The 66,229-nt window shown below is 48.0% G+C and overlaps 13 protein-coding genes across 16 annotated transcripts in view; 7 read left to right on the top strand and 6 right to left on the bottom strand.

Moving 5' to 3' along the window:
• Positions 1 to 3,493: 3,493 nt before the first annotated feature.
• On the bottom strand, positions 3,494 to 4,796 carry LOC100835685. The gene is made up of 2 exons (XM_003580235.4): positions 4,230 to 4,796; positions 3,494 to 4,074 (listed from the first exon to the last, which is right to left on the bottom strand). The coding sequence occupies exons 1-2, from the start codon at positions 4,328 to 4,330 to the stop codon at positions 3,798 to 3,800; spliced, it is 378 nt and encodes a 125-aa protein (XP_003580283.1). The 5' UTR covers positions 4,331 to 4,796; the 3' UTR covers positions 3,494 to 3,797.
• A 3,275-nt stretch (positions 4,797 to 8,071) lies between these two features.
• LOC100835993 (probable plastid-lipid-associated protein 11, chloroplastic) lies at positions 8,072 to 11,415 on the bottom strand. The gene is made up of 3 exons (XM_003580236.4): positions 10,838 to 11,415; positions 10,659 to 10,724; positions 8,072 to 8,619 (listed from the first exon to the last, which is right to left on the bottom strand). The coding sequence occupies exons 1-3, from the start codon at positions 11,335 to 11,337 to the stop codon at positions 8,520 to 8,522; spliced, it is 666 nt and encodes a 221-aa protein (XP_003580284.1). The 5' UTR covers positions 11,338 to 11,415; the 3' UTR covers positions 8,072 to 8,519.
• A 124-nt stretch (positions 11,416 to 11,539) lies between these two features.
• Positions 11,540 to 17,791, top strand: LOC100836301 (T-complex protein 1 subunit alpha). Its single transcript, XM_003580237.4, has 17 exons — positions 11,540 to 11,737; positions 11,874 to 11,938; positions 12,272 to 12,361; positions 12,445 to 12,531; positions 12,614 to 12,673; positions 12,785 to 12,835; positions 12,932 to 13,027; positions 13,406 to 13,471; positions 14,651 to 14,868; positions 15,064 to 15,160; positions 15,383 to 15,469; positions 15,940 to 16,074; positions 16,171 to 16,275; positions 16,705 to 16,833; positions 16,913 to 17,016; positions 17,293 to 17,383; positions 17,469 to 17,791. The coding sequence occupies exons 1-17, from the start codon at positions 11,665 to 11,667 to the stop codon at positions 17,550 to 17,552; spliced, it is 1,638 nt and encodes a 545-aa protein (XP_003580285.1). The 5' UTR covers positions 11,540 to 11,664; the 3' UTR covers positions 17,553 to 17,791.
• Positions 17,635 to 19,733, bottom strand: LOC112269314. 3 transcript variants are annotated; one of them, XM_024455796.1, is made up of 4 exons: positions 19,589 to 19,733; positions 19,380 to 19,490; positions 19,165 to 19,267; positions 17,635 to 19,073 (listed from the first exon to the last, which is right to left on the bottom strand). In XM_024455796.1, the coding sequence occupies exons 1-4, from the start codon at positions 19,589 to 19,591 to the stop codon at positions 18,292 to 18,294; spliced, it is 999 nt and encodes a 332-aa protein (XP_024311564.1). In that variant the 5' UTR covers positions 19,592 to 19,733; the 3' UTR covers positions 17,635 to 18,291. The 3 variants fall into 3 exon arrangements, with proteins under 3 accessions (XP_024311564.1, XP_024311565.1, XP_024311566.1); XM_024455797.1 differs by having other exon boundaries at positions 19,165 to 19,319; XM_024455798.1 differs by having other exon boundaries at positions 19,165 to 19,319; positions 19,380 to 19,733.
• A 2,596-nt stretch (positions 19,734 to 22,329) lies between these two features.
• Positions 22,330 to 26,842, top strand: LOC100836606. Its single transcript, XM_024456069.1, has 7 exons — positions 22,330 to 22,600; positions 22,782 to 22,894; positions 23,024 to 23,214; positions 23,516 to 23,840; positions 25,474 to 25,663; positions 25,761 to 26,064; positions 26,176 to 26,842. The coding sequence occupies exons 1-7, from the start codon at positions 22,444 to 22,446 to the stop codon at positions 26,534 to 26,536; spliced, it is 1,641 nt and encodes a 546-aa protein (XP_024311837.1). The 5' UTR covers positions 22,330 to 22,443; the 3' UTR covers positions 26,537 to 26,842.
• A 1,195-nt stretch (positions 26,843 to 28,037) lies between these two features.
• LOC100836919 (expansin-B5) lies at positions 28,038 to 29,447 on the top strand. Its single transcript, XM_003580239.4, has 3 exons — positions 28,038 to 28,185; positions 28,279 to 28,585; positions 28,706 to 29,447. Exons 1-3 carry the CDS (start codon positions 28,050 to 28,052, stop codon positions 29,049 to 29,051), a joined length of 789 nt encoding a protein of 262 aa, XP_003580287.1. The 5' UTR covers positions 28,038 to 28,049; the 3' UTR covers positions 29,052 to 29,447.
• A 1,166-nt stretch (positions 29,448 to 30,613) lies between these two features.
• On the top strand, positions 30,614 to 32,032 carry LOC100837223 (cyclin-P2-1). Its single transcript, XM_003580240.4, has one exon. The coding sequence runs from the start codon at positions 31,106 to 31,108 to the stop codon at positions 31,850 to 31,852; it is 747 nt and encodes a 248-aa protein (XP_003580288.1). The 5' UTR covers positions 30,614 to 31,105; the 3' UTR covers positions 31,853 to 32,032.
• A 2,257-nt stretch (positions 32,033 to 34,289) lies between these two features.
• LOC100823737 lies at positions 34,290 to 35,996 on the top strand. Its single transcript, XM_003581458.4, has one exon. It carries the CDS (start codon positions 34,290 to 34,292, stop codon positions 35,994 to 35,996), a length of 1,707 nt encoding a protein of 568 aa, XP_003581506.1.
• Positions 35,997 to 48,808: 12,812 nt separating this feature from the next.
• LOC100837532 (zinc finger protein ZAT1) lies at positions 48,809 to 50,156 on the top strand. The gene has a single exon (XM_003580241.4). It carries the CDS (start codon positions 48,937 to 48,939, stop codon positions 49,879 to 49,881), a length of 945 nt encoding a protein of 314 aa, XP_003580289.1. The 5' UTR covers positions 48,809 to 48,936; the 3' UTR covers positions 49,882 to 50,156.
• A 4,784-nt stretch (positions 50,157 to 54,940) lies between these two features.
• Positions 54,941 to 56,306, top strand: LOC100837840 (protein TRIGALACTOSYLDIACYLGLYCEROL 1, chloroplastic). Of its 2 annotated transcripts, XM_024455883.1 has the most exons (2): positions 54,945 to 55,106; positions 55,140 to 56,306. In XM_024455883.1, the coding sequence occupies exons 1-2, from the start codon at positions 55,041 to 55,043 to the stop codon at positions 56,091 to 56,093; spliced, it is 1,020 nt and encodes a 339-aa protein (XP_024311651.1). In that variant the 5' UTR covers positions 54,945 to 55,040; the 3' UTR covers positions 56,094 to 56,306. The 2 variants fall into 2 exon arrangements, with proteins under 2 accessions (XP_024311650.1, XP_024311651.1); XM_024455882.1 differs by having other exon boundaries at positions 54,941 to 56,306.
• An 83-nt stretch (positions 56,307 to 56,389) lies between these two features.
• LOC100838144 (acyl-acyl carrier protein thioesterase ATL3, chloroplastic) lies at positions 56,390 to 58,343 on the bottom strand. The gene is made up of 5 exons (XM_003580243.4): positions 57,507 to 58,343; positions 57,323 to 57,423; positions 57,135 to 57,244; positions 56,815 to 56,910; positions 56,390 to 56,681 (listed from the first exon to the last, which is right to left on the bottom strand). The coding sequence occupies exons 1-5, from the start codon at positions 57,725 to 57,727 to the stop codon at positions 56,568 to 56,570; spliced, it is 642 nt and encodes a 213-aa protein (XP_003580291.1). The 5' UTR covers positions 57,728 to 58,343; the 3' UTR covers positions 56,390 to 56,567.
• An 891-nt stretch (positions 58,344 to 59,234) lies between these two features.
• Positions 59,235 to 61,493, bottom strand: LOC100824047 (acyl-acyl carrier protein thioesterase ATL3, chloroplastic). The gene is made up of 5 exons (XM_003581459.4): positions 61,241 to 61,493; positions 60,466 to 60,566; positions 60,171 to 60,280; positions 59,959 to 60,054; positions 59,235 to 59,651 (listed from the first exon to the last, which is right to left on the bottom strand). The coding sequence occupies exons 1-5, from the start codon at positions 61,438 to 61,440 to the stop codon at positions 59,532 to 59,534; spliced, it is 627 nt and encodes a 208-aa protein (XP_003581507.1). The 5' UTR covers positions 61,441 to 61,493; the 3' UTR covers positions 59,235 to 59,531.
• Positions 61,494 to 65,717: 4,224 nt separating this feature from the next.
• LOC104585399 (probable pectinesterase 68) overlaps positions 65,718 to 66,229 on the bottom strand; it is a 2,501-nt gene continuing 1,989 nt past the window's right edge. The window contains exon 5 of the mRNA XM_010241916.3: positions 65,718 to 66,188. Within this exon, the coding sequence (XP_010240218.1) occupies positions 66,035 to 66,188 (154 nt within the window). The 3' untranslated portion in view covers positions 65,718 to 66,034. The remainder of the gene's footprint in view (positions 66,189 to 66,229) is intronic.

The following is a 66,229-nucleotide window of genomic DNA, read 5'->3' on the forward strand; positions in this document are numbered from 1 at the left end:
GCCCATGATGTGGATGATGATGTGGACACCTTGCGTGTCAAACTTGCAAACATTAATTGCACTTAGTGGGGATCAACTTTATAAGTTATATAGATGTCCTGAAACTTTACCTTTTTTTTTGAGAGGTCCTGAAACTTGACCTCTTAGGTCTGACTAGAAGCTGAACCTAGCCCAATAAGCCATGCGGGCCACCTTAGTACGCGAAGCATAATCTTTCATTTCTGAAATAATAATGGTTAGAGCATGTATAAGATTATCTTTTTTTATACGTTTCGCATCATTTACTCAAGACAATAGAACACGCTGTATAATATGTTATTTCCTAATGTCATATCTTATAATTTAAATTAAAATAAATAATTAAGTGTGAAAAAAAGATGAAATCTAGTACAATAGGAAAAAATGGATTACCCCTCTTGTGAACAGATCATTGCTTAGTTAAGAAAAGGCTCGAGAATTTATTTTATTTTTCTCCTTTTCACATAAATAATCATCTTATGTGTCCATTAAGAGAAGGCTGACATCACCTATTGCACGCACCATTAAGGCCAGCGCATTTTTTTACAAATAGAGGGCATTCCCTCCGGTTTCATTAAAGGAACCATGTGTCTATTAATACAACTTAAATAGTTTGCATCAAAACGAAACATTCAAAGACAAAAGCAGCGAGCTACCCCCAGTCTCTTGCACTCTGCAAACCTGAGATGGTAACAACAGCTACCACCTCTCTACTACACACACTTACACATGGCAACATTTTGATAGCGAACGTCGAGGATCAAAAGCTTATCACACAGTGCCCCTCCGCACAGCCTGAAATAACAAGTCAGCCGGAGAGTAACTGGCACCCACCCTCGTGCATGATCAAAGGCTTCAGCCGAGATTTGCCACAACCGGTGCGACATGCAAACATGATCAGAATGCTATCGTTCTCCACAAACGTACCTTAGTCACCGGGTATCAACTCTCAATCTTTTCTGTTTCCCCTCCTCCGACAACCATTTGGAGATGCGGTAACCATGGCTCAATGTTCGATGAGCGGTTTGAGCACCTTTAATTGTGGTGATTTGTCCTTGATAGCATTCCGGCGGTGGAGGTGACATCATACAAAGTACAGGTCTACCCTCTTCATTCCCGTCCTAATCTATACACGATGGAGTTAGTGATTCTCACGGTTCATGCTTTTATTTTGGTCTTCTTTAATTCTTATCTCAATGTGGTGGTGAAGCATGGTTTGCCAACCCTGCGAGCCTTGCAAGGGGTGTGTTCTCAGCCGGGGGCAATCCTTTGTTACCGAGAAAAGAAAACAATTAAGCGAGAGAAGAGGTAGTCGCACCCAAGTACCAACTGTGCCCACGGCGATCATTTCGCCTTTGCTTAGTACGTACACCTGCCATGCTTAATTTTTCACAATCGCCAACACACGTTTTTGACTGAATTAAGTTCATAGTAAAAGAACAGTTGATACTAAGTTATATCGCGAGACAAATACAACATACTCTTTGTATATTATTATCCTTGCATATCCAGTCATACTTTCTCCCAATTTCAAAACGTTGACTGCATATACTTATGTGTCTTATATTTTGAAATGCAGAGAGCATGCATATCCAAATAATCAAGTTAAATTAATATTCTAAATCTTAGCCATTTAATCGAGTACTATTCAGTAAGGAAAGTAAGCAATGCTCTCCTAGCAGGGTATGCCATTCTCGGCTGCCGAACGAGAAACAGCTCTCACTACTCAATCAATATCCATCGGTACTCAAGGTCACGTGTGTAGCAAATGATGCACCAGGCTAGTAAGCTAAGCTGTATACAGCGCTATGCGCAGAGCAGGATCAGCTGCATAGAACAATAGAGCAAAACATCAACCGGAACGCTGCAAAGGAAATATCCCGAATCGCCATACATTAAAGTCATCAAGGACACATCACCTGGCCTCCATGCATGGACACCACAAGGGAGCACTAGTATAATTGAGTAGCTAGTAGAAAAATGATGTGCATGCATGCAGTGGACTGAATTCTCTCTTCAATGCAATACCCTTTTTCACCATGTTCCACAGGCCGGACTGCAGGCTAAAGTTTCAAGTCACTATGGATCGATCCTTATCTGCTCGAATTAACCATGCAGGCCGTGACCTGAAGCTACATGTATATAGAAATACTACCACCTATCTGGCTACAGTATGAATGCAAGGCTAATGTGCGGTATGTGAGTGAGCATGGGTGCTTACTCCTATAAGCGGCTAGCTAGCTATAGTTGTTGTTGCTAGCTTTGCTTTAGGGGTATAGTACTTTGTACGTGCAAGCTTTATTGTTGCAAGCTACTCCTACTATAGCTAGGTAGCTACGAAGAAGGCCCACGACAGAAGACGGGGAGAAAGAAGCTACGTGCAGGCCATACAATGTCCGGTCTTTCTTGCTACATGACACCTAGAAAGGACCAGGTCTACATGCACGCGGTAGGGTCAGCCGTGCTGGCACTGCGGGCCGGCGAGCACAGCTAGCTGCGTGGTCATGCATGCATCTGGTCCGTCCATTAATTCCCGGACTCCACCGTTCAGGCTTAACTAAATAGTAAATCCTCTCGATCTCCCAAAGATGGAGTACTGTCGGCGATGAGCGAGATACGGAGTACGTACGTAAGTGGTGCGTTACTGTCAGTGTGAACAGATCTGAATCCTCTGTGCACATATAGTAAGATCGAATCGGTTGACATCTCGATCGATCGAGTTAATTAAACACGTCCACTGATCATCAAGACAATGAACAGTGTACTGTACACAAAAAGAAGGGAAGAATCAATTAAGCGCATGACATGCAAAATTTGCAAATGTCCTGTACGTGTGCGTGTGGATCAGATCAGCTGCAGAAGGATTTGCGTGGCAATTAACCTAGTGGAGGGGAGGAGACCGGCCAGCCGGGCTGGGCTTGAGCGTTTGTGGAGCATGCATGCATGCATAGCTTTGTCGGCCACTTCAACCGGTCTTTGTTGGTACGACTCGTTGACTGACTGCTGCATGCATCGACGCTTTGCTCGGCTCGATCGCCTTGGCAGCATGCAGCGTGCTGCCCTTCCGTGTCCGGCCTCCGCACGGCGCCCTTGGGTTCTGGAAATCACTGGTACATGTGTAGTGTCGGAAAAACAGCTAGCGAGCTCTAGCGAAGTGTGCATGCTTGCTGCTCCTAGCTACTAGTAGCTAGAGATAGTACGTTTGCTTGTTAGTAGTAGCATCACTTGCTTGCTAATAAATGCACGCAATGTTTTGAGACCTGAATGTACAGATCGAAGCAAGACTTAACGTCCTGTTTCAAGAAGCAAGAGCAAGGGATTTAGACCCAAACAAATGCAAGCTAGCTAGGCCGGTCCGCATGAGGTGAACCAGATATGTATACAAGGCTAGCTAACTCGAGTTAGTTTTATGCGGCAGGTACGTTGTATGTATGCAAGCATGCATGCAATATACAAGCACAAAAGAACAAGAGGGTACGTACGTTAATTCCTAGATAAATTGTGGCCACACAATGACACGAACAGCATAAGATAAGGGAAACCAAAGCCAGCTGAGTACCACCATATAAAAGCAACGCGCGTCGTCGATCTACTCCTAACACACAAACAAACCATATACAAATACGCATAAATATATGCAACACATCAAACTGGCTACACCTACTTCGGCTATAGGCTAACTTAACTCGATCGTCGTACTACTACGTAACGTAAGTCATAATTAACTAGCTACTCCATATCTTACTTATAAGGCTCTTGCTCCATAGTCCTAAGACTAATCAGCACAGGACGTCCTTGAGCAGCTTGTACCTGCGGCCGCCCACCTTGGTCCCTCTCCGCCCGCTTTCCTGCTCGCCGCCGCTGGCCGCCTTGTCGACGGCCCTGCCGGTGGGGCTCGTCGTGGACGAATCATGGCTGCCGGAGGCCTGCTGCTGCTTCCCGGCCGCAGACGCGCACCTTCTCGCCTTGCCGGTGGCGGCGTCGCTCAGGCACCAATCGCATGTGTCGGCCCCTGCCGACGCCGGCGCTCCGTCGCCGTAGTAGTTCGTGCAATAGCTGCACACACAAGGTACGCGTTGCGTGCATACATGAGATGGACAAGCTAGAGCTGGACTAGAAAACACATGCATATCAAGAAGACGGGGTGGAAGAAGAAGAAGAAGAAGGGAGGAGAGGATATGGGGCGTGCTGGTGAAGGAGCTAGTACGTACGAGTGCTGGAAGCGGTAGCGGCAGCGCGAGCACTGGAAGAGCTTGTCGGGGAATCCGATGTCACCGCACATGGAGCAGACGGTGGCTGCCGTCCCGGCCATGGCGAGATATCAGATATTCAGATGTAGAAGCAATATGGAGGGCAGCAGAGTGAGATCAGGAATATCAGAACAGAAGATGTGGGAAAGAGAGGAGGGGGATGGAAGTGTAGGGGCGAGAGGAGGGAGGGCCGGAGGCGTATTAAATATGTGTGTGAGAGAGAAAGGGGCCGGGGTACGTGCATGAAAATAAAGGAAAAGTGGGGAGGCAGGGGCAGGGGGTGCACACGACAACCTTAATCCAGCGGCCAGACAGTACACATCCATCTCAAACCCACCCCAGCTGGATCTATAAAAATCTTGGTCGGTAATTTCGCTAGATAGATCCAGCCGATCGAGTCGGTGCAGGCTCTATCAGGCTCCAGCTTAATTAGAAGAAGGAAGACACGCGTGCAGAGAAACACAGGCACCCAGCTCGATCTCCACTTGAGAAGAAACGTTTTCATGCTGGCTGCTGATGTTACGCATGAATGGCACCGCGCGCCACGCCCAGGTCAGGTCGACCTATACTAATTTCATCAGGAGCGAAAAGCGGCAAGAAACTGCTGATCGATATGTGAAACGTGCAATCAATTGCTACGTACTCTAATTGTCTAGTCCGTTTTATATAGCTGAACCGTGCACGGTGCACCTCGTACGCGCGTTTACGTGTACGTACGTGCTGGGCCTGGCTTTTCCAAATAAGTCGGTTTCTCAGGTGACGGTCGCTCCCAACTATTTCGAGATCGAGAAACAATTATTGCCCTGCAGAAATTCCTCGAGGGCTCTCATTTGATTCAAATATTTTTATAAGAATTTTGTAGGGTTGAAATCCTTAGAAAATTTTCCTACATTGATCGTTTGATTCCGAGGATTGGATCCTATAGGATTTTGTTTTTCAAATAATTCATTTGTACTACATTTCTTAGGAAAATTTCCATCCACTCAAATCTCTTGGAGGAATCCTTTGTTTCTTTATAGTGCAATCAAACAAACTTTGGTAAAAACAAATTCATGCAATGATCAAATAGGCATGACATTTATAATCCTGCATTTCTTTTTTCTATCCCTGCGTACGTCTTTTCAATCCTTCGGAAAGAGGCCCTTAATTTTTTTCTAGAAGGATGTACCTTCTAATGTGCTTGTATCCATAGGTGCATTTTTTTTTTCTTAAGCAGACGTCTCATTTGATGTACTTATATTATTCGGTTTTGCTATATTTTAAGTTGCCTGATTTTTAGTTAGAAATAAGTTGATTCCTCGGTCCTTGATATGCTTTAATGTGTGTTTTAAGATTAGAAAGGTATGATGAAAAAATAAAGTCAAAAATGAGATCTAGATATTGATCCAACCACTCTGATTCATCAACTTAGATTTAAGCCTTTTGTTTAAAAATCAGACGACTTGGATATATATTATTTTGTATTGCAACATGCATGAAACTTTACATGGAAGTGGTGAGCGACGCGATCAGACATGCATAGATACTGCGGCGCCGTGTGCGCCCTACGTCTTCAGGTTAATTTCGGAACATTAAGATATCATTAACCGCTTTAATTCCCGGTTGATAGCACACAGATGGAATGCAAATCGATTTAGGCGACGTACGTAGGCGGCTCATCAGAGCGAATCAGCTGCAGGCAAGGTCAAACCAGTACACGTCAAAGGCATGCTTAATTAAACGGATGAACTTGTGGCTTTACTCCATGTCGCTTGTGCGGTCATATCGACTAATGAATTCAGTTAGCTCAAGCTTATCGCGTAGTAGCTCACATACGGAGTAGTAGCTAGCAACGCCCCAACACGTGATAACGATGCCACGATGCATTTATATGCCGATGCGCACACGTCGGGGATGTCGCTAAGCACGTACAGTACCGTGCGCGTGGTCGGGTATGTTGGACATGCGCGCCAACGTACGTACTGTATGAGAAACATATGTACGGCGAGCCTGCGACGAGTCAATCAAGAAGTACGAAACTTGGTTGCCACGGCACGGCAAGCACGTACGTACCGGTGCGATCCCATTCACGTCCATCCAGACATCCTGTAAACCTTGATTGATCGAGAACACAAAGAAGAACTAGCGGGTTTGTGGCTGGTGATTAATTAATGGGGCGTGGTCAGTGTGTAATGTGGCAGGCGCCGTGGTGAATGTCAGTGTAGATTGAAAAGCGGTAGCCCACGGCAGCCCCGAAGTGGATGGACACGGAGACGGTCAGGGGGCAGCCTGGGGGACGGCAGGGAAAGCTAGTGGGCGTACGTACGTGCGCAAGTACCAGGACCACCGGTGCCGCTGCCGGTGGCCAGTTCCCGCAATAAACAACAACAGAGAGAAGGAAAGAAGAAGAAAAGTGGAGAAAGCGATCATCACGGGCCTGACTGACCGCCTGACTCAGCCGATGGGCCCGCACCACGCAGCTGCCCGCTGTTCGGATTTCCTTTTCTTGGCAGGTACGATAGCCAGCCAGCCGAGCGCCCATGCTCCGTCGCTGCTCGCTGTGCCGCTCTGCCGAACGCGGCCTTAAGCTAGAGTCAAGATCTCGGCGCCGGATCCTCTGCACCAGACTGCCGCTGCCGCCCCGGCCGGAGCACGCGAGCTGAACGCTCGTGCGTGCTTTAGTTGGTTAGTTTTTGTTAACAAGTCCTGCCTCCCCAGGGGGCTGTCGGCCGGCTGCAGACGGTTGCCACTCGATCGGCTTCGCAAATCAAGATAGAATGGTAGTAGTCGGATCCTGCAGCGACAAACAGCTAACTCTTGTAGATTGCGCTAGCAGCTGTCACAAGCTAAGCACAACGACACTGTGCGTGCGTGCATGATCTTGTTTCTGATGCATGCAGGGTTGTTCTGCTTGTATTTGTTACAAGTACTTAAGAAGTACTCTTACCTTTGTTCAAAATCAAATTTCTTAAATTTTGACAAGTTTACAGAAAAATGTAGTATCACGTCTAAAATATTAACTCCTCCAATAGAAGTGCTTTTGTTTTGCTGTGCTGGCCGGTACTCGAGACACACGAAAAACAATGCTTAGTATGTGTTCTCTTCCACACAAGTAAATTCTGCGGCACGATAATGCTGTTTTGGAACGGACGAGCAACTATCGGACCCCCCCTTGTAAAAGAAAAAACAATCCGACATCCAGAGTGGCAGAGTTTCAGACTGGACTGCTGAAACAGCTGCTGTGGGAACAAAGTTCAGTTCGTTGTTCACTTCGACAGTCAAATAGAAGTGCTTTTGTTTTGATTCAATTGCTTTTGATGTGACCAGAGACTGTTAGTAGTTTATACAATTGATCTGTCAACCCCGGGATACCTTTCCGCCGACTTAAAATGGAAAAATCAACATCACACATCATCACTCACTGTGAGAGAAGCGAGATAATTTCTGACGAGTTGCAGAGAATCTGACATGGAGCAGGCTTTTTTCACCAAATAAAGAAATACTGAAAATTAATCTTACAAATAAAGATTTCGGCTTGAAATCTGCAACTGTCACACAAAATCCAATTAGGTCAGAAGTCTTTAAAAAAAAATTGGACAGGAGTCTATAGGCAAGTAGGCAACTGATCTAATTTCAGTTAATTGGGCGATGGTGAACACTAAACAGCATAACACTGCATCTGATTCTCTGAGACACACTCGTTCCTTAATCCTTTTAAATTATATCATATTGCAATTAAAGCCTTCTATTGTTCTTTTGTATAGGAATAATCTGTACAATATTTTTGACTTCAAACCACTTCCTTTGAAAAAGACTATTGCAAGTACAAAATGAATCAAACTTAAAAATAATAACTTTTGTATCAACACATGGCCAGATTTACATTTGCGCCGAAGGCTACAAATTTCCATACCAATCCGAGAAAAAAAGGAGGAAGACACACCACTTATTTCATTGGGTCCAGTTTATAACAGCACATACTAATCAGATATAGGTTGTGTATGTACAACTCTATTTCCAACCATAATCAAGTACAACTCTATTTCCAACCATAATGAAGTGCAACTCTATTTTCAAACATGTACATACATATTGTTGTACTATCTAGCAGCACAGTTGAGTTTGGCTAGTTTGTAGAGTAAAAGTCAGGGGATGGTAAGATGGTGAAGACTTTGCTGGTAAACCATAGGACCTGCAGATCTTCTTTGGTCTCTAGGCACAGAATACAAACTGTAAATGGATATGCACTCGGTCAACTTTTAACTTAAGCAGCTATCCATTCCAGGAATATGGAGCACGCTCGACAACTAAATAGTCCCCCCTTATGTCCTTCGCGACACGGATCTCATCATCCAAATAGACAGTGTCAAACCTGAAAATAGGTTAGAGATGTATAGTATGTAACTGCAGGGAGATCAAAAGAGAACTTATTAACTGCATTAAATGTTGAAGACCAAACAAATACATTTCACTTTTCAGGCTTCACAATAGTTCTGTTTGACATACCTACCAGTGCTACCCAGAGGTTAGGATCAAGTCCAAGCTAACATTGCATAAGTGTTTAGCCTTTTACTCTTCACGCATATGTGCATTCATTGAGAATACCTAGTCTCGGTAATAAATACAACAGGACAGCTGGGCTGAAGAGAGGCAAATCAGATCTTAAGGACGATCAAACTTTTTCCGTCCTTGTCCTAACGCGATATATACAAGGAGAGAACAAAGGGCATCAAAACTGTTGATCTTATGTCACTTCCAGTCTGAAAATTATCACCTTGATTGCACTACTATCTTACTTAAATACCCAGCTGCTTTATATGATAAATTGAGTTATTTTGGTATTGGCCTAAAAATAGGCAATGTAACAAACTTGTATTCAAGTGAGGCAATTCTTAAGATACCTAGTATTCTAGCTCCCATGCACTATCATCAAACAATACCATGTGAGGCAGATAAGCATTGTTCTGATAAACATTCCAGCATTCCACGCATAAAATGGATTAAATTGTTCCCCTCTGTTCTTTCGATGGTAAATAAGATGGCATTTATAAATTTGGTGGTGAGAAAGGCTCCGAATTTCCTGTTCATTAACCTAATGTACTTACACAAATTTTTATGCAAGGACTTAACTTGATCTGGAAGATAAAAATTTATGTTGCCCCATCTTATAAAATGAGAAGAAAAGAAACAAATCCTAGACTTGACAGATAATTGATCAGGGAAAGAAAGCCAATAATCCTAAAATAAAAACTCCAATTGAGTCATCTGATTCATAGTCAGAAACACCCTCACAATTTCTTTCGGTGAAGCACAATTATACCTAAATCCTTTGAATTCATTCGTCAACTATTTTTAGAGTCATTAAAAATGAGCAACAACATGTAGGGCAGTGTCCACACGAACTATCCTCTTCCTTAGCAAGTCAGTGGGAGAACGCCATTAGTAAAGAGAAATCGAACCCATTGTTAAGGGCCCGTTAGAATTGGCACCACTTCCTTCACTCCAGAGAGGACTTGGATAGTCACTCCCAAGCAGAAGGAAAAGCTTTCGAACTAGGAGTCAGAACAAACTCATGAAGCTATCCTTCTTCTATTGCTACTTTCCGAGAGAATAGGGGAACCGCCATGAGAAGGGTGTCCCATTACGGAGCAGTTAAACGAGTACCTTAGTATTCCACTTGTGCACCTAAACTTATGCTTACGCTTAATGTTAGTTCAACCCCAAGTCTGAATCGAGAATCGCAATTCCATTTCTTGAACCACGTATGTAGACATTGAAATGGTGGTTAGCTCCCCGATTGCCAAGATGTGCATTTGTGCAAAGTAGTGTAGTAAAGATTATCGAAAGGATTGACATTTCCAAATTTTTTTTGTTTCAGAGGTTGATGTATATTCTGCCCATATTGATATTCATTTTGCAGGCTTTGTTATTGCAGGTATTGTTACGGTCATGCTGTTGAGTTGGAAGAGGTTGGTTAAGGTAAGTATATATTAGCACTTCTAGTTTCATGGAATTTCCAACATAAAGCAAAAGCATTGTTTGGGAAAAACTACATATTTGGTATTGATTTGGGTCTTGGTAAGCATACGTGCCAAGGTTTCGAGTTCGAGAGGGGGGGGGGGGGGGGGCTAGAGAAGGTTCTTCGGTGATTGTGTCTTTTAGTTGCTACAAGAGATCTAGGAGGTCAGGGGTTTAAGGGTCTGGAATAGGTGAGTAGTGTTGTATTCGGTACTAGTGGTACAGTAATCAGAGGTTCAGACGGTTCTAGTCCCCTAATCCTATGATCCTATAAATCATAATTTAACCGAACCACTCAATCCGCTGTGCTCACATCTTTACTCTATTTTCTATCGGCTTTGTAACAAGAAATTCTAGGATACTGTCAAGCGAATAAACATTTTGTGCACTTACCATCCTTTCCCAAACGGCGGAAAAGGAACCTCCCAATTGCCCCCTTTCAGCATAGCACGTGTAAACCTACAAAAAAAAAACGTTGACAGCGCCGTTAAGGACGATCAACTGACCAGATGCTGATCAATAACACAATGCCACTGTTGAACAGAAAAAAACCATAGCAAAAAAGTCTTTGCCTGAAATTTACTCGCTGGGGCGGTCGGATCTCGATAGTGCCGTTCACGACGAATGCGCCCGAGGGCGGGAAGGTGATGACGTTGTTGATGCTCCCGCCTGGAACGTCGATGACCTGGAGCACGTCGCCGGCGGCGGTGCGGAAGGTGGGGGCGTTGCGTACTATGAAGAGCTGCTCCTGCTCGGTCGTCCAGAGGAGGCGCCAGGTGCCCGAGAGCTTGGAGGCGTCAGACACCGTGTCGGCGTCCGGGGCGGAGGCAGCGAGGGCGTCTATGCAGGAGACGATGTCGGCGAGGCGGGAGGGGTCGGACTGGGTGTCGAGGCCACGGCGCTGGTCGGCAATGAGGCCGAGGAGTTCGGCCTTGGCCGGCGGCGGGCGGGACGGGAAAAGGGCGCGGAGGAAGCCGACCGCGTGGGGTGCGGGTGCCAGGCGGCGGTTGCTGTGCGGAATCGGCGCGAGGATTTGGGCGGCCGTCTGGGTTTGGAAGAGAAGTGGCGCCATTGGCGAGGATTTGGTTTGGGTGGTGGAGAGTTTGGAGACGGCAGAGGAGGAAGGCGAGCTCGCGCTATGGCCACGCGTAGGTGTTTTGGCTGCGTTATGGGCCTTTTTGCTGATTATATGGGCTCGACGGGCTCGACCGCTCGACTAGAGAAGGCCCGAGAAGCCTAGCACCCCGGGTATAGAAGCCTAGTGAAGTCCACGAGCCCAGTGCGACACCGAACCCTAACCCCACTGCTCCCGCAAACCGAAGCAGCAAAACCCCATTCGCAAAATCGCAAGCGCGGAGCTTCTCCTCGATCTCTCCCGTGCGGCCTCCTCCCCGTCGCCATGGCGATCACCGCCCAGACTCCAGACATCATGGGCGAGCGCCAGTCCGGTCAAGACGTCCGCACTCAGAACGGTAATGCCCCTCCTACTGCTTGTCACTCCAGATTCCGCGGGGAGTCGGGAATTTGGTGTTCTGTAAGATCTAGTGTCCCAACTACCCGGCCGAGTTCTCGCTGATCTAATTTGCGTTCTTGCTTCTCTTGTTGCAGTTGTGGCGTGCCAGGCGGTGTCCAACATCGTCAAGTCGTCGCTCGGGCCCGTCGGGCTCGATAAGGTATGTGGCTTCCAGTTTGATCTACTTGGTTATGCTTCGCTTGCTATTGTTTGAGGGGGGTCCAAACGTATATGTTCGTAAATTAAAGTGATCCGCGCGTTTTAGACCTAGAAATGCTGATTTTGCACCTTCAGGGGCCTGTTTGTAGTGACGAGATAACTACCAGTTTTGTTGCAAGTGTGTTGTGTGAGATACATTTCAAAAGGTCCCATGACTTGGGGTGTCCTTTTGTAGCGTAGTTAGGATTATTTATGTTTGATGGGTTCTGGGTCCCTCAATAATTTTTAAAAAGCCCTTATTAGACAGAACTAACTTAGCATATGCGACTTATAGATGCTGGTCGATGATATTGGTGATGTTACGATCACAAATGATGGAGCAACCATTTTGAGGATGTTGGAAGTCGAGCATCCAGCAGCAAAGGTGATAACCGGCAGCCAAAGCCTGACCGTTTTGTTTTGGTTGTTGCTTCATGCTTACCTTTCTGTGGGTCCATTTGTTTGTAGGTTCTTGTGGAGTTGGCTGAGCTCCAAGACCGGGAGGTTGGAGATGGAACCACTTCTGTTGTCATCATAGCCGCAGAGTTGCTCAAGGTGAACTTTAATGCCAAGTTTTTGTTGCCTATGAATTTTCACACTATTGTGCATACTCTTGATGTAATTTTCTTTTAACCAGAGAGCCAACGATCTTGTGAGAAACAAGATCCATCCAACCTCTATTATCAGTGGCTACAGGGTAAGCTTATAATTTATATGTTAGCTACAATAGCATTTCCAAATGAACATTCGGGACAAAAATGTGTAATCTCTTACAACTTTTTTATTTTGAACCTCCATATTCCACCAGCTTGCTATGCGCGAAGCTTGCAAGTATGTTGAAGAAAAGCTGTCTGTCAAGGTAGAGAAGTACTCCCTGTGGAACAAATAGCAACAGAGCATTCTTCCATTTCACGCTTATGGTCAAGCTGACGTGAATATTTTTCCATACTTTCAGGTTGATAAACTTGGAAAAGACACCCTTATAAACTGTGCAAAAACTAGTATGTCCTCAAAACTGATTCATACTGACAGTGATTTCTTTGCGAATCTGGTAAGCTCCTTTGGTCTGCGCACTTTAGGTTTCTTAATCAAGTCTTGACTTTACATATGAGCACAGTAAAACTCTGAAATTTGATGGTACGGTTGTATTTTTATTTCATTGGCATTTGTTAAATCGAAAATGATTACTTAGTCTATGCATGTATTTGAGGTGGTCCATCTATTCTTTTGATAACAGTAATGGGGCGACGTGGCCTTACCCATCGACCGCCCCTTCTCTCACGGTTAATGAGTTTAATGCTGCAATGTTATGGTGTTTAGCTGAGAAGTTTACACGTCTCTGTAATGAACTGTTAGGGATTCCATTATCTTTCTGATAGCCTTGCTGGAAACAATGTGCTATTTAGTTGACATGGTGGTTGTTTCTTAGGTTGTTGAAGCAGTTCAAGCCGTGAAGACTACAAACGCTAAGGGAGAAGTGAAGTATCCAATCAAGGCAAGTAATGTGGATTTGAATACGATACTAGTCATTGTACGATGCATCCAGTTATGTGCAACTGTAGTACTGTACTTCATTTTTTTTCTTGCGTCCCTTCTTTATGAGAGTAGATTTAAATCTTACAGTCCTGTTTGGTCACTTTGTGATGTTCCTCTTTATGCACCATTTGTTTTTTCACCATATGCTAATGCTAATTTATAGTAGACTTGCGCGAGGTTGTTGTCGCCGACTAATTTCTAGATGGTGCAGGAAGAGTGGCTAGCTGCCCTGGCTTGACTCGCCGGCTATGAGGTGACCTGCTCTGACTAGCCGGCGACTAAGAATGCAGAGCTGCATGGCTTGTTTTGTTGAGGCCCACTGCCGGCATTTTTTTGGGTGGGGGCTGGGGGGTTTTAGCTCTCTGGTGCTGCTTTAGGTGGCTGGCTGCCGAATCAACCTCCTTGACGCTGCCAGCCATCGATTTTCCTTGTCACCAATGTGTGCAGATAGAGAGGGAGAGAAGAGAAGCAGGTGTGGGGAGGGAAAAAAGGAAGCTTCAGTGGCGGCTGCTGGCTACTTGTCATCCTGGTATTCTTTGTGGATAGTCTATGGCTTGGAGAAGTATGGATGTTCTGGATTGGCTTCAAGACAACTAGGGTTTTAAAATGGATCTTTTTGGGCCTCTGCTGACACCTATGCCTGCCCCTGTCTCTCTAACAAGCACCTCATGCCTCCGTTTGCTACCACCGCGGCACCGCCGCCGCTTGCTGGCACTGCCAGCTTGGTAACCCGAGTACTCGACTCCCTCCTGCATCTGCTCCTCCCTCTTCCTCTGCACTAATGACTTGAAAGCCTGCTGCATGCATTGCTAATTCCCCTTTGACTAGTCAACTCAACATGGGTCTATTAGTTGTGACTACTGACTAATCCCTGAATAGTCTCCTAGCCGATGGGGAGGTGAGTCGACTTGAGACTCAGGGAAAAATCCTTGGTATTATGTCTGCCTTAACATTGTGCCGCTCTTGATATTCATACAAACAATTCTATTGCCACTTAAAGTTGTTATTTCATATTAATGTTGTGCTTTCCTTTTACTTACTGGACATGATGTCTGATACAGTTAACACAAGGTGTTAGAAATTGTTCTTTCTGCCACTTCAAATTTTGTTTACAATGCTACCTTTGTTTGTTCCGCAGAGTATTAATATTTTGAAAGCTCATGGTAAGAGTGCCAAGGAAAGTTACTTGCTGAATGGATATGCGCTGAACACAGGTCGTGCAGCTCAAGGGATGCCTACTAGAGTAACCCCTGCTAGAATTGCTTGTCTGGATTTTAATCTTCAGAAGACAAAAATGCAAATGGGTGTTCAAGTCCTTGTATCTGATCCAAGGGAACTAGAGAAGATCCGTCAGAGGTTTGTGTTTTTTTTTCAATTTTATTATTACTCGTTTTTGTTATCTCCAGAATGAATCAGCAGTTGATGGGCTGTCTATTATCCTGTTTGTTTCTCATTCTTGTAATTGATCTTCATTCCTTTTTGTCAGTTACAATCAATTTACTTTCTATATTATGGTCTCCAATCATGTAAATAATACCTTCTTTTCCTCAGAGAATCTGACATAACAAAGGAACGAATTGAGAAAGTTCTCAAGGCTGGTGCAAATGTTGTATTTACCACAAAGGGAATTGATGATATGTCACTGAAGGTACATTTTCGGAACTCAATCATAACAAGTTGCTGTTCTTATGTGATGATGATTCTGTAAATAGTTCCCCAGCACTGCAGCACAGACAATTTATTTAGTTGAACTGGTCCACATTAGTACTGAATGATTTATTCTGCTTAGCTACTGCAACTTTTGGTTGGGTGGTGCACACTTCGATCTCTAATAAATCTGCTTTATTGTTGTGATGAAATGCCATTTCAGTACTTTGTTGAGGCTGGAGCAATTGCCGTAAGGCGTGTCCGTAAGGAGGATTTGCGCCATGTTGCCAAGGCAACTGGTGCAACAACGGTATGGCTTATTTCTTCATATTGTCAATTAGATGGTTATGATCAAACAGTAATTTAACAATTTGTACTCTTTTTGTTCTCATTCATGACTTACCGACTTGGTACTCTAATGAACTTACTTTTGCTTGAACAATAAAGTTTCTTGAATTCTGTGCTACGAGTCTTAAGGAAATGTGCAACACATCCTCTGATTTGAGTACCTTGGTAACATTGGAATACATTTATTTGATGATTTTCTGTATCTGAATATGCTATTCTAGCGTAGTAGCTTTAAAGTGCTACAAATCTACTCCCTCCTATCCATAATAAGTGTCTTGGATTTATTATGGATCGGAGGAAGTATTACAGTAGAAATTTATAAATAAAGAACTTCTATCTCCCATGTTCCCAGGAATAAGGCAAATGAATATTTGTCAATATTGAGGCCAAGGGAGCTGTTTGTCAATATCCTAAAGTAATAGGAAACTGCAGGTGACTACTTTTGCTGACATGGAGGGTGAAGAAACATTTGATCCATCATTCCTTGGACATGCTGACGAGGTTGTTGAGGAAAGGATTTCTGATGATGAAATAATTCTTGTGAAAGGCACGAAGAACACAAGTGCGGTTAGTATTTTTTTTCATGCCAATATTGAGCTAGCTTAACTACGAATGTATTAGTTTTGAATATACGGGCAGCAAACTTACATTTATTTTATGCAGGTCTCCATTATACTTAGAGGAGCTAATGACTTCATGCTAGATGAGATTGAACGGTCCCTGCATGATTCACTGTGCATTGTGAAGAGAACTCTGGAATCCAATACGGTAGAACCCTTTGTTGTTGTTCCTTGATCTGGTTGTTCCCTGTTGTTGAATGCATAAACATATATTTGTTGTCGTGATTATAATTTATGTGCTTCTACCTGTTGCGTTGTTTTTGCTACTAAATGTGATTTGTAGGAAAAGTTTAGCTGGTGCTTCCTGTTTCTAACATTTTCACAATTTTTCTATGCGAGCGAGGCCCTATTTTCAATAGCTGCAATCGCAGCAAGAACTGTTTCCTAGAAACAGTTAAAAGCCATCAGCCACTTAATGCTTCATATATGCTTCTTTTGTCTGCCATTCCACCTAATGTGGTTCAGTATTTCTGTGATATACCGAACTGGTGTAATATATCGAAGCAGCATGTTTACCAACTACACTATCTGTAGAAACTAATTATAACTAGTGTATTTAACATCTGTGGGCATGCAGGTAGTTGCTGGTGGTGGTGCAGTAGAAGCTGCATTGTCTGTCTACTTGGAGAATCTTGCCACAACTCTTGGATCTAGGGAACAACTGGCAATTGCTGAATTTGCAGAATCTTTGTTGATCATACCAAAGGTTGGATCAATTATATTTCGTGTGTATATAACCTGCATAGTAGAACCACATTATAATATTAATAGGAGTATGGCTACAGATCCTTGCTGTTAATGCTGCAAAAGATGCAACGGAGCTTGTAGCAAAGCTGAGGGCATATCATCATACTGCTCAAACAAAGGCTGATAAGCAACACTATTCAAGGTAATTACAGACTGTATAATCTTCATTACATCTCCAAATGAACTATGTTTCCACTACATTAGCAAGGACATAGGCTTTTGAAGACTACTTTATCTATCATCTTAAGGAAAGAAACTCATTCACTCTGGAGTGTGCGTTAAGCTGAAGTGTACCTAAATGTATAATGTATAATTTAGTAATAGTAACTGCTTGTAGATATTTTTTACTGACGTATTTGCCCTTTGCTGTTTTATTGTACTAGTGCAAATCTTCAATTTATTTCAATTTTTGCTGCAGCATGGGTCTTGACCTGTTGAAAGGTATCGTTCGCAACAACCTTGAATATGGTGTGATTGAACCAGCGATGAGCAAAGTAAAGATTATTCAGGTTCGTACACTTGTTAGCTATCTTGTCACTTTGTTTATGATGTTGATCCATCGCACATATTATTATACATATTTCATTGTTGCAGTTTGCCACTGAAGCAGCCATTACTATTGTGAGGATTGATGACATGATCAAGCTAACCAAGGAAGAATCTGGGAACGAAGAGTAACCATCTTGGAGAACGCCATTTTTTACGATCTCTGGTGGACTGTTTATTATCTGATGGCTAGTTGTTTGTCATATGTTTTTTCTACTTTGAATGTTGGACGGATGATGCGAGTGAACGTGTATAGTTCTGTATTTCACTGTATGATTAGAACTGTATTTCACTGTATCGTTAGAACGGCTCGTGAATGGAAGAAAATTTTGCGTACCCGCAGTCCTGGCTTCAGGGCATCGCCAACAGTATCTACACGGAGTTTATTTGAGGAACTTTGTTGTTCGTCTCGTGCTAGCTTTGCTTCGCGTCTTCCATGCCCCCAATGACATCCACATAACTGTAAATGTTATTATTAGTTGAAATATCAGGTTAAAACTGTTAGTGTAAATTCCATAGAAGCCATGTTTTCAAGCTTCAAACAATTCAGAAGAATGATGTGTTGGAGGGCTAATGTTGTGTTAGTGTGCGAAATTTTGTTGAAAATTAGTTTATTTCCATTCTGCCTTGAAAAAAGTTGGTTAGAATTGATAGACAATCTATTTTCTGGTACACCTGAGTACTTTTTTGAAACCAAAAGATCTCGGTTTATTTCCATCCAACTAATAGTATCTCCGTTGGTCCAAAAAAAAATTAATAGTACTCCATCTCCGTAACTAGCCATTCTACTGTACAAATCTGTCAAAAGTTGTACACTAACGAGGATATTACTGCGAAGCAAAGTGATCGTAATGATTAGCCCCGTAGACATTCAGTTGGTGTCATCAGACCGCCGTTGATGCAGCGATACAGTTTGCTCGCCGAGCCGCGAAGCAAGATTCACGGGATGATTCCGGTACTCCGGTAGGCACTCAATTGGTATATTTGGTTGCCTGCTAGGCTTCCACTCCAGCATAGGTTCATCAGCTTGCCTGCCGTGCCGTGGAGCAGCCTGACCCTGGTTGTCACTGTTCTCTGGCGGCGTCTCAACAGATGATGGCGGGACTGATGGCCGTTGCCAATAAGAGTCCCGTGTCCAGACGACGCTCGCACCTGCAGCCCACCGTTGCCTCAGCAGTTCAGCTTGCTCACGGTTGCCGGGGGGCCTTGGATAGGAGACCGCCATGGCACGGTTGGAAGTAGCACAAGCTGCCGATGATGGCACTGTCCCATGGACGCCGCCGTTGGGAATAACCGGCTGCTCTCTCTGAAGAAGCATTTGTTCGTTCAGCGCAGGCGTCCTCGTGGTCTGCGCATAGGCGGCAAACCGACTGTCGTCGCCGATGCTTGAACTAACTAGGCAGGCGCCGCCGTTCAACCCAATTGGGACGGTGCGGTGTTCAGGGGCTTCCGTCAACCCTCCCACGCCGTCCGGGATGGACATTGCGTGCGCCGCTGTTCCTAGCGCTGTCGTCGCACCGGCAGCACCCGCGTCGCGCACCGTTCTGTAGTGATGCAGCAGGCGTTTGAGTCGCTCGGCCTGCTTCCTCAAATCCATCTTCACGTAGTGCTCTCTGAAGAAGCCATTGTTCTGGTCACGAAGCTCCTTGTAAACTGGGCGTGCCAATCAGATCGATTAGAGATTATCCTTTCTTGACATGAACATGACCAGTAGAGAAAAACTAGATCGAAACTCGTAGCTTACCGGCAAACACGACCGCGGGGTGTAATCCCCTCAAGCGAAGCTCTCGGAACATCTGCTCCTTGCTCATGCCTGCAAGCACGCATCTCACCACCTCATCCTTAACCTTTCATGGGGTCGGCATTACGAAGTGAGATTAATTCCACCTATAGGCCAACCTGCAGGGGCTGAAATCAAACATGTGTGCAAGACAAGAGTACATGATCAATAGTCCTTACCTGGATAATGAAGGCACGGGCGCCGTCCTCGTCGCCGCCACCGGCGGCGTTGAGGCCGGGGGCTGGTCCCCTGCTTCCTTGCTCATTGCTGCAGTTGCCAGCTGCGTCGTCCTGTAGATGCTCAAAGAGGCCAACTGATGGTGATACTGGAAACAAGTAAATTGCATCTACCCTATCAGAATATTTCGTGATTTAGAGATCCTGCTTACCATTGTGCAATGGCTTCAATTATGGCTGTCTCCCTGCCGTGGCCAAAGCACCCAAAGTCGAAGCGGATAAATTGGGGGCACGGGACGAGTTGTGTAAACCCAGGACTTCTCCAACCATATCCTTGTTATGTTACCCTTACCCAGGTTGCACAATACTCCGTACCAACTTTTTTCTGGACTCCACACGCCTCTCCCAGAGTCCAAAGTGCAAACACCCTACGCCTGGTCATGTGGGCGGGCAAGCGTCAGTTGGTTGGTCCGGTGTCTAGCGGAAGCTAGAACCACCCTGGCATGGCGTCGTAAAGTTTTTTTTTAGGACAATGGCGTCGTAAAGTTGGTTGGGTGAGAACAGCATGGTGCGGGCGACAGAGGACGAAGCTGCAGCCTGCAGGCCCAAGCCGGCGCTGGGCCGGGTCCGAGACCGACGCCGACGCGAGAACGAGTATATTTCCGTGGATACACACGTAGGCCCATGTAGGCGCGACGAGTACTACTAGTAGCAGTAGGTCAGTAGCCCGGCGTTGTTGTTCGCAGCGGTCGGCGGCGGCATTGCTGGCCTCGCGCACGGAAGCAGATCTGAATCGTTGGGCCTGATCAGAACTCCAGCATCTCGGCCTGGTTGAGTAACAATTGGGCCAGTAAATAAAAAGGCCTGCCTATCTGATCTGGGCTCACTTCCCCCCGGACATCGGCTGAGAAGAGAAAACGAAACGCATGTGCGATCGTGCATCGCGAAGCAGACGCAATGGGTACTCGAAACCCGATTACCCCAGATGCGGGTCTGTGAAAAAATTAGACCCGTGGATCTGTAATCAGTAAAATTTCGGACCCGTTGGGTCTGACAGGTCCGGGTTTGGTAGAGTCTTACCCGAACCCGGGAACCCGGAAACCCGGTTGAGAATGTGGGCTTAAGTTGTTGTACAGACAAATTGAAGGAGACCTTAAATAGTTCCAGCCCAGCCCAACAACACTCAAACCTAGCCTCACCTCAGCCCAGCCCAACAACACTCACGTACTCGTGCAAGCCGCCGCCAAGGCCCATGAATCCCAGGTCCCAACTCCCCTCGTCCCAATCCCTAATCCCACGACATCTCCTCCCATCTCTCCTCCTCTGCTACAGCCGCATCTCAATCTTCCCCATCGCCTGTGCGCCGCCACCCATACCCTCCGCTCCTTCTTCTCCCTCTCCTCCATTCTCAACGGCGTCGAGGGCTGCCCTCCTTCCCTTTCTCCTCATCGAGCTCGCCGGCGCGTCCCTCCTCCTCGTGCTCGCTGCTGCCTCCCTCCTCATTCGCGGCTGCGACGGCACCGTCTCCTCCAGCCAGCCACCGCCTCGCCGTCGCCTCCAGCCCCGAACTACAGCCGCCGCCGGCCACGAACTCCGTCTCGGGACCTGATTGCGTTTTGCGTTTTTGCTTCGGGGTCTTTTGTGTAAAAGTGCAGTCCTGTTGCAATTTTCTTCGGGTTTTTCTGTAAAAGTCGTCGGGTCGGGTTTACCCGCGGGTACCCGAGACCCGTCTCGGATCCGGGTCTGAGAAATCTTTAGACCCAACGCCGGGTCCGGTCCGGTATGGCCTGACCCGCCCCCGAACCCGCGGGTGCCATCCAGAGCAGAGGCGTGATACAAAACTTACGTTACGTGCCGTGCGGGGTCACGGGTCACCGGGATTATATCCACGAATTTTGACCTGACCACAGTACTCAAATCAGTACAGTAGCCTGCGCCAATTACTCCCACGAGTCGTGCAAGTTAACTCCACACGACGAAACGTCGCGCGCGAGGCACAGTTACTACTACGCGCAGCGTGCATGAATTTCACTCGGATCCCGGCCGACCGGCGACCGGCTGGTGTAACGCACGTTAGCATGAGACGGGGAGCTAGAGCGTCGTTAGACTTATTAGAGGGAGCCGGCAGAGCTGCCCGGAATCACGGCTTCTGCTGCTGCATCGCCGCCTGCCGGGGTCAGCATGCAGCTTCCGTCCGATCGGGGGAACGAGGCCTGGTGCGACTGCGCGAGCGATCGTGGGGAGTTGACGGGAACAGGATTTGGCGGCGGCTGATAGATACGCTACGAGAGCATGGATTTAGGGAGCGCGGAGATTAATTGGGTCGGTTGACTATCCGGCCGGGAGGGAGGAAGGAGAGCCGTCTTGGGATTAGCAAGTGACCGACCGCCACGTATCATACGTGCCCAACCGAAATAACGGCCATGTAGTCATGTGCCTTCCGTATCCTATGGGTTCAGCGAGAAATATCGAGTTGTACTTATCTTACTGGACTAGAGATCGATGGGCACACCAATATAATTCGCGTTTAATTTGGGAAGTCATTGAATCCTGAACTGCAGTTACAGACGTTTTCCGAAAGAAAGCTGTCGACGATGTTTTTTTTCTTTTCTTTTTTGTGATTGTTTCACTGGCTATCTAGATCTAGTAACAAAGGCAGGAAATGAGTGGTAAAGCCCTGGAAGAGCCAATGTGCCATGGTCGAATTGAGGATGGGACATATGTGAACTACACACAAAAGGACCGGCCTAACTAGCACTGCTAGGCATAGTAGTTTAGTAAATATAGTACTCCACAGGATCTACTTAACATGTTGACCCTAGCCATGTGACATATGCATGGGACAATCCAACAGACCGCGCCCGATCGAGTGAGATCTGTCTGCATGCATGCATGAGTTGCTGACAGAGAGAGTCACAGGCCGGCCAAGGTTCGCTGCCTATAAATAGATCGCGAGCACGACTTTCCATTCCACCACAGAGCTCACACAATTCCTCATCTACTTGTCTTCTCCAAATCCCTGCAAACCCACAATCTCGTAGCTAGGTACTCCGATCTTGTTCCAGCTATGGTTTCCGGGTTCCAGATCTTGTCCATTGCCATCGCGGTTCTCGCCTCGCTCCTTTGCCCTTGCGCGTCGTCCATCGAGTTCCACCGCAAACTCTCCAGTTGGTCGAGCGCCGGCGCTACATGGTACGGCGCCGCTAATGGCGCCGGAAGTGATGGTATGTAGTCTTTGCACAATGATTTAAAAACGATCCATGCATGCAGGATATAATTCGCACGTACACGAGTGAATACTGCCCCCAGGCCCAAACTAATGTGTTACTGGTTAAGTAAGCTAGGACCACATATATAGCGATCCCATGTCTTAAACCATATGTGGATGTTTGTATATATACGTAGGTGGTGCGTGTGGGTACAAGGGTGCCGTCGACCAGGCACCGTTCTCGTCCATGATCGCCGCCGGTGGCCCTTCAATCTACGGCTCTGGCCTGGGCTGTGGCTCTTGCTACCAGGTCTGCATGCGCGCAACCCTTATTGAAAAGATTTAACATGTACAGTTCTCGCATGCATATGCTGGTATATATGCCAGCATGTGTATACGCGCGTTTTGTGATGTTAATTTTGGCATGCTGTTACTGTAGGTGAAGTGCAGTGGCAATGACGCCTGCTCGGGCAGCGTGGTGACTGTGGTGATCACGGACGAGTGTGCCGGCGGCCCTTGCTTGAATGAGCCGCACTTCGATCTGAGCGGGACGGCGTTCGGTGCCATGGCGAAGCCCGGGCAGGCCGACCAGCTCCGCGGCGCCGGCGTGCTCCAAATCCAGTACACCCGGTATATACGCATGAAGAATGAACTAATGCATGTAGCTAATCTGCAATCTACCCTTGCACCGCTCGAAACGGCCAGGCTCGCTACGCGCCTACGCATCACATGCACCTCTCGATCACGCAGCTTTGGAAACATCTACGTAATAATTTCTTACTTTTGTCGCGCGCCATGGACCATGCATGCACGCACGCATGCCAGTATGCCATGCACAGACCGGCACATGCTCTGTTTTCCCATAACCGCCACACGCAACGAACTGTCCTTTAATTCTCTTTGTTGTCACGTGATGTCTGCGCGCGGGCAGCGTGCCGTGCAGCTGGGCCGGAGCGGAGCTGACATTCGTGGTGGACGCCGGCTCGAACCCGCACTACTTCGCCGTGCTCGTCCAGTACCAGAACGGCGACGGCGACCTCTCGGGCGTCGAGCTCATGCAGGGCGGCGCCGGCGGGGCGGCGTGGACGCCGATGCAGCACTCGTGGGGTGCCGTCTGGAAGCTCGACGCCGGGTCGGCACTGCAGGCGCCGCTCTCCCTCCGCCTGACCTCCAGCTCCGGGAAGAAGCTCGTCGCCAGCAACGTCATCCCCGTTGGGTGGAAGGCCGGCGCCGCGTACCAGTCCGCGGTTAACTACTAATACATGCTAGTTTTCCTCTGTAACTAGATGTTCCCGTTTATAGTACTGCATGCGTGTTTGCGACTTGCGAGTCGACAGTATAGGTGTGGTTGCATGCATCATGACACGGTGCGATATACTACATGTGTGTGCGTTATAGTTTGATGATATGGACGTATAGTGGAGTGTTGGTAATTAAGAACTGAAATTAAGGGCAATATGCCGACGAGGAGGAGGCGCGCAGATGTATGGCTATGGTTCCAAAATCTATAGTTCTCCCCTTTTGGCATGCCAATGTGAAAGTATAATTGTGGCATGTCTTAGACCAAAAGCTATTTCTATATGGTGACCCCCGTCTTTGAGCTATTGATAAAATCATTGTTCTCTACGCTTTTGTGGGCTATTGCCCATGTTTCCTGGTGTCTCTCGATCGATTCCGAGATCGTGATCCCCATGCACTTTATCGACGGTTAGGAAAAATGTTCGTTTTGACCATTTTCGTTGTGTACAATATAGTTTATTCATGTACATGTTTTCAATGAACATGCAGTAACTAGTCAATCTGGATGGGCCTACATGCCTAGAGATTGAAAAATATGTAACGAACTGGGTATATATAGGGAGATGGGCTTAACCTGAACCGTGCAACAATCAAGTTGCATTGGATTGCATGAGCAGCCTAAAAGACTCAGTTTGGCATTGCTGAACTGTGTTATGCTGAACTTATTTGTGTTCAACTTGCCAAACACGAAAATAGTAAAAAGGGAGAAAGAAAAACAGGATTATGATAAATACATCGCAACACCAAAGAGAGAGAACAGATTGCGTCAGAATGGGCCGACTTCTTAGGCCTGGGTACAAGTGCCTTGCGGGCTTTTTCACTTCAATACTCAGCTCGGGGCAAAACTGGGCGAGCGAAACCACATTAAGTTTACTTGCGTGTGGCCATAAAGCCCAAACGTGTTTTTTTTTTCATGGACTTTCTAAAGAAGCTCGTGTCGTTTGTTTGCCTCGATGAAAAAAATATGAAAAATGGTACATGTTTTTTACATCCTCGATTATTTTTGGTTATTAAAGTTAATCAACTTACAAAAGAAAGTCTACGTATTACCTCAATCAATAAAGTCAGTTGGACTTAAATATAAGAATTTATCAATCAATTTTAAAGTTTATCCTATAGATTGACTTCATCTGATAAGCTCAAAATTTATAGGCTAGGGACACAAATTGCAACGACGTACAAACGATCGAAACAATCATTCCCATGTACGAGTTTATATAAAAAGTTCGTATGCTCTTACGCAGCCATTTGAGTACTTGACCACCACGCATGCAATGCAACTACCCCAATGATCAGATCTCTTTGCCCAAAATCTCCGGAGTTGAGACAACTGACGTCGTCACCTCCAAGGCTCCATTATCCAAGGATCGGCCGCTCCGGCTCAGTTGACCACGTACTTTACATGCGCTCCCTCTCCCTCCAGCTTACTTGCCGCCACGTTCAGTATCTCGACAATTCGTGTGTGCACGACGGCACATATTTGCCCCCACACGTTTATAACACCTAAAGTCATCCTATATATACAGCCCAAAAATCGTGCTATTCCTGCAGGGAGTACCCAAGATCTTAGTTCCAAACAAACCTAGCTAGCCCATCGATCGGCCTAACTGTGACTTAAGAGTTCAGACAGAATCACAATCAATGGCTAGTCCAGGCAGTGCGCTACCCACGACAGTGATCCTCATCCTGTCAATCCTATCACTTCTTGTAAGCTCCATCTCTTGCTGGTCCTCGGGCGGCGCGACGTGGTACGGGAGCCCTTACGGCGCCGGCAGCGACGGCAAGTCGCACGTACACCTACAATGATCAGTGCTATGTGTAGATTCTAGATTGTCAGATAGGAGACTTACTCTATCTGTTGCACGAACGAAATGCAGGTGGCGCGTGTGGTTATCAAGGCGCCGTCGGCCAGCGCCCGTTCTCGTCGATGATCGCCGCCGGGGGACCCTCCTTCTTCAAGAACGGCAAAGGCTGCGGCGCATGCTATCAGGTCAAGTGCACGGGTAACAGGGCCTGCTCCGGTCGCCCAGTGAAGGTCGTCATCACCGACTCCTGCCCCGGCGGCGTCTGCGCCAGGGAGGCGCACTTCGACATGAGCGGCACCGCCTTCGGCGCCATGGCCAACCCCGGGATGGCCGACCGCCTCCGTTCTGCCGGAGAACTCAGGATCCACTACGCCAGGTGAAAATGCAATCGACTTTAATCGATCATCAAACAATTGCAGTCAAGTTAACGGCGCACTGTGTGCATCGCGCGCGTGTTAACATTGGAATGCTTTGCTTTTTCCCTCAGGGTGCCGTGCAAGTATAACGGCATGAACGTGGCGTTCAAGGTGGACGCGGGGTCCAACCCGTACTACCTCGCCGTGCTGGTGATGTACCAGGCGGGCGACGGGGACCTGTCCTCCGTGGAGATCATGCAGGGCGGCTGCAGGGCCGGCCAGCACGGCAGGAACGGGGAGCCGTGGAGGAGGATGCAGCAGTCGTGGGGCGCCACGTGGTTCCTCAACTCCAACGACGGGAAGCCCCTGCGCGCCCCGTTCTCGTTCCGGCTCACCTCGGGCTCCGGCAAGGTGCTCGAAGTCACCAACGCCATCCCCGCCGGATGGCGAGCCGGGACGTCCTACCGCTCCTCGGTCAACTACGCCTCGTAACTCGTAAGACGGCTGGTGCTGGCTGATCTTCGAGTGTTTTAGATCTGTAGCTCTGCAGCTCTGCCGTTTGTGATGTGAGCTCTTGCCGTGTCAAAGGAACTCGGCATGTGCGTCCGGGAATTGTGAGCGGCCGCGTTAATTAGAAGAGGAGGAGGGTCGACAAGTGTTTTGTAACGCCTGCTCCTCCAAGCCTCTCCACACGGCCACTGGCTTGCAGTTATTTCCTAGTGATGTGTCTTCTTTTCTATGTATGCGACCTCGCAAACTGTTAGTCACAACCAATAGATGTGATTTTTGTCCGTTTAACTTTTTTTTTTGCCTTCTACTTTTCTCTCTCAGCTATTTGAAAAGCACACGAATCATTTCTTAATTTTCTTTTGGGATACTCTTACTCCCTCAATTGTCGAAATCGGATGGTCTCTCACACCATCTGAAGTGGCTATGCGACAACGTGTCATGATTTTGTCCTGTGACTTGTCATGTCGGCATGCATTTTGTTGACTAACCAGTTGGACCTGAACATACATCAAGATTATAGTTGACTTGTATTTACTGCCCAAACTTGAATCGGCGAGAAAAACAGTCGCTCTCTCTTTTCCAATATACATGATGTTTTGGATATGAGTGTATATGACGCAGTTACTACGCTGCAATTTAAGTAATTGAAAATTAACACAATTATTAATTAGCTAGATAATTATCGTGATACCCACGTCCATCCTGAGCATATGTTTAGTAATCACAGATTAACATAATTGTTAATTAGGATGAATAGCAGGCGAACGCGAGCCCACATCCTCCATTTTTTTGAAAAATAAATAAATCAAAACATAACTCTACAAAGTTAAAAAAGAAAAGAAAAGAAGGCATGTAAATATTATGATGTACAATGCATCTGTATAGTTACATGAACAAATGCATTAATCTGTACTCTGCATCAAAGTAACATGAATGCATGAAGAGCTAAAATAAAATGGGTGTGGCCATATCTCACGCGCCAGATTTTTAAGCAAAAGTCTTAAATCTTAGTCGTTGCCCGTTGGATTAAGATCTGAATGACATTCCCACTTCCTACTCTCCCACATGCTGCCATTGGTTAAAATCCAAGAAGCACGTCGGCTTATCTTTAACTAAAAACTGACGACTTCTCCTTAGCAAAATCAAAATAAAATCACTTGTTTCTTACATGGGCCGTGGAAATGTATTTTGTTTTACACGAAACTTAAAATCTGTATGTAATACTCAGTCATTTACATACGTTAATTTTAAATATATTTTGAGTAAATGGAAAAAGTTTTTTATTTGCTTCACATTGTGGTTTCCACACCTTTTATAATCCTAATAAAAAACCTATCCTATGCATACCACCCAAAACAGCACTATATATAGTTCTCCAAGTTAAACCAAGCAGTATATTAAGACAACTCCTAAATCAAGCAGTATATTAAGACGAAAGCCAGTCCGTTAATTAGGCACTACACCATTCCCATCATCCTATCAACCAAAGGAAACAATGGCTAGCAGCCGAGGCACATTCCTGTTTGCGGCACTCGGCGTTCTGTCCGTCCTATCACTTCCAGACGCAGCGCGCAGCTGGGCGGACGGCGGCGCGACGTGGTACGGGGGACCTTACGGTGATGGCAGCGAAGGTAAATTCATATGCACGATATGTAAATTGACCTCTAACTTGTCAGGATGTCACAAAAGAAACTCTGTTACGCGAAGGCGACACGCATATGCAGGTGGCGCGTGCGGCTATAAAAGCGATGTCGGCCAGGACCCGTTCTCGTCGATGATCGCCGCCGGCGGACCGTCCCTCTTCAAGAACGGCAAAGGCTGCGGTGCATGCTACCAGGTTAGGTGCAAAGAAGACCCGGCCTGCTCCGGCAAGCATGTGACCGTCGTCATCACCGACTCCTGCCCCGACGGGACATGCCAAAAGGAGAAGGCGCACTTCGACATGAGCGGCACCGCCTTCGGCGCCATGGCCAAGCCCGGGATGGCCGATAAGCTCCGTAACTCCGGAGTCCTCAAGATCGAATTCGACAGGTGTGCAAACGCATTCCATTGGAGTGATCTGATTAATTTCAGAAATCTCTTCAGGTTGACATGGCACACGCCTGCATGTACTACGTGCTGAGATTAATTTGGTGCATTACTTTTCACCAGGGTGCCGTGCAAGTACAACGGCAAGAAGATCAGCTTCAAGATGGACTCGGGCGCCAACCCATACTACCTCGCAATGCTGATCGAGTACGAGGCCGGCGACGGGGACCTCGCCTCCGTGGAGGTCATGGAGGCCGGCGGCAGCAAGGGCAGCGCCAAGTGGATGCCGATGCGGCAGTCGTGGGGCGCCTTGTGGTGTCTCGATTCCAAGAGCGGGAAGCCTCTGCAGGCCCCGTTCTCGTTCCGGCTCACTTCGGGCTCCGGCAAGGTGCTCGTCGCGAACAACGTCGTCCCCACCGGGTGGAATGCAGGGAAGGCCTACCAAGCCAACGTGAACTACGCCGCCTAAGGGCCTGTTTGAGGCCACCGTTGGATGGAGTTTGAATGTTTGATCAAATACAAAGACGGAGCTGGGAGCACGGGCACGCTAGCCCCTAGCTAAGTACCGGAATTTGAGAACTGCAATAAGTCAATCAGATACCTGATTTGGATATATATTATGGAACTATAAGGAACGTGCTGTTTGAAAACCGCAAATTCTCCACAGTTGTGAAGTCAAACAACCGATACAATACACACTTATAAATGTTGATCTGCATTTTACTCCCCTGAACTAATCATGGGATTCGGATTACAACTCTGAATTTTGATTTGCTTCAGGTTACCTCCATCCACAATCCCTCTATCCCTCGACTCTCAAAACCATTCTAGTACCCTCTCTAGCTAAATTGATTGATTTGGACTCCGTGTTTTCTTTTGCCATGTTAACGGTTTCTTTCTTGCTATGCCAGCTCATCATCCTAGTCGGATTAATCTTACACAGAAAAATTGAACAACCCCATTATATGAAGCATAGGTTAGTGACCAATCCGATAAAATTGCAGCAAAAGAGGACATGTTTTTAGAGAAACTTGTCGTTTCATGTTCATGTTCAAATTTTTAAAAATCGAACTATACAGAGAATTTCTGTAAACTTCCAATAAATTACACATACTAATTGATTAATTTGGTAACGTTTTATCTATATTTTGACATAAGGTCTGAGAGGAACTTGTTGTTTTAATTTCAAATTTTGGGTTCAGAATTCAAACTGCACATAATTTTTCGAAACAATTCCAGTAAACATGAGTAATGCATCGTCTATATGGTAAGTTGATCGGTAAAATTGGCGTAAGGTTCGAGAGAAACTTGTTGTGTTTCAATTTCAAACCGCGCAGAAAAAATATAAAAAATCAAATACATAATTCAATGACTAATATGTTATTTTATATAAAACTAACATAAAGTTTAAGATAAACTTTTGTTTTAGTTTCAAATTTAAAATTTGGATTCAAAATTTAAATTTCTTGACTGTGCGGGGAAAGAACGACGAGAGAGCACTCTGAGTGCTCGAGCAAATGCCTCCCTCATTGTTGTATCTCTATCCCTGCCGTTTTCCTCCTTCCATCCATCTATTGTGATTTCACAGTGTTCCTCTTCTCTCCGTCTTCCATGTTTCTATCGTTCTCTTTTGGAAGCTATCTTTACTCTTATAAAAGATCCTATTGGTGACGACGATCCGTCACAATAGGATAAAACATTTCGTTATATATTTTTTGTCCGTAGCAAGGTGGGGAAAGACTGATTTTTTTCATGAATGTTAAGTAGAGGAAGTATAGTACAGTATATCATGTTCACGCCAGTTGTACAGCTGTTAGTTAGGGCGCCTCCAACCGTATTGTCTCCTACGGTGCATTGCTTCGACGTTTTAATTAACAAAGTCTCCATCATTAGCACCATCATAAAGTAGGCCATCGAACCGCAAGCAAGCAAAATGGTGCCACGCTCACGCAGTCACGCCCACACGCGTCATGCCATTCCATGAGAGATGCCCATACCAGAACAGCAGGTAGCACGTACGCAGGGAAAAAGTCTGGAATAGTTAATGGCCGTACGGCGATCTACCGGCAGACACCGACAAGATAATTTAGCTACCGGCACTTATTTCCTAGCATAAATCCAGCCTCGGCGATGATCACGGATGCCATTCCAACCGGCACTACCACCAGCCAAATCCATCGCCCAAATCTGTCGCTAGTCACCTCCTCATACGCTCGATGATCCCAGAGCCAAAATGGAAGGTGCCTGAAGACTTCGTCTGATCCTATACATGTATGTACGTGGTGAATATCTTATGCCGATGACATTGCTTCCTCTCGCTTTCCTCCATTTTCTATAGCCACCGGTCCACAACTTGCCGCCCCCCTCGTTCGCATAAGTATCAGCGTTCCCCAAGGATTTTTTGCAGTGCAGTAGCCCCCCAGGTGTGGCCAAGAACAAGCTTCCCGTTTGATAAGTGCCGCCAGCATCGATCCCTCCTGGAGTCCTGGGCCGTGAGCGTGACCCCCAACAGTTCTTCGAGAAATGGCTTCTTCTGATGATCAGCTAGCGTCCGAGGCGCACGACTCCACGTCCGGCGGCGACGACGGCACGATGGCGGCGCTATCGCCGCCGGTGGTCGTGTCAGTGCTCGCGTCGCTGCTGGAGCGGCACATCGCGCGCAACGAGAGGGCCCTGGCCTTATCAAGGAGCAGCCACGGCACAGCCGCCGGAGACGAAGACGAAGAAGACGCGAGGAGGATGGCGGCCTTCGACGGCGGCGGCACGGTGCTGGACATGAGCATGCGCGAGTTCCTGGACCGGTTCAGCCGGTACGCGCACGTCTCGCCGCAGGTCTACGTGGTGGCCTACGCCTACCTGGACCGGCTCGGCCGCCTCCGCCGTGGCGCCGGCCCGCCGGTGCGCGTCGTGGCGGGCAACGCGCAGCGGCTGCTGACGGCGGCCATCCTCGTGGCGTCCAAGTTCGTGGAGGACAGGAACTACAAGAACTCCCACTTCGCGGCCGTGGGCGGGCTGGGCGCGGCCGAGCTGGGCGCGCTGGAGCTCCACTTCCTCTTCCTGATGCGGTTCAGGCTCAACGTGAGCGTCAGCGTGTTCCGGAGCTACTGCCGACACCTGGAGAGGGAGGCGGGATACGGCGGCGGGTACCACGTCGAGACGTGCCTCCAGAAGGCCCTCGTCGTCGTCTGCTCCGGGGAGGCGCACCACCGGCAGCAACAGCGGCAGCAGCAGCTCAGTGATTCGTCACGTACAAGCTTAATGTCCACTTAAATCTAGCAGTATGGTGTCTTACCACGAGGGCAATTTAAGACGGCCGTACAAATTAATCGTGGCAGGCAGGACTGTTTGGTAATTTGCCTGTGTTAAGCAGTTGTATTGCACGTAATCTCGATTGGAAAATGAACCGATGCGAGGATTTGCAGCAGTACAAAGTTTGTTTTTCTCGGTCTATGCGGGCACGCGTGACAAACAATTGCTTTTTTAGCAGCTAAGCCAAACCGAAAGGGACTGGCTGCTTCTAACGAAACTGGGACCAAATCTCGTTTAACAGAATGAAATGGAGACACTTTACCCGTAACTCCCGGCCCATGATCATGCCAACCGACGACAAGAAATGATTCCGTGCCTTCTGTTGTTTGATCCACAAATGATTTCATGTCGGTGTGCCGAACAGAGCACAATCTCATCAATTTTTCCCTGTCAGAAAATGCGATATTGTTGTGGGTGCGACATCATTATCACCGGCTAACTTTGGGGATAATAAAAAGTGGAAGCCACGGCACGGCACGGCTCAGCACATCCCGCACGCTGAGACGACCCATCAGCCCCCACCACGGCACCACCGGGATACGGGAAAAGGACTAGCAATCCACCCCCATGGAGGATCAGATCCTGTACAGCGCAGCTGTAGGGACGATCCCCGCTGGCTCTGGTCCGTGCGGAGACAGAATTGTACGGTAAACAGTACTACTCCGTACTGTAGTATTACCCAGCGGAAGGCAACAGTACTGATGAGTGTTGACAAAACTTCAACAGTGCTGGGCAAGAATACTAGGTCATCGCTACATCAGAGATTATCTAGCATATGACAACTGGTCGTCTGAACGAACTTGGATGAATCGATCGTTATTTTTTTTTTGCTGTTGAGTACTATTACCCGAGGCCTGTGATTTTTTTTTAGAGGATCCCGAGGCCTGTGATGAACCGGCTCATGTGCGTGCTGTGTGCATTCCTCTATTTAGTGTTAGATAGCACAGCCCAGCAAGCAGAAGCCAAGCCCAGTAGCCCAGCAAGCAGCAGCGCAGCCCTACAAAACAGCCCAGCAGCGCAGCCCGCTCGATTCCTCGCGCGGGCGTTCGACTCCTGCACGCAGTAACGGCAGTCCGTCAGAAAAAAAATTATAGGATCATGGATCCTTGTCACGTTTGTCCAACCTTAAAAAAGCCTACTCGGGATAAACTTAAGCCGACAGAAACGACAACAAAAATGCTCATTACATTACTACCAGTTCCCATCTCATTTCTCCCTCACCTTCTTTGTCGAAAAGACCACTCCATTGAGATTATCTGAAGCGCCAAAATAAAAGGCTCAGAAGGGATCAACAAGCATCAAATCAGCCTGAAATGTTCTGCATTGTCTTCCATGTGAACTTAATGCTTCTCTTCGGCTACTAATCTGCTTCCGCCAAGTCTGCAGTTTGGGCATGAAACGGGGATACATGTTCTAGTCTATCAATACGCTAGATTAATATGTCCACTCCATTCTGCAATTAGTCCCGACCGTGCACAGCATTGTGAAGAAAAACTATCTGCTCTCGTAATTGATTGTGGGCTAGAATAGCGCGTCCTGAAAATAGAAAAATAGCAGAAACTTAGCCCATCCTAATAGGCCCAAGATAGGAGGAATGTGGCCGAACAAGGCCCAAACGATTGCGATCTACGGAGTAGTGGCACTGATGGATCCAGTCATCCAGACAGAGGAGTCGCGTCCGCCGCCGCACGATTAGGATCACAAAGGGCTCACGAAAACCCCGAATGTACGGACGTGCAAAATTTGTGGGCCGAACTGTCTAGTTCCCTCAAGATTCAGACCGGGTCAGACTACCAAATATGGGGTTCAATCATCTTGACCTTCTCCTGTTGATCTCGATCCTCAAAACAAGCTTGACCTCCCCCAGCACCAGCCGGCCGTCAATTCCGACGGATATTTTCTCCGATCACAACGGAAAGCATCTAATGAAGTATCTTCCCCCCGACACTTTTTCCCGTTACTTGACAGCCGCGTCAGCGTCCACAGACCAACCACTTGGGAAGTCACACCTTGAAAGCCGCATGCACGGGCAGGTACATCATCTCAGTCTCAGTCTCACCCTCTACATGCATGCAAGCTACGGAGTACGGGCCAGAAGAGTAGCTATAAACGGGCCACTATAAACACACGCACTTTTGACAGGCACCACGCAGTTTGCTAGCGAGGGAGATCTCCGGCCAGGCGCTAGCTCCCAGCCAGCCATTGCAATGCATCGCAGCCCCCCGATCCATCTCGAGGTGCCGATCAATGTGGATCAGCTGCATCATCGTCTTTGGTACGTTCGTGTTTCCACAGAGGTTTGACGCCCCATTCATTGTCCCCCGCCACATTTTGACGCCGGCCGCCGCCGCGTGGTTCCGTATCATCACCGCCGGTTACATCTTGTTGAGCGTATAGCATGTTGCCATGGCCGCCACCACCACCACAGGCGAGGCCATACAAGCACTTCTGCAGAGTTTGCAGCAAGGGGTTCATGTGTGGCAGCGCGCTCGGCGGGCACATGAGAACCCACGCCGTCTCCGACGGAGAGCCTGGCGCCGGTGCCGACGACGACGATGACGACGAGCCCGCCGTGCCGGATGCTCCGTGGGGCCCGTCGTCCACGTCGTCCCCCGGAACGCACGTCTACGCGCTGCGGGCGAATCTTCCTAATCGCTTGATCAGGGGTTGCCACGTGTGCAAGAACTGTGGGAAGGAGTTCTCGTCCATGGACCTTTTCTTGGATCACGGTAAGTGCAACTCCGGCGAAGAGGGGGGCGATGGAGATGCAGGTGGCTCGTTGCATTCGTCGCCTGATCCGTCCGTTGGCGACGGAGATCAGGAGGATGCGTCGTCGTTGGCCGCTGGATGGTCAAAAGGGAAGCGGTCACGGCGCGCCAAGTTGATCGGCAGCGGCGAAATGCTCGCAATGACGTCGTTGGACGAACCAGAAGAAGAGGAAGACTTGGCAAATTGCCTTGTCATGCTCTCGTCGTCGTCCAAGGCTGATCAGCCGGCAAGGGTCGCCGATACCAACCCAGAGCCGTGTGCGTCTGGCACTGGCAAGGTGCACGGGAGAATAATGTCTCAGCAGCCTCAGCCATTAGCATACGTCTTACCGGCGCCAGATCCAACGATGGTGTTGCCATTGGCGTTACCAGCGCCGCAGCATGCTTCGGCACCAATTCCACGTGGCATGTTCGAGTGCAAGGCTTGTAAAAAATTGTTCACTTCGCATCAAGCTCTGGGCGGACACCGTGCCAGCCACAAGAAGGTAAAGGGCTGCTTCGCTGCCAAGCCCGAGAGCAGCGTCAGCGCGAGTGAGCCACCTCACCACGCAGCAACGCTCGGCGGTCCCAACAACGAGAAGAGCAATGCTTTCGCCCACGCCGTGGTCCAAGTCAATGTGAGTAGCGATGCCGACGCCAGGACAAACTATGTGGATGCCAGCACTGTTGGCGACAGAAATGACGCCGGCACGAGCGAGGCCGCCGAGCCATCCCTGTCAATGGCCATCGTCACCACCGGTACTGCGGACCATGAACCGCCGGTCGTGGCACTAGCTCCCGCCGTTGGATCGTCCAAGAGGAAGGCCAAGATGCACGAGTGCTCTGTCTGCAACCGCCTCTTCTCCTCCGGTCAGGCGCTCGGAGGCCACAAGCGGTGCCACTGGCTCACCTCGAGCACTGGGGAGCACGGGAGCATCGCACCCCTGAGGGCCGAAGGCCTACTGGGCGCAGCCGGCTACCAGCTCACTCTCCGTCCATTGGTGGACGCGCCGGAGCCGGAGCTAGACCTCACCATCGCGGCTAACACTAGTGCCGGCAACAGCTCGCTACATCTCGACACGTCAGCGCCACTATACCTCCAGGCGTCAGCGGCACCAACAAGCAACAACCCAAGCCACCAAAACAAGATGGCAGCAACGAGCAGCCACAACGTCAACGACGCTGTGGGTGCCGGCGCCGCCGCGGAGAACGAGGCGGACAGCACGGCGTCCGCCAAGAAAGCCAGGCTTGGTGGCCTCAAGGCCGTGAGCACGACGGGGGAGACCACGCCTTGGCTGCAGGTCGGCATTGGCTCCTCGTCGGCGGATGGTGATGGGAAGAGTACTGCTCGGGAATGAGCCGCTAAGAATAGCTAGCGCGGCCGCGGGCGCACCACGAACAACACTTAGCCTGCTGTAAGTAACATTTTTTTTGGGGCGTATGTTGTTCCCTACGCGTATACTAAATTTGCTTCTTCTTTTTTACTTTCTAGTAGATTAGTAGTTTGCACCGACAAAAATGTACGTGTGCATGTAAGATGTGTATATAAAGAGTTGAGATTACTCAGGTACATACTTCAGCAAATACTACTTTGATAGTATTAGGTCAGGAGGAGCTGCGCACAATTGCTCAGAAAAAAATATTTAATTGTGTTTATTGTTTTTGAGAGTTAATCATGTTTATTCATGTAAGCATAAGAACAAATGAAGCGGGATATATTGTTTGTACATGGCCTGTGGATCAATACACGCACTGTTCAATTTTCATGGCGAGTCCGTTGGTGCACGACGGTGTACTGCCCGTTTGGTTTTGATCGTGGCCCTGTGTTTATGCGATGTGTTCCTTCGAATCGAGCATTTCTGCATCCGGCTTTCAAATATGGGCCTTATGTTTTCTAAGTCTGGCTGGGCTAGTTAATGCTGACCGTGCCACGCTTAGACGGGCTGGGCTGCTTTGGGGCAATGTTATAACCACGAAACGACGGACACGTAGCGACCTTTTCTTTTCTTATCTTGACCCGATCCATGCATGTAGACGTAGGAAGTTCATTCTCAAGCCAAGGAAGGCCGGCCGTGCATTTACTTTTCTTACCGCCAGCCAAGCATTCCAGCCTCGTAAAAGCACGCTCTCTCTTAAGCATACTGGATGATGTTTGTTACAGAAATTTTTAGTTAATATATACGCATGAGTGAAATTGAGTACAACAACGAAAGAATATTCAAAACTCAAAACATAGAATGAAATTGTGTGATAAATTTTTCACATAGTGAGGATATCATGATAGAAAATATTACGCATGCATGTGCAACAAATATGAATTTCTCGCTAAATAGACGTGAACATATTAATGATATGATGATGTGAGAGAAATCAAGTAGTGGGTTGTTGCTACTTGTATATAAAAGATAAGCTGCACGCGAAGATACTCGTCAGCTCAGCCGCTCGTTCCTCCAAAAGTACAGCTTGGTTTGGTTCTTAACGGGCTTCCCATTTCCAGTAGCTACAGGGTAACTGACAGCTAGGTATATGTCCAGTGTGTAGATTTTGTCAAAACATTCACCAATCCAGCGAGACCGCAGCAAACCATCCTTTTCAGGCAAACAATTTAGTCGAATGAGCTTCAAGAAACAATGAGAAACTATTAACAAAATGCATTACAAGTCTTAATTCTTTCGCGAACGTGCCAAGTTAGTTCCTAATTTTTGAAAACGCACATTTACATTCTTATTGTTTCGCAAGTGGTTCATCACAGGTTCCTCGGTGTATGTGTAGCTCCAACGGCATGACTTGGCTGCCACCTAAGATTGGGCCCACACGTCAGGCTGGCGTTAGACGAGGCGATGGCTAGGCAGAGCTCTGGCAGGATTGCTGGGCGGTGGAGTTCGTGGGCCTCGCCAGCGAGATGGAACTAGTGCGGCGGCTGCCTGGGGCGCCGCAACCGCAGTACTATATAAAAACCTCCGGTTCACAACCCTAACATCTCCGGTTCCGCTACTACAAAACGAGCTATAGGCGACCCCCATCAGTGGCGTGTGGAGCAAATCCGCCACTGATAGGGCTATCAGTGGCGTGTTTGCTACACACGCCACTGATGGCACCCTATGAGTGGCGTGTGGAGCAAACCCGCCACTGATAGCCTCCTGATTGACTCATGCGCAGAAATGTAAAATTCACAAATAGACCCATCAGTGGCGGGTTTTAGGTGTAAGCCCGCCACTAGTGACTCCTGTAGACCTTTGAAGATTGAAAAATTCATAGCTAATTCAAATTGAACAAATGTGATTCTTTTTGGTAATGTCTTAATTTTTACTTCTTAACATGATGGGACAATAATATAACACGATAACATTTACAAAATGATCCATGTAGTACAAATTTGTAATTTACCAGAGTTCATGTTTGTGGCTTCAAGCTAAATGACCAAACTTTTGTCAATTTTGTTGCCATAGTTTATGATTATTTATCCCTTTTTTGCACAAAGGTGCATATTGTAATGATAAACAATATTTCGAAATAGGTTTACAAAGTTTTTCTTTAAAACATGATTTTCCATTTTCCAAATGCAAAAAATGAAGTATTTTGTGAAGCAAGTACAACTATTATGGTTCAGAATGGCACGTATCCAAATTGCACACAAAGGAGAACATTTTTCATCACTAGTTCCCAAAGGTTTTGAATTTTATAGAATTCTATATAGTTTTTCCCATTTAAATGAATTTCTAGCAATTTCCTAGAAGCAATTCAAATATGAACTAGAATTGTGTGATAGTTGGTTCCAAAAAAATTATGAAAATCATTGTAAGGTACCCCAAGTAAGAACTATGTAAGATTTATAGAGTGTATTGAAATATTCAACACTTTGCTATCGAAGTATGTGCCGACAATTTTCTGCCCAACTTGAGAAAAGTAAAAAAATATGAAGAAAATGTCAAAAAAGACTTTTCTTTGGCATGAAGTCCTCTTATGGGTACTAGTTCTCACGAAAAATGATAAACTTAAATTTTGACAACTTTTTAAAAACATCCTTCACAAAATGGCCTATCAAGTATGAATGTTTATACCTTTAGAAGCAAATGACCAAAGTAGTATTCATTTCTATGTTATAGATAACGTACTCATTTTTGCACAAAGGTGTGTATTGAAATGCCAAACAATGTTGCCAAAGAGGTTTACAAGTTTTCTTGTTAAGAAAAGTTTTTTCCTTGTTTTAAAGACAAAAAGTAAATTTTAGAACCATCACTGACGGTTTTATAACTCTTACTCGACACTGATAATGAAGAAATAAAAATTTTAGGACCCGTCAGTGTCGGGTTTAGTGGGGACCCACCACTCATGGGTTCTGGGTAAAGTACCTATTGAGCCCAAGCTGCGTATATAAAACGCACCAAGGCACCCCAAATATCCAAACCCTAACTTCTCTCTTCCTCCTCCTCAGCCGCCAACCCAGCCATCTATCTCCCTCCTCTGTTCCCTCTCTACCGCCCCCGGCCTTCTCTCTCCCTTCTCCCCTCCCTCTCCTTGCGATCTACCAGCCCGAGCCCAGATCCCTCTCCCTCGCGCTACGACGACCAACGACGCGCGGCAAGCTACCCGCGGCGGTGGAGAGCTTCCTGGCGTCCACATCGGCGGATCCGGCCTTACCCGGCCCCGACGCGGGTGGATCCGAACTCCCGCGCATCCACACCGGTGGATCTGCCTTCCCCGGCACCGCTGTCCTGGATCCGGCCGCGTTCGGCCTCTGCTCCTCCGCTGGCTCGGGTAAGATTAGGAGACCGCCTGTTATTTGTCACCTGTTTCGTGCTCCATCCCACATCTCCACCTCCCCGAGGTCTCTCTGTTCCTCTCTAAGTGTGGGGAGCAAAGCTTCTTTTTCTTTCTTTCTAAAATAGAGTGATTTGTTCCAGGATGATGAAACGAGGAGGACCAGCATGTTGATGGACGAAGCATCCATCCAAGCGGCAGCTGGTTGTGCAGTTCCTTCGCGTCGTTGTCTTGCACGGTCCAGATCAGGCGCGGCCGACAGTTCCTTCGCTAGCCCGCGTCCCGTTCCCAACGTCTCTCTCTCTCTCTCTCTCTCTCTCTCTCCTGCCGGAACTGCTGAATCCGGCCCAAATCGGCGGATTTGACCTTGCTGCCACCAGATCCGCGGGCCGCGCCTTTGGCCGACGGCGATAGACGAAGGGTGCTGCCGTTTCTATTGAAGTTGGACATGATGGAGCTCGAGTTCTTCCAAGCTACCCCCCCTATCCCTCCCTCTCTCATGCTGTTACTTCAATCGCTTGATGCTTGTGATTTTCAATCTTCTGTGATTTCTATGTTTATGATTATTTCAATCTTCTTGAACTGTGTAGGTTCTTGACTTGGAGAAGGCAAGGGAGATTGTAGACTGTATGTACACCAAATTTAGTTTAGATTTTGTTTTTGATTTGAGATTCAACAAAGCTAGATGTTGTATGTATTTTTTGTGCCAATTCGTGTGTATCGTTGTAGTGATTCTCAGGTGTTAAATTTGATCTGAGAACTGCATATGTAATAATGATTCCATGTGTTAAATTTGATATGAAAACTGCATATGGAATAAATAATTGCATCAACTGTGTATACAAAAATAATATGAAATTATATATTTTTTGCTTCCTAAACGCCCATAAGTGTCGGATGTGCACTGACCGCCATTGTTGGCAGAAAGTGTTAGTGGCGGGTGTGCCTTGAACGACACTGATGGGTGACCCATCAGTGACATGTTTTGAACCCGACACTGATAGCTTTTTTTGACCGACACTGATGGCATCTTTTGTACTAGTGTTCCCAACATGAATCTCGCCGATTCTTCGATTTGGTCGATTTCTTGTAGTCGATGATGAGTAGAATGGTGGTGGTGGCGCCGCAACTCTTGTCCTTCGACCTCTCTTCATCGCCGATGAACTCCTGGCGTCGATGGTTAGGGTTCACGTTAGTCGGCAAAGGCACATGAGACAATGCGGGGGAGAAGAAGCTGCAGGGACCGCGAAATGGAAGGACCTGAGATGCGGGGGGGGGGGGTGTAAGATGGCCCAAGCCTAGGTGGCGGCCACGTTACGCGGCTAGAGCTGCGCATACACCAAAGGGACCTGGGATGAACCATTTATGAAACAATAAGGACCTAAACGTGTGTTTTGAAAGATTAGGGACTAACCTGGCACCTTCGTGAAAAAATTAGGACCTGTGATGCATTTTAATCTAAAAAAAATGCAATATAGGTCGTCGGTCCATGGTGTCACAAAAAATTGAATGTGAATTTGATAAGTACATAGAAGAGAAATGAGTTATAGATAAGCATTCCCCCTTCTCCATTTCGTTTTTCGTTAGGTATGTTCGTCTTTTTAATCGGTGCTGCAATAATACTTTGGTTAGGTATTGGAGCAATATTACCATCCGTTCTGGAGTAATTTTTTTTAACAATAAGAGTTGTCCATACAATGCGACATTTAATTATGAAAGTTATCTAAGTAGCTATTCTTTTTAGTCGGTTCTTCTAATATAAAGCACTAAGGACCATCTTCAAAAACTGTTAAACAAGTGTATTATGAAATTATTCTCTGTCCAAGTGTATGGATCATACGTTTCTCTTCACATATTTTTCAGAATTTGACATTATCTAGTGAGAAACGTTCACCTTTTGGTGTTAATTGTTTGTTCGATATGTTAAGTGATCCATCGACTCTCATGCAAATGCGGCTTTCTTGAATGTGCCACATATGCAAGGTAACTTCCTACGTCATCTGAGGAGTGAGCCAAATTTATGAGTTAACATCCACAATAAACCTAACAAAAATGAAAAATCTTGATTCTGAAAATTAGACTAATAAACTGAAGGGATGGATTAACTAATTAATTTCAACCAAAATTGACGCGAGCATAGCAAAAGTAATGCATATTTATACTTACAAAAGTATCAAATTAAAAGTAGTTATTCCTCGCCAAACATAATTAACAAGACGAAACCTTTATAAAAGAGCAGCGTGTCCAGTGCAAACTATCCACGTGGACCATCAAATTTAAAACGTAAAATATCGGAATCATGCGTTACTGGATAAATAAAATGGGTTATGTGAAAATCGTGTTTAAGTGGGTATGTTGATCCCACCTTTGATCAACTCCCAAGTTTCGGATCCAATGGACCGACGCGAATAGTTTGAAGGCTTGCACCAAATGAAAGTTTGCAATGAATACGTACGTCACCTTGTAAAGATAATTATACTCAGTTTAGATTATATATGTGCAAAATGAGTAGTGAATTATGTTGTTGTTCTCGATAACAATTAGAGTAAAGTGTGCCAAAGCTCGATGGCACAAGTGCGAGTATAAAAGTAGGGCGTGTACGCCGGCCTTATAGCGAAGGTCGCCGTACACTTGAATAAGTTGACACGTCGATATTTTTTGAATACGTACGGTCGACCCTGCGGGTGCGACCTAGTCCTATGTTAGGAGAGGCTTCGAGCGGATCGTTAGCCAAAGCATTTCGGGTCGATCGAGGCTCCCCGAATCACTTAGCGAGAGTTCGAAAAGGGACGCCTCGTACTTGGGCCGAACGAGGCTTCCCAAGTAGCGAGGTCGAGATACCCTTAGGACTCTAACCCGATTCCCTCTCCTTCGGGCTCGGGCCGAACGAGGCTTCCCGAGATCCCGAAACTAGAGCTCCTCTCAAAGAGGCTCTCTAGCCCTCTCCCCTTGAGTTTATTCAAGTGAGAGTGAATGGTACATGCCCCCATGTGAGGGTATTTATAGCCTAGGGATCCATGACAAAAGACCATGGCTACCACTGTGGGAGAGAGAAAAGTGGGGACAAAATGGTAAAAGTAACTTCTTGCTCCATAACTTTTGTGTGCACCAAGTGGAAAAAGTGGGGCTTGGTCCATGGTCCATCATGGACTAAGGGCCCCCTCCTTGCACCTTTCTTGCCCCCTACTCAAGTTCAATTTTCCCTTTGACCAAGGCATGAGAGGCTTGAGTTGTTGACTTGTCTTCCGTTCCCACGTAGGATTGAACACGCCACGTTGGTGCCTTGACTTGTGCTGAGAAAAATTGACCTAGTGGTCGCCACATAGGATTTACGGCCCGGCCCAAATAAGGATTTTATTTTACTACAACAGTAGTCCCCTTGAGCTGGAGGCATTGTGAATGCCTTCGGGTCAACCATCGCGAGAGACTCCTGAGATCTTCCCTTCGTGAGAGGAAAAAGTACTTTGGTGGCTTTCCTACAAAAAAAAAGGAGCCTTGGAGGTGTTTTCGGGGGAAATTCCATGCCTTCGGCGATCTTTTTTTGAGAGAAATCAAATTTCGGGAGGTATTTTAGCAAAAACGGGACCCTAGGAGCCTCTCTACAAGAAAACCGGTGTCCCGAAGGACTATTTTGCAAAAATCAGGGACCCCGAGGGTCTCCCCAAAATTTCCGAGGACTTAGTGGCAATTTTCCAAAAATCCTGGGCCTTTATGCAATTTTTCCGAACCCAGCCGGCCGCGTGGGCCAACTGGGCCGGCTGCGCACGTGCGGGCGCGAAATGGGCCAGCGCCCGGGCCGGCGTCCTAGGGTGAGCAGGCCTCCTCTTCCCCCCCTTTTTTTACCTGGGCTGATTTTGGGCCGCTTTCGGGCCGCGGCCTAGCCGGGCCCGGTACCGGTTCGTTGGGCATCATGGAGATCCGACGGCTGGGAGGGATCCCCAGCCCTAGATCGGATGGCTGGGAGGTCGTCTTCCTCCTTGGTACGGGAGGGAGGGACCGTTGCCTCCTTTCGCCTTTAGCAGGCACCCGGTCGTCACTGGAGGTGACACCGGCGAGGCCAGGACGCCGGGCCCGCAGGGGAGGCGCCCTCCTTTGGCTAGGCCAGCCCCCTTTTGGGGAAAGGGGATGCTCCCCTTGCCCATTCATCCCCCTCCTTGTCTTGTTGCACTGTGACCAAGGACGGCGAGGTGTCGACCTCGGGTTGGCCGGCGCGGACGCCAAGGACGCCCTTGGGGCCTATAAAATGGAACCAGGGGTTCATGGGGGAGCTCCACACCGGCCTTGTATGATTTCTCCGGCATCGAAGCCTCGTTCGGCGGTGTCCGATACTTCTTCAGAGCTTGGTGTTCTAGGGCTTAGCCACCTCTTTGTTGTCACGGCGATCGTCTTGGCCGCCAGAGAGCCGCTGTGGAGGCTCGTCGTCGTTGAAGCTTCGTGGGGACAAGGTGTGCGCGCGAGGCCACTAGGAGCGAGGTGTAGGCGTTGCCTTAAAGTCTTCCCGGGAGAACCTTGACGTCGTCCGCTTCCTTCTTGTCCGTGTGAAGGTGAGGCGGGAGCAACCATGTCCGAACTTTGGCCCCCCCTGGGCGCCGCGTGCCCTTTAGGCACTCCGTCGAGCATCTTCGGTGCATGCAGGTGGGTTCATGGAGCGACAGGATCCGGGGGCGCTCAGCACCGCACACATAGCTAGCGGGCACGAGGCATGCGGCTTGGGCGCACGAAGGTCCCATGGCGGTGTGAGCACGGAGTGAGCCGACAAGGCGAGGGTGCGGGCGCGGCGCGGCGCGCGGAGTGTGGGTGCGGACGGGAGCATGGCGAGGCGCGGTGGTGGCACGAGCGGGCGCGCACGGGGGCACAGCGCGGCGCGGGCACGCATAGGGCGGTGCGGATGCGCGGCGAGGCATGGGCGCGCACGGGCGCGCGGCGGGGAGCGGGCGTGCTCGGGGCGGTACGGTCGCGGAGGCTGCGAGGGCTCGCACAGGCGCGCGGCGGGGCGGCAATGTGCCGAACGCGCTGCGGACGCTGGCGGCAGTTCGCCCACCCCTCGTTTTCCCTTTCTTTTTTGCTTGCACGCTGGCAGGCCGAGTGTCCCTCAGCCCGGGAGGCTTGGCCTCTCCTCTTTTTCTTTTTTTTGTGGGCCGACAGGAGTTTTTTGGTTGGGAGGCTTGGCCTCTTTCTCATCCGCGCGGGCCGAGCGGCCCAAGTAGCTTGGCTCCCTTTTCTTTTTTGTTTGCTAGTCTCTTTGAGACTTTCCCACATTCCCACTAACCGTTGTCGAATTCTTGTTCGTGTAGGCGAGATGGCGGGACCCGAAGCCGAGCTCACGACCGAGAGGGGTCCTTCCAAGGGGCAAGCCGAGCCCGGGAGGCTTGGCCTCTCCTCTTTTTCTTTTTTGTTTGCAATTTGGCTTCGTACCTTCGTGAAGCGATGGAAGAAGATTCGGAGGGAAAACCCTGGCTTTTGTTTCACGGCGTATAGCTCGTGAGCCTGCACGGCTTCTTTGAAGTTTCCTTGAAAGTTGACGATGAAGACCTCTTGGAGGCGTTCCCACGATTGCACGGAGTTCTTCCGCAGGTTATAAAACCAAGTTTGTGCCATTCCGATGAGAGCGAGCGGAAAGAGGTTGCACATCTCGACGAGACCTCCCTCGGCGGCCCGTATGGCGGTGGAGTAGACATCCAAGAATTGAAGAGGATTCGATTCCCCGTCGTATGGCCGTATTGTAGGTGGCTTGAACCTTGGCGAAAAAGGCACGTCTTGGATCTCCAGCGTGAGCGGGTTGCAAGTTGGCCGATTCTTTTGGTTCCTTCGGTGGCGAGGTCCTCCCTCGTCGCTTTCGTCGCTAGAGGGGTCGCTTGGAGAATGGTCTTGGCGTTTTCTTGGAGGGTCGGAGCGTCGACGGGAATTCCTTTCGTCGTCGGCACGGGCTACTGATTCCGCCACTTGCTCGTTCCCATGTACGCTGGGATTTCGTTCCCCACGAGGCGCAGCTTGAGGTGGTACCTGGTTGCCACCTTGCTTGACCCCGACGGGGGGAGCAAAGGCCGCTTGCGGGGCACTCGCAAAGCGAGGTTGATGTTGAGTGTGTGCGACTTGGAGAGCGCCTTGCGGCGGAAGCCCCCAATAAGGATGATACCAAGGAGCTCCAGGGGCGATCGCGGCGAGCGCCAGTGGAGGTAATCCCGGGTTGGAGGGGTCGTAGGCCGGGACTCCTTGGTTTTCCGGTGCGGATCCTCCCAACGCTACATTGTTTCTTCTTGTAGGTTCGGAGGGCAGGGTCACTACTGGTTGTAGAGAAGGTGGCGCGAAGCCCATCGAGCGAGGCATGCCGAGTTCTGTATCCCCTACGGGGGCGGCAACAGTAAGCAGCTCGCCGATTCTTGCCACTACGTTGGTGAGTGTCGAGGGACCGCCTGTGACGGTTTCGAGCACCTCGGTTCCTTCTGGGACGGACGGCAGCGAAGGGGCGACCGCGACTTCCGTCGTAGCGACCATGCTTGCGGCGACGTCCGGATTGGTGAGGGTTCCTTCTTCCTCGGGAGCCCTCGAGGCACTTGCTTTCTTCGTTTGCAACCGTGTAGACTTCGCGGCAAGTTGGGGCCCCGATGAAGTAGGTTTCGTCGGGGCCATTAAATCTTCAATTGCGGCGAGGGTTCCCCACGGTCGGCGCCATTGTTGTCGTTCTCAACAACAATTAGAGTAAGGGGTGCCAAAGCTCGATGGCACAACTACGAGTATAAAAGTAGGGCGTGTACGCCGGCCTTATAGCGAAGGTCGCCGTACACTTGGACAAGTTGACACGTCGATATTTTTTGAATAGGTACGGTCGACCCTGCGGGTGCGACCTAGTCCTATGTTAGGAGAGGCTTTGAGGGGATCGTTAGCCAAAGTGTTTCGGGTCGATCGAGGCTCCTCGAATCACTTAGCGAGAGGTCGAAAAGGGCCGCCTCGTACTTGGGCCGAACGAGGCTTTCCAAGTAGCGAGGTCGAGATACCCTTAGGACTCTAACCCGATTCCCTCTCCTTTGGGTTCGGGCCGAACGAGGCTTCCCGAGATCCCAAAACTAGAGCTCGTCTCAAAGAGGCTCTCTAGCCCTCTCCCCTTGAGTTTATTCAAGTGAGAGTGAATGGTACATGCCCCCATGGGGGTATTTTATAGTCTAGAGGTCCATGACAAAAGAACATGCTACCCTTGGGGGAGAGAGAAAAGTGGGGGTAAAATGGTAAAAGTAGTTTCTTGGTCCATAACTTTTGTGTGCACCAAGTGGAAAAAGTGGGTCTTGGTCCATGGTCCACCATGTACTAAGGGCCTCCTCTTTGCACCTTTCTTGCCCCCTACTCGAACTCAATTTTCCCTTTGACCAAAGCATGAAAGGTTTGATTTGTTGACTTGTCTTCTGTTGCCACGTAGGATTGACCACGCCACGTTGGCGCCTTGACTTGTGCTGAGAAAAGTTAACCTAGTCGTCGCCACGTAGAATTTACGACCCGGTCCAAATAAATTTTTTATTTTACTACAACAAATTATAACAATGTCTCTTTTCTAGCTTTGTTACTAAGACACTATTCAGTGCAACTTTTATATGATGAATTGGCATGAGGCCTATTTAGATATCTTGCTGAGGCTCCCTAATTTCCTTAGGCATCGCTGTGGATATTACTACTATGTCAAATCGATGATTTTCGTGAAAACTCTCGAAGGGTTATATATAGGTATCCGGAGAAGACCAAAGACATCTTTCAAAAGAACAAGAGAAGAGCAAAGACACAAGGAAAATGACAGAACAAAAAAAAAGTGGCTGTGGAAAAGAAAAACTCCAGTAGAGTAAGCAAAGGCGAGGGAAGAAAACAACACACTGCCTGCTGCTGGCCTATGATCTCACTTGCCCAGCTGCCTCCATATTTCGAACTTTCGCAGCCAGCCAGCAGAGCCGCCTCCTTGACTTGTAGCACTGGTCCTACTTGTACGAAGTAAATGGCCTGCCGGATCAACTAATATACAAATCCACGCGCAGCCACATCCATTCCATGCAAGTACCAGGGGCAACATGACATGATAGCTATAGCAAAGCAACAACAACTTGATCAGCAATACTGGCGGATACTACTATAGATCGTAAGCATAACTTTGCTTGGAGATAGATAGGCATAGGTGTTTAGTGGGGTAATCATCGTGTGCTAAATCGGCGCGCACCTAGCGTGGGCGATCCGTAATAGCCAGAGAAATCTCCAAAGCGGTTGGTTGGAAAGGCGTTTCCGTTCCACGTCTCGCGCCGCGCACAGATGCTCTGCTCGGCTCCTGAATTTTACGAGAAGAAAGTAGCGCAGCTGTGTAAATGGACGAGAGATTCGATGATGCGATGCTCATACGAGGAGGGAAGAAGTTACCGGCCGGGAGATTGATTTGGATGGACATGATGTCAAAAAGAAAAGGATTTTGATGGACATGGCATGGTTTCAAGCCGAGGTTTGTACGTGCTGCTGACCGTCGAGAAAACAGCATCGAGATGTTTGGCTCCCATCGCCACCTCCTCCGGCCAGGATCGTCATGATCTAATGGGAAAGGTGTAAGAACAGTGGTGCAGTGTAAGTGACTCTTGCATGCCATTAGCATCCGATTTAGATCCCCACGTACGGCTGATTAATTTTCCACTTGCTTCTAATTGCCCAAGGCGCACTCCACCTTGCATTCGCGCACTTTGTTTTCCTTCTCCCCGGCCCGGTCGGTACTCAAAAACCCTTCTTGTCACCTACTCTTTGTCCCCATCCCATCCTGAGCTCTTTATCTACCCTACTCAACTCACTGAACGCCTGCACGGCAGCAAGGTGGATGGAAGCAAGGAAGAGGAAAGGTATCGCGTCTCTTGATCCGGATGATTGAGTTGGCGGTTTTATAAAGAAAGCTTTAGTTATATCGAGCAAGCTCGGGAAATCGAAGAATTGACAGCAATGTGCTAATAGACAGATTCCAAAGTGGGGCAATAATGTTCAGATTCTCGCATTGGCAGTAGGAACAAACCTCACAAGAAATTTATGAAGCAGAGTAGTAGTATTGCGAAATCATCCCTGTATGGTAGCTAATAAATACTTTTTCTTTGACCGATTAGGTAACTTACGCACAATGAAATTATGCTAACTAAAGAATGGGCAGTGGACCACATGCATGGATGGAGGATAGCAAAACATTATAGAAGAGGAGTAGTACATTTCCTTCGTACTCGTAATACAATGATACCATTAATTCCAGACGATATCTCGACAATACGGTTCTACTCCAAATAGCAGCAGTGCTGGCGTGATAAGTCAAGAATACAAGGAGCCATCCACAAATCAGGGGGGCAAAAGGAAGAAAACCGAACAAATGGTGAAAGCTTGGCAGTTCCGCTATATTCCAACGCCCCCGCAGAGCCCCACGGAAGCAGCGCAGCTCCTATAGCCTCCTCGCCCTCGTCTCTCCCACACTCTGTTTCCTCCAAACAGCTTTGTATCTCGAGCTCTCACTATTTCGCGTGCGTCAAGCTTCTCCAAGCTCTCGCCATGGCCAAGAACACATGCAAGCTCTGCTCACGCCGCTTCGCGAGCCCCCGCGCCCTCGCCGGCCACATGCGCTCCCACTCCGTCGCAGCAGCCGCAAGGTCGCAGATCTCATCGGCGTCCTCAGCGTCCACGTCCTTCGCGGCCGGAGACGACGCCGCCGCCGCGGAAGCCAAAAAGGCCATAAACCAGGGGTACGTGCTCCGGGAGAAGCCCAAGCGCAGGGTCCGCCTCGCCGAGTCCGACTTCTCGGATCGGGAGAGCGAGGCGGAGTACCCCACGCCGGACGCCAAGCGCGCCGCGCATGCCGGATCAGCTGACACCGAGCCGCTGAGCTCGCTGTCCGACGCCGCCACGCCGGAGGAGGACGTCGCGATGTCCCTCGTGATGCTCTCCCGCGACTCATGGCCAGCAACGGAGGCGCCGTGGGCATCGTCCTACCTCGCCGACTCCGACTCTGGGAGCGACGGCGGCGGGGAAGCGCCCCGTCATCATGCCGCGGCCGCGCAGAAGCGGACGCGGTTCCAGTGCCCTGCGTGCAAGAAGGTGTTCCGATCGTACCAGGCCCTCGGCGGCCACCGCGCCAGCCGCGTCCGCGGCGGCAGGGGCGGCTGCTGCGCGCCTCCGCTTAAGCCGCTTCCTCCTCGTCCTGCTGCTCATCTGCAGCCATTGCCGGAATGCGACGGCGGGGAGGGAGGCTCGAAGCCGCAGCCGCATCCGCACGAGTGCCCCTACTGCTTCCGCATGTTCGCGTCCGGGAAAGCTCTCGGCGGGCACAAGCGGTCCCAGCTCTGCTCAGGCGCTGCCGCGGCCGCATCGGACGCTGATCCTGCGGTCGCGATCAAGAGCCTCGGCCTCATTGATCTCAACCTCCCGGCGCCCTTCGACGACGTGGTGGAGCTCTCTGCTGTGTCAGATCCCTTCCTCTCGTCAAGGCCAGGTTCCTGAACTGAAAGCAAGCAGAGCAAGCAATCGGGGCTGCTTTCGGTTGATTCCAGTGGAGGTGATTCAGGCTCTGGACTAGCGAGCTGCTGCTTGGCCTGGAAGCCAAAAAGGTAAAGAAAAGTATTAAAAAAAGAGACATCTTTGCTTGGGTAGTTCCGTTTTATATTTTGTTGCGTCGATCGAGCTACAAAATTGTTTGTTGTAGTTCCCCCCTCAATTCTGGTCTGTCCTTTTGTTTGTTTCGAGCTATGGAATGAGTAGATTTGAGCAGCAAACAGAGCCAGCTATCGTTTTGTTGATCTTCGTAGTGTAGCAAGAAGTATCCCGCAGGGAGAAGAAATGGAATAGCAAAATTTAGCTAAACCGTTGCTTTCTCTTGCAGTCTCCAGCTGTTCTTGTTCCAACTGTCCATGGCACGGGGACTTTACCAAGCGACCAATGCATGAGCCATTACGCAGTAGCAGTAAAACCATAAGCAACAAAATGGCAATGCCAATGCAATGCAGGATCGGCCAAAGCGTCCATAGTTACATCCACATGCAGCTGAGCTACAAGACCCCTGTTGCTTTCCTTTGCTTGCCCCCTCCTTGCTTCCTTTCTTTCCTCTGCACTTCTGCTCCTCCCCACCACCACCTGCCTGGCGCCGCCCGCACAACCTTCTCCTGTTGCTGGGAGCAGAAAAAGGGACGTTGTACTTGTTCGCCTAGCCCACTGTGCGTTTCCTACCACATTCCCTTCACTCACTGTGCCGTGGGGCCTCACTGTCCTGGCATGAAACAAATGCATTCATTGAATACTCACTAACAGCAGATTGCCCATTGCAGCAGCTAATACTCCTAAAGAAGAATGCTGTTTTTTAAACACGATACATGCATTACAGCCACGGAGATTGCTGTACCTGCGCAGTACAAGATTTGTTGGATTCTTTTTTTATTTCGGAAAAGCTGGATTTGTTGGGTGGGTTGGGACTTGGATCTCTATGAACAGTTGGGAGGTTTCTGCGGCCGAGTAAAACTGCTGAGATCGGTTTTGCAGGAGCTGCTCTCCACGTTTGGAGGTAGGTAGTTATGGCATGGCCCACGGCTCCCGCCCACGTGGCGCCCGTCCCTCTCGTCCCCCTTTCCTTAATTTGCTGGGATTGCATCGGCTTGGTCAGTGGCCACTAACTTCGGTGGCGTGGGCGTTATTGACTTGTGCTGGAATTAGCACGAACATTAACGCACGGTTAAGTACCGCCTGTACTGTCCAAAAGAAACTGTGGGGCGCGCAAACCGAGGCGGATCCCGCGGGCTAATTGCTTGGTCCACACGGAGCAGCAGAAGGGAACCGGGTATGACTTGTGGGTCCCCTTCCTTGCGCCCGCCGGCTGCGTGTGCTCTTAGCGTGAGGAGCCGCTTCGCGTGGGGTCGGTCGGGCGAGGCGGGGGCTGACTCACGTGGCGACACGTGACGGCCCATCGGATCATGGTTGGACGGCTACGATTGAGGATGCATCCTCTTGTCCCGCTAGCCATAAGTGTTTATCGAGGCAAAGCCGTGGCATGGCAATGTCTTAGTGCAGCTAGCACGTAGAACGCTTCAACAGCGCTGGAGGAAAGGATACCCGAAAAGTATGTTCGCTACTGCTACGAAACAAATGGAGCACAACAGTATTTGACTGGATTTAACTTTTTTCCCTTGGCGTCGTGGTCACTGCGTGCAAGACTTCCGTGAGTGGAGGACTCCGGTATACTTGCACCAAGGGTCACGCCGTAGCCGTCCCAGGAAATGAGAATTCGTAGCCTTGGACCAGTCCTGACACTGCTACAAAGGCCATGGCTAGCACTGCTCCTGCAGCTACAGTGCTGCTACCAGCATGAACAACCCCTGCGTTTTTTTAATCTTCAGCACAAAGCCACAAAAGCTACGGCACTTGAGTAGATCATGTTCGTGTTTGATGTTGCTTCACACGAATTTAAACAGATAGGTTGTTCTTATGAGAAAGGGCAAAGAACCCCGTGTCGGGAACACGGTGCACGCCCAAGCCCAGCGTAAGGTACACCGATCGAGTTGTTCATGAAAGGTGAAGGCTCGTCGACAGCTAGTAGTACAACCTGATGCCGATGCAACTGCGGGTGAATGTTCCTCGCAACGAGCGGCAAGTAATGTGGGCAGCGGTAAACGGGGGCAGCAGAATGCAACTGACCGCCGAGAGTTGATCGCCTCGTCTCCTCCGCGTAGCCGTACAGTATGCTGAATGGCGGATACCCAGCTACGGCTAGCTTGCCAGTAGAGTAGATAGTACTACTACAGTACCAGTACGGCTATGATCAGAACCTTTCCGGCCCCTGAACGGCGCGTGGCTTAACCACCACACGTCTGCACTTCAATTTCGAGTAAAATGCACGGGTGGTCATTGAACTTGTATTGACTGTTTCAATCTAAGTCATTGTACTCTCAAAACGTTCTTTTAGATCATCGAACTTTAAAATACGGTGCAATACGATCCTATATGATAAAGACGTACGTATTCTGATGATGTGTCATGTATGTGAACTACAGGGCCCACTTTCTGACACATCTCTGAACCATGGGAAATTGCAATGATCTCCCGCATCTCCCTCTCCCTTCACTCCAAGTCTCCAACACATCCCCAGGAGGCCAGGACCCCATCCCCATCCCCGTCAATCACCAACACCCGCAACCTCCTGTCCAATTCATGACCGCCACCGATGCCTGAGACGAATAGGACGAAGACAAGTACCTTCATCATATTATGGTGACATTTCTCCTCGAGTCGAATACGATGGCGGAAACAAAAGCCAAGACCCAACAGCATAGCAGCAGAGCCCGACGTCCGCCGGCAGAAGCCAAGATCAGTCCACGCCGACGAAGGTGGAGCAACAGGCGGCGCACGAGTGAGCTTCAGGAAGCGGCCCACGCTGGGATGGCGGGCGGGGTCGATGGTGGCGCCAGCCGAACTCACCCTCACTGTCATCATCTGGGGATGCTCGTCGCCGTAGGCTGACGCGCGGAGAAGAACCCGCCCGTCCAGATGGCAGAGCCCCTGTGCGACGAGGAGGAAAATTGTTGGCAGATAGGGGCTGGTGGCTGCGGCGGCAATTGACGAACTACGAGCTGCAGTAGTTCCCTGGGGGCAGCCAAGCGGTCAAGCGCCGACAGGCCCAACAGGAGCTGCAGGCTTGCTGCCTTGGTAGTGGCAGGTCTATTTCGTGCTCCCGTTGGCGCTGCAGCGCCGCCAACGGCCGCGGCTTGCAGGTGGAGGAGATGGCCGCGCCCGCTGTTCGCGCCAGCGCAACGCTGATTGGCTACCATGACGGCGAACCGCTCGTGGTCCACAATTCTTCAGCCTCCGCCGTTGCTGGTTGTGGCGCTCTTGGGAGGAAGCTGTGCAGACTCCGGCGACGGGACCAAAGGGAGGCAGTGGCGGAGGGAACGTCTCCGTGCGGCTCCGCCAAACGCCGTCTGACTGTCTCTGTGGCCGGTCGCTCCCTGGCGTATTTCTCGTTGGTGCTATGCCTACGAGCAGCATTGAGCAGTAGGAGAGTAAATGCAGGGGGTTCCTATAAAAATATCATCACCGAATACCTCTCTGTTTGTGGGCCATGTTTGTCAGACAACTGCCACGTCAACGAAATACGTATCTCTTGACCGTATAGGATCGTATCGCATCGTATTTTTTAGTTCGATGACCCAAACGAACGTTTTCAGAGTATAAGGACTTCTTTTCACGGACAACTCAAGTTCAATGACCAACGGTGCATTTTACTCTTCAGTTGCCGCTAGCTCCCTTCTTCGTGCGTGCTGCACAGTGCGCCGCGGCGTTGTTCGTGTGAGGCAAGGGCTTTGGTTTTCTTCCCCATCTTTACCGTAGTACAGGACCTGAACTCCTGAAGGACAAAAAAGGAGATCGACGAACAGTGCTACTCTAGCTCTACTCTTTAACCAGCAGGGAGAAGAAGCCAAGAAGCGTACATGGCCAGCGGAGAAGTCCGTGGAAATCTTCGCGACGGAGTGCACGTTCTGCGACAAGTACTATTATCTCTCTGGAAATTGGCCGGCCAAGAGGATATACAGAAAACATACCGGAAATGCTAGCATACGTACGTCCGATGCATTTGTAAGTGCCAGCAGCTAGCAAGGTGGCCCTGCTCACGAGACGGGTTAGGCAAATGAAATACGGATCAGTAGAAGCGTTTTCTGTTTACGCGTGTGCTGTGAGCCCATGTGACTATGCGACCTCTGAGCCTTTTTCTCGATGACGATCGGGTGCGCGGTTTGTGTACGCAGTTAAGGCGCCATTTGCAGGATCATCCGTATGCGGAAACGCGGAGCGGGGCCGCGCCGATCGTATAATAGGCAGGAGAGGTCTGCACTTCCGCAGTACAGGGTACGCGCTGGTTTGTTTGCTGGCTCGTCACGTCCGGCCGGTACCCGGTGGTGCCGCTTTTGACCGGGAGACAACAAAGTTTTATGGTCGATATTCGGTCATGATTGGACCAAGCGTACGAGTTTGGCCGTGCAAAGTGCCCAGTCCCTGAGAAAGTACTATTGTGCTACCATTGCTCAGTTTGCTAATAAAATTTCTGTTTTTTTTTTCCTCAATGCTGCGATTAGATGTACGGACTACACCACGAAAATGTTCGCACTCGTATTCTAGAAAAAAAAAAGTATTCTAGAAAATGTTCGCACTCAAATTTGGTTAAACTTCAAGAGTCAAAAATAAAAATGCTGATATGGATAGTGCTAGCTCGGATCACTATTCACAATAATTTTTTTGATTGATTTATATTGGAGTTTGTATTTTTTTTTCTCGATGCGTAAGGCCTAGTTTTTTTTTCCTTTTTTTTGATAGGATCCTAATTTTTTTTAGTGATAGTTTTTTTTCTCGTGGGAAGGCCTGGTGGAAACCGAGGAAAACTAACCAATAGCAGCCCAATAGTCCACTCCTCTGCGACCCCAGAAAGCCCAACATCAGCAGCTTCCCAAAAGAGTGGTCCAGTTTAGTCTAGCCCAGGAGCGGTTTTGTCGTGGCACAAAGCCCACCGGAGACTCCGTCGTCCTACTACTACGCCATCGGCGGATCGGCCATTCCCCATCGCTTCGCCCACCACCCACTGTCGCCGAGCACCAACGTCCCGATCTCCGGCCACCACCGGCACCATGTCGTCCACCGCCGCCGGGGCCGCCTTCCTCCTGCGCTCCACCTCCGCCACGACGAACCCTCTCCTCCGCCACACTTCCGCCACGACGAACCCTCTTCTCCACCTTTCCAGCCCCAAATCCAAGCTCCTCCGCCTCCACTCGTCACGCCGCCGCCGCCTGCCCGTGCCCCGCCTCTCCCTCACGCCCCCCGACACTGCCAGCAGCAATTCCGCACCCTCGCCGTCACCTCCGCCTCCGTCCGCCACGCCCCCGCCTCCTCTCTTCCCCAACTGGTCCCCACCGCGCCCGATCTGGCGGGGCCTCTCGGCGCTGCTCCTCGCAGGCCAGGTCTTCCACCGCGTCCTCACGGGACGCATCCACCGCCGCAACCTCCTCGCGCAGCTCCGCCGGGTGGGCCCCGGCAGCGCGGGGGTCTCGCTCCTCACCGCCGCATTTGTCGGGATGGCCTTCACAATCCAGTTTGTGCGCGAGTTTACCCGCCTTGGTCTCCACCGCTCCGTTGGCGGCGTCCTTGCCCTCGCGCTTGCTCGCGAGCTTACCCCGGTTGTCACGGCCGTGGTCGCTGCCGGCCGGGTCGGTTCGGCCTTCGCTGCTGAGCTCGGCACCATGCAGGTGTCCGAGCAGACCGACACCCTTCGCGTCCTGGGTGCACAGCCCATCGATTACCTCGTGGTCCCTCGCGTCCTCGCCTGCGTTCTTGCGCTCCCTGTCCTAACCCTCATCAGCTTCGCCCTTGGGCTAGCTTCCTCAGCATTCTTGGCTGACGCCATCTTTGGTGTAAGCACCAGCATCATTCTGGAATCAGCGCGCAGGGCACTGCGGCCGTGGGACTTGATCAGCTCGTTGATAAAATCTCAGGTGTTCGGCGCTATTATTGCGGTGGTGAGCTGTGCATGGGGAGTGACGACCCATGGGGGAGCCAAGGGCGTCGGCGAGTCCACGACGTCTGCTGTGGTCATTTCTTTAGTGGGGATTTTCATTGCAGACTTCGCTCTTTCATGCCTGTTCTTCCAGGGGGCTGGTGATTCACTCAAGCATGCGATGGGTTAACGCATGACCACGTCAGAGGTCGATTTTGCTTCGTATCAGCATAGTTTAGTAGTGTACATTGACAGAAGTGGTCTAGTGGACTCAAAAGGGGGGCATCATTGCAACATCGGCCACACTCCAGGTGAAATTAATTATTTGTTCTTGTGATGTTAATCGGAAGTAACCTATCATTTTTTAATGTATGTTGTGCAAAATGTTGCTCAATTATTTGCATATGATTTGTCATTTGTGTATAACCTTGCCGCAAAAAGAAATTAAACGGTGAAACTACTTCTGTCTAAGTCACAAGTGCCACAAAAGATGTAAATCATTTTATAACCAGCTCAAGCAGCACTGTAAAATACATATATACTTTTGGTGATATGGTATCTCGAGATATATTGATTAATTGCAGCTTCATACCCCAGGAGAGCACATATGTACAACTATTAAGTCCGAGTAAGAATAGTCTTGATACTCTTCCTTTGTAAGCATTTAGTCATCAGATGAGAAGTATTGCAGTAGTTTTGTTGACATGTCTGGAAATACACGAGTTGGACGATAATCTTTGTTGAGGCAAACAGCGGTTCCTTTAGCTTCCAATACAAGCTGAAAGGAGTATAAAATGTGTGAGACACACGAGGATGCTCAGCAAGATCAGTAGTTAATGATAGACCACGAATTTGACTAGCTTATGTTTGGAACACATTGTGTGCTCCCAAGATTGATAGTGAATGCATACCTTGTGATCTGCCAGTGTCTCAATTATGTGCTCAAATATAATCCTCACACCTTTGATTTCCATGAGCTTTGTCTTGACAACAAACCTGTCACCATTCTGGCAATGCTAGATAAACTTTATGAGTTTTTCTGGTATGACATGGTATATCTAAAAAATATGAATCTGACTTCAGAAATTGTAAATGTTGGTAAACTAAAATTATGGTGCCTATGGTATGATCGGCATCTTTCTCTAAATTGATAAACTGGATCTTTGTACTCCAGTATCATAGGTCCTTAGTTTTCTATGTTATGTGTAGTTCTTCTGGTAACGAAACGTACCTTTAAAGGTGCGAAGTACTTGAGACGCAACTCTGAAAGAGCCAGCGCATCTCCTTTGGATATTATCGAGTCTACACTAATACCAAGGCTTTCAAGTAACTTGTCACGACCTGATACAACATAAAGCGTATAAATCATGTGAATTCGGAATAACCTTCAACACTCCTTTAAAATTGGCTGGAGCTGACCATTTTGAATGTAACTAGTGTAGATAACGTTGTTGACAACACCATATTGGTCAAGTTCAGTCTCGTGTACTTCCATCTCAACCTTGAAATACTTGTCCTTCCTAATATTGCCCTTGTTAGCAAATATACTAATATAATATCCGTGTTACATAAAAATAGCACAAGAGAGATGATATCTAAGAACCTTATATTGGAATTCTGGTCCACGGTTGATGTAGTGACAGCTTGAAGAGTGCTGGATGTTCGAGGAGCAACCCTAAACTGGTGGCGGTGGAGATATGCCTTGTGGAGGGACATCAGAAGGTGGCCGGAATTGGATCTCCCTGCACCGGCAGTGCATATCCGGCATGGATGCTGAAGGAACTGGTGGTTGGCAAGAGGAACAGGGGCACCTATTTGCTGCATTGTGGATACAGACTCTGTCAATACCGGTGGCAATGCTACTTATAGTGATCCTGATTTTAGACGGCACCTGATTCTCCAACATTCTACGTAGAATTCCAATCTGATGTATGGAGTGTACACGCTAAATTTCTGGACCGGTGCTGAAGATATTATCTGGTCCGCAAAGAGCATTAACTTCTGGATTTGTTATTTGAGCTGTTAAGCATAAGTCAATCATGCACGGCAGATCATGATTTAGATCCAAGAAGGCACGGATCTGTGAGTGTACACGTCTAAATTTCTAAACGAGCATGCTGAAGATACTTTTTGGCCCACATATCCTTAACTTCCAAATTGGGTGATCAAGCGTGTGGGTCAGCTACAAATTGGCAGATTAGTTCCAGAAAGGCATGACAAGGCTTGCCAAATTCATGAGGGAACTCTGTTGTTTGTTGCAGCTGTTGGTATTATTTCCCAGCAGAACGCATTTCCTCTGCCTGAACAAGCAATGCATTTTACTCTTTGTTACTGTATACTTGTGTTCTCCTCTAGCCATATGCGTGTTAAAAGGCCTTTGCTTCATGTTCTTTATGTTATCTTCTTGCTATATACGTGTTCCAGAGGCCATAATATACGTGTTCCAGAGGCCATACCTTGCTGTTGCTTGTTTTTTGATCCAGCCATACGTGCAACAAAGATGCTGCTGTTAAGGGATCATGCTATCATCTGGGTTCAACTGAAAGTATATTTTCCATATTCTCTTTTTGCGAGATGACATCTTATATACTCTCTCCGTCCCAAAATAAGTGACGCATACAAATTCACGTTACTTATTTTGGGACGGAGAGAGTATATATATTTTTCTGTGAGAAAGATGCTATCCGGTGTATCCGCACATCATATCCCATGGCATGTTAAATGCGTTTCGCTTGTTCAAATGATGCAATTCAGGGTTCAAGACTACAAAATTAAGATGACTTTCCTGTGATGTACACATGGAAATTCGTTGCAAATGCACTCACTTACCAGGTGATTTTACTGTGATGTATCTATTGATAGTTTGGTACATTGCAAACCCAGTCACTTCCCACGTGATTTTCCTGTGATTTTCATCGGAAGTGGCTCAATTGTTTGTGTGAGATTCTCGTCGTACACGAGATGTCTGCACCCCTTAATTATTTAGTCTATTTAGGTGCAATATATTCCGTACTTTTTTGGTACAAAGTTTGGCAAATGAACTGGAACACATGTGCGCGAAGCCGTACATCACATAATTTTCATCCGCTAGGCCAAAGGACGGAAGAAAATCTTGACTTTTTAAGCTTCTTTTAGCTCCACTCATAAGTTTGGCAAATGAACTGAAACACATGTGCACGAAGCCATACAACGAGCACAACACATAAGTTACATCCGCTAGGCCAAAGGACGGAAGAAAATCTTGCCTTTTTAGCTTATTTTATTTTCACGCATCTGTGGGTCAGAAGAACGGACGTCCTTTGCAGTTTTGAAAACCAGCACCACCTCTGGGTCAGATTGAAAGATACGGGCTGAGTTGCAGATTATGAAACGAACTGAGCTGAAGCACCAGCACATGCCCCGGAGTCGGGATGTAGGAGCTGCTTTCTCTTTACAGCCGACAGTACAGTTCCTTGTGGGTGAGAGGTACATTTATTGTAGTATCACTCAACAAAATTTGGACCTAGAATCACAGGTTACAAGTGTTGCTACAAGTCCGATATTTCGAAGGAGTGTTACCGAGACAACACGAGAATTGGACACAGCTCTTCTCACATGGCGTCAGAATCGAACCAGAAGACGTAGCCGCCTAAACACTGCTTTCCTCGGACGAAAACAACTGTAGCTTGGACAGGAACTCTGGAGGTAAACGAGTTGGCCGGTAGTCTTTGTTGAGACAAACAGCTGTTGCTTTTGCTTCCACCATCAACTGGCATGATAAATGGAAATGCAGAATCGTGATATGTACATGAGAATTTTGCTGTAAAGAATGGTTGCACAGATGTCTAAGAGTAATTTATACTACTCCCTCTGATCCATAAAAGTGTCGCCCACTTCACTTTTTATGGATCAGAGGGAGTACTTGATAGTTAATACATCGTACGAATTGTAGAAAATGTACCATGCTTAACACAATGCCCTCCAGCACATGGCCTTGTTGCCGTGTTTGGATTGCAAATGTGCACTTTATCATGTTTTTCTATTCTGAATATATAAAACTCTTTTGTTCTGCATACCTCATGGTTAGGCAGCTTCTCAATGTAGTGCTCGAAAATCATCCTTACACCTTTGATGCTTGCAAGCCTCACCTTAACGACAAACTTGTCACCACTCTGACAGGGCAAGAAAATAATGAAAAGGTGAAATCAGATCCGTTGAGAACATATGATAGCACCTCACAGTATTGCATATAATATCTTGAATTTCAACAATGGAAGAAGGGCATTACTCTCAAAGGCGCCACGTACTTGAGGTGCATCTCAGAGAGGGCCAGCGACTCACCACTGCGCGCTACTGCATCTGCACTTATTCCTATGCTCTCAAGTAGTTCATGACGGCCTACTCAATTTGAAGTCACAGAACCCAATGAGAGACCTCATTTTTTAAATCCATGTTCTGTTCAGAAGATGTCGCTATGTTACCTAATGGTATATGAAGTCTTAAGATGCTATCTGGATCATGCTCATGGACCAAGAGTATAACACTACTATGAGAGATGCAATTGGAATTTGTTCTGAACTCACCATGTTGGCAGTAGCTAGCATATATAGCATTGTTGACAACTCCATACTGGTCGAGTTCATAGTCGCGCACCTTCATCTCTACTTCGAAAAACTTATCCACCCTGAAAACCGCAAGGACTAGAGACAATGTGATACGCTCACATTCATGTGCATTCAAAGATCAATCAAATGAACAAAGCATAGTTTCGAGGATATCATACAGAGGTACCAAAATTCATACTCGCCCTCCAGAGGCTGCAGAGCCTTAGCTGTACTTTAGTTTCTTTCTTTTCGGTTTTGCTAGTTTAGTTAGGACCTTCTTCCAGCTTTTGTTTTTGTTTTGTTTTTCCCTTGTGCTTCGCTCAGTTTTTGGTTGCGCTTTGCACCTTCTTGGCATCTTCGTCTAATACAAAATGACGGCCATTTTGATTCGTGAAGTGTGTGTTGAAGGGAAAAAAAATGAGATACTGAAATTATAGTGCACACCAGGAAGCATCGAGGACATGATTTCAGTTAAAGATGAAACGCCAGCAGCATGCTCAAATTAATTAGGTAGGGCATGAATTAGCATGAGTTTGTACTTCAAGATCAGCTAAATTGGTTACTCCGATTAACTTCACTGTTAGCATCAGATTCTCCATGGAAGCACACACGAGGCTCTGGACCAAAAGGCAAAAGCTGCGTCCGCGTGTCCACGATTACATCCCTTCGGCTAAGTCCGTGACCAAGGTCGATTCAGCCCCCCAATTCCGGTCCCCCCTCATCCCATGAACCAATAAGCAGAAAGGAGACGAACCTCAGACCGGTCTCGGGGCTAGCTGACTGGGCGCAGACGGCGAGGGGGCGGCATATGCGTCGGGTGGCGGCGGAGGCGAGCGCCTGACGGCGCAGCGGTGCAAATCGACCGGCCGGCCAGCAGCTCCTTCCTACTCCGGCGTGGATCGGCGGGAGCTGCGAGTGGGCGGTGGGGACGAAGCGGCAAATCTGCTGGTACATTGCGGCGGAATCACCGAATCAGAGTGGACCGGTGCGGCGCAGGCCAAGCGGCCGGGTGCCAGCATGGCCTATGTACTTTTGCCAACTTTTTTGCTTTTTTTTTTGAGAATAACATTTTTGCTTTTTTAGGGGTTGTTTGTCTTGGCATCAGCCGCCTGTTTTTGTTTTTCAAACCAGTCGCCTGGTTTTGGCTTCCAAACCAGGCGTCTGTTTTGCAAGTCCAAAACAATTGCATGCTGTTTTGAAAAAAACCAGTCGACTAATTTAAATAAAACAAACAGTCACATTTTTTTAAATCCCCCAAATCAAAGATCCAATGCACAAAAATTGTATTTCCCAACACAAAAATCTGACTTTGAACCTGCTAGAAGCACAATTGCCCCTGGAATTAATTTTCAAAAAATTCACTTTGAATTTGATGATTAAAAGCATGCAATTGCAGCTTCTAGTCATAAAAATTGCACTGTTTTTGATAATTAAAAGCATGCGATTGCAGCTGTTGGGCATAAAAACTCAATTTGAATTTGATTAATAAAAGAATGCAATTGCAACTACTGTAGCATAAAAATTGGACTGGAAAATGCATGCAATTGCAGCTCTTAGCCAGAAGAATTGCACTGGAAAAAAATGATGCAATTGCGGCTGCCTACCAGAGCAATTGCACTAAGACAGATGATGCGAAAATGTTCCCAAAATAGTTAACCTATGCAATCGAAACAAATTTCATAAATCAGCGGTTACAACTAATCGGCCAAATCAAACCCACCAACATTGATGAAGAGCATGGATGCTAACTTGAATGACCGGCAGCCACATGCATCAGAGGGTGTCCCTCCCCGTGGTAATCTTTGCCCCTCTTAAGTTAAAACCTTGATTTGAGTTCAGAAAAATCAATAAGCTGGATGAACAAGATTCCATCCATGTGCAGATAACATGGGTACATAAAAATAAATAAGATCAAATCTAGATATTTGTGCAATTGCAACTGCTTACAGCCAAAATTGCACTGTCAGGTAAGGTCTAACTGCATCTGCTTGCAGCCCAAATTTCACTGAAAAAAAATGTCATGTAAGTTGCAATTGCATCTACTCACAGCTGAAACTCCGCTGGCAAGAAAGGGTGCAATTCCAGCTGCTCAAGGTAAGCTGCAATTGCAATTGACTGCACAAAACTAGATCGAACTAAACTATTTGAATTCCAGAAAAAAAAACTAAAATCAAAAAAGGGACAGGTTGTTGTTTCCCAATTTCAAAAATGAATTTGAATTTCAAACAACTGCGATTGACCGGCAAGAAAGGGTCCGAGAGAACTATTTGAAAGCCATAACTTATCAATATCATAAAAATGGCTTGAAAAACCAACAATATTGAAACAAATATTGTAAGGCAAAAAGCTTGACGATGAGCTTGAAATCTTGAATACTAACCTCAATGAGCGGGAACAACACGCATCAAGGACGGCATATCTAAAATCACATATAGTGGCAGGAAGATAAAAAATGCAAAAAACATTCATAATCACATGAAACTTGATGAGTTTAGATGCTGACTGCTTTCACATTACTAAGTTTTTCATAAGATGGGCCCTACAAAAAGTAACCATATATACACATGATACAACTAGCTGGCAAAACACATCATTCAATGTTGGAAGACTGATTATTCTCAAGCTTTCTGCCTTACAGGGCTTTGGTAGCATTTCAAATCTACAGAAGACCAATTATTCTCAAGATGATCAGGTAGACAAGAACACAAACACAAGTTTTATAAACAAAAGTGATAAGAATTGGTCAAACTTTTAAAAGTTTAACAAATAACTGAAACAAGTAGAGGAGGCAGTGCAATTGCAACTTGACTACATTCTGATTGCATAGATAGAACAATGCAAAACTTGGCCCGGGGGAGTGCAATTAATAAAAAACTTTGCTAAATACAAACTTATGTAAGATAAAAAAAATGCAAAATCAAATTACATATATGAAGGTCCATAATCAAGAGCTAAAGCACTAGTTGAATGTGACTATGAATAGAACTCGGAATAATTGCTATAGTTAGTAGGTGTTCAGAAAATCTCACATAACAACAACACAAAACGTCCAAAATCATGCGCACAAATCCGCAAAAAATCACCCACACGGCGGCAAAGGAATGAGCCCCCAAAACAATTAGTTATGGAAGCTATGTCGCAATCGCAGAACTGAAGCCGAATGATACACAACACAAAACGTAATCCCCGGGACTCAACATAGATCTACCATTTCGCCCGGGGACAGAGCAAACGAAGCACTCAAGATGCATGGTGAACAGCCTGCGCAACCAACGACACGCCTCAGAACCTCTACTGCCTTCGCCTTACCAAATCCGCCACGAAGAGGAAAGCAAAATCTGTGACGAAGACAACTCTAGTTAGAATGTTAGTACAACCAATTCACAGGGGAATAACAGAAACTCATGAGCAACTCACCGGAGAGCCGACCAGACCTCACCGGTGGCGAGCGCAGATACAAACCCTTTTCGCCTCTGCTGTCTTCACCTCCCCATGCAGGTGCCAAAGCAAGAAATCAATCGCAAAAAACAAAACACCACTGGAGGAGGGTTTAAGATGACAAAAAATTACAGATAACAACTTAAAAGCATTAAAAATCAGTCATTAAACGCATCATCTGTAGCAAGATTAAGAAACAACCTTAACCCAAAATTGCATCAAACACAAGTTGCTTTCTTACAGAAAGGTATTCAGATAAATAGACACTCATAGTTACCAATGGACATTAAAAATTGACACTGATATTGTCCATGAAAATGATTTACTACGGTAAGTAGCAAAGTTAAATTACTGTCACGTCATACAAAAAAGCATATATATCGAGCAACAATGCTACAACATCAACATAATCAAAACATGAACGCAGAGTGGACATGCCAAGGCATATAACCATATCCTGACACTACACTCCTGCTACCCAAAATCACCCAAAAATCAACCCCTAAGATCAACAGATTAGAGGCATCAGCCAAGCATTAGAAATAGGAAGCATTAACATCATATCACCTAGGCAGAAGCTCTCCAGTAAAATCTGCAAGAAAAATCAATCATGATTCTGACAGTAGAAAAATGCATAAATACACTACTACTAGCCTCCCTTCGATCACAAGGGTCACAACCTGCGGGAGAACACAAGAGCGCCAAAACCAGGGCCAACTCGCAGCAACACGCCCAAAAAATCGTCATGAGGGTGATCTCTGCGTTGAGGAGGGAAGCCATTGGCGGAGGAGCAGGAGAATCGGGCGTTGTCCGGGTCGCGAATCGCTTCGCTTTCGCTGCAGCTGGACAAGCGCCTGCTGCTCCGCGCCCCGACGCCAAGCTCAGCGGCTTCCGTGGCCTCCTCTAAGGGCTCCACAACACCAGATCCTTGCTCCTCCTCATCCTCGCTGGCAGGACGGCGTGTTGTCCGATACAGACGCCGGCGGCGGCGGGTTCATGGCATCCATCGTGATGCTACAGAAGAGAAAGTCATAGGAGGAGAAGGTAGGGGCCGACGAGGGATGTACGAGCTCCGGTGTGCGTGCGCGCGGAGGAGGTGGAGCGGGCCGTGGTGGCGGCCGCCGGGCGCAAGTGCGGCGACCAGCTGAGCGGCGCCATGAAGGACAAGCGGAGGAGCTCAAGGCACGGCTGCAGGTGCTCCGGCCGGGCACCGACGGCCACGTGTGCGAGCTCGACGACTTCCTTGAGCTGATTTCCCTCGGCCCTCTCCGGCCAACACCTCTCCAGAAGACCAGAACTCAAACTCGAGAGCAGACAAGAAGACAAGCAGGTGGGATTGGGAATACCAAAAGGAAGCCGTGGGAGCAAAAAAAAAAACCCAACAAATTTACCCATCGCGACGCACGCATCTGACGGTACAGAAATCGCCTGCTTTTCCAACAAAAACCAGGTGCCTGTGCTAGCAAAACTGTTTTTAGGGTATGTAATTTGGCTTTGCCAACTGTTAAGACCGTCGGGAACGGGTCGGGACGTTAAGACGCGGGCTGGGTATGGGCTGGCCCATTGGCTAGCTATGTGTAAGTACTTCCCCATTTTGGTGTTGTGCTGGGCCAATCCTCAATCCAAATGAAGTACTCTCTGCGATTCATATTATTTATCAAAATATTACATGTATTTAAATATTTTTTAAACATAGATAGATTTATATTTGATAAATTTTAGACACATGATATGGATCGGAAAGAGTAGAAAATGAAGTAGCTTCGACCTATATACATCTTCCCTCAGGAGAGTTGTCATCCTCAGTAAAGCATCACATATAGACGTAGAACGAATAAACACTTGCTGTTTAGTCCGGAAATTGGTACACAGCTGTGGTTCTACTAACTTGTAACTACATTTTCTTTTCTTTCTTTGCGGTGGAACTTGTGACCACCCTTGGAAGTTTTAAACGATGAAATGAATCTATACTGTACTAGCTCATTTGTACATCATGAATTGATGCTAGCTGTTCTATTATTCCACTATCGAGTCTACTATGCCTGTGCTGTACGAATGAATCATGTGACATGTCTGCTGTAATCTCCAGTGCTCAAAACTGTGTCAAAATTCAGACATCTGGAGCGAGCCAGTGGAATCCGTTGACGAAGCTCTTTCCGAGGAACGGGCGTGCGGAGAAATAGTCGAGCTCACGCGCCCACGGCACGCCGTGCACGGCGTCGGCGCCGGGTCCCCAGTTCCTGTACATCCCAAAGAACGCCGTCCTGCATGACGAGAACAACAGCAGGTTAACCTTTGCTCCTCG

The sequence above is a fragment of the Brachypodium distachyon genome, chromosome 5 (assembly GCF_000005505.3).
Source record: "Brachypodium distachyon strain Bd21 chromosome 5, Brachypodium_distachyon_v3.0, whole genome shotgun sequence".
Classification (NCBI taxonomy): domain Eukaryota; kingdom Viridiplantae; phylum Streptophyta; class Magnoliopsida; order Poales; family Poaceae; genus Brachypodium; species Brachypodium distachyon.

Bases quoted from the DNA above. Each gene is read 5' to 3' on its own strand.
- LOC100837223 (XM_003580240.4), top strand. From the start codon at position 31,106: ATGGCTTCTTCTGATGATCAGCTAGCGTCCGAGGCGCACGACTCCACG.
- LOC100836301 (XM_003580237.4), top strand. From the start codon at position 11,665: ATGGCGATCACCGCCCAGACTCCAGACATCATGGGCGAGCGCCAGTCC. The intron at 13,028-13,405 runs GTAAGCTCCTTT...GTTGTTTCTTAG, and splicing joins GTGATTTCTTTGCGAATCTG to GTTGTTGAAGCAGTTCAAGC. The intron at 17,017-17,292 runs GTAATTACAGAC...TTTTTGCTGCAG, and splicing joins GATAAGCAACACTATTCAAG to CATGGGTCTTGACCTGTTGA.
- LOC100836919 (XM_003580239.4), top strand. From the start codon at position 28,050: ATGGCTAGCAGCCGAGGCACATTCCTGTTTGCGGCACTCGGCGTTCTG. The intron at 28,186-28,278 runs GTAAATTCATAT...ACGCATATGCAG, and splicing joins TTACGGTGATGGCAGCGAAG to GTGGCGCGTGCGGCTATAAA. The intron at 28,586-28,705 runs GTGTGCAAACGC...ACTTTTCACCAG, and splicing joins CTCAAGATCGAATTCGACAG to GGTGCCGTGCAAGTACAACG.
- LOC112269314 (XM_024455796.1), bottom strand. The intron at 19,268-19,379 runs GTAAGGACTATT...ACCCCATGAAAG, and splicing joins CCCGTGCCTTCATTATCCAG to GTTAAGGATGAGGTGGTGAG. The intron at 19,074-19,164 runs GTAAGCTACGAG...TGGCACGCCCAG, and splicing joins CCCCGCGGTCGTGTTTGCCG to TTTACAAGGAGCTTCGTGAC.
- LOC100824047 (XM_003581459.4), bottom strand. From the start codon at position 61,440: ATGTACCAGCAGATTTGCCGCTTCGTCCCCACCGCCCACTCGCAGCTC. The intron at 60,055-60,170 runs GTAATGCCCTTC...TTGCCCTGTCAG, and splicing joins AGTACGTGGCGCCTTTGAGA to AGTGGTGACAAGTTTGTCGT. The intron at 59,652-59,958 runs GTATGCAGAACA...TTATCATGCCAG, and splicing joins AGAAGCTGCCTAACCATGAG to TTGATGGTGGAAGCAAAAGC.
- LOC100836606 (XM_024456069.1), top strand. From the start codon at position 22,444: ATGGTTTCCGGGTTCCAGATCTTGTCCATTGCCATCGCGGTTCTCGCC. The intron at 23,215-23,515 runs GTATATACGCAT...GCGCGCGGGCAG, and splicing joins CTCCAAATCCAGTACACCCG to CGTGCCGTGCAGCTGGGCCG. The intron at 23,841-25,473 runs TAATACATGCTA...AAACCTAGCTAG, and splicing joins ACCAGTCCGCGGTTAACTAC to CCCATCGATCGGCCTAACTG.
- LOC100838144 (XM_003580243.4), bottom strand. From the start codon at position 57,727: ATGCAGCAAATAGGTGCCCCTGTTCCTCTTGCCAACCACCAGTTCCTT. The intron at 57,424-57,506 runs GTTCTTAGATAT...GGGCAATATTAG, and splicing joins GACCAGAATTCCAATATAAG to GAAGGACAAGTATTTCAAGG. The intron at 56,911-57,134 runs GTACGTTTCGTT...TAGCATTGCCAG, and splicing joins AGTACTTCGCACCTTTAAAG to AATGGTGACAGGTTTGTTGT.
- LOC100823737 (XM_003581458.4), top strand. From the start codon at position 34,290: ATGTTGCCATGGCCGCCACCACCACCACAGGCGAGGCCATACAAGCAC.
- LOC100835993 (XM_003580236.4), bottom strand. From the start codon at position 11,337: ATGGCGCCACTTCTCTTCCAAACCCAGACGGCCGCCCAAATCCTCGCG. The intron at 10,725-10,837 runs GCAAAGACTTTT...TTTTTTTTGTAG, and splicing joins CCCCAGCGAGTAAATTTCAG to GTTTACACGTGCTATGCTGA. The intron at 8,620-10,658 runs GTAAGTGCACAA...ACCTATTTTCAG, and splicing joins CCGCCGTTTGGGAAAGGATG to GTTTGACACTGTCTATTTGG.
- LOC100837532 (XM_003580241.4), top strand. From the start codon at position 48,937: ATGGCCAAGAACACATGCAAGCTCTGCTCACGCCGCTTCGCGAGCCCC.
- LOC100835685 (XM_003580235.4), bottom strand. From the start codon at position 4,330: ATGGCCGGGACGGCAGCCACCGTCTGCTCCATGTGCGGTGACATCGGA. The intron at 4,075-4,229 runs GTACGTACTAGC...TTGTGTGTGCAG, and splicing joins CGCTACCGCTTCCAGCACTC to CTATTGCACGAACTACTACG.
- LOC100837840 (XM_024455882.1), top strand. From the start codon at position 55,041: ATGTCGTCCACCGCCGCCGGGGCCGCCTTCCTCCTGCGCTCCACCTCC.